This window comes from Lutjanus erythropterus, chromosome 18, assembly GCF_056507025.1.
Source record: "Lutjanus erythropterus isolate fLutEry1 chromosome 18, fLutEry1.hap2, whole genome shotgun sequence".
NCBI classification, from domain to species: domain Eukaryota; kingdom Metazoa; phylum Chordata; class Actinopteri; order Lutjaniformes; family Lutjanidae; genus Lutjanus; species Lutjanus erythropterus.
In genome coordinates this window covers 12961556-13017778 of record NC_139334.1, presented here as the reverse complement: position 1 = coordinate 13017778, position 56223 = coordinate 12961556, and the positions used below count along the sequence as shown (strand labels likewise).

The following is a 56223-nucleotide window of genomic DNA, read 5'->3' as shown; positions in this document are numbered from 1 at the left end:
AATACATTTAGATCACTCTATCATATTTTACTGCATATTTTATTATATGTTTATTATATTTTATTAGGCCTATTTAGTATTCATAAATCTCCTGAGGGACCCACAACTGCTTTTACTGCTGCTACTGTATTTCTTCACTTTGCTCTTTTTACACTCACTTATATTTATATTTTCTATTTTTATACTTTTGTGTAGTTTTATACTTTTGTGTACTAGATGTTTGCACCTTGTAACCTCTTGTACCATGGTTCTGTACCTGTTTTTGTGTCTTGTTGCTGTACCCTCTGTGTTGTCTGAATGTTTGCTTTCCTCCCACTGAATGTTGCATCATTCATTCTATTTTGTTTTGCACGGGGGACCAGGACAAACATTATTTTGTTTCTCTGTGTATTGTACTGCACTGTAAACAGATGGATGATAGCTCACATATTAATGTTTAAAATTTTCATCTGTAAAGTAGCTGTTATGATGGTTGGGTGTACAGGTATAAAGTAAGTAATCAAATACAGTAAATATCTCAAAACTGTACTCATGTATATTATTTGACCTCTGTTCCTCTCCACCGCTGAATGTATAACATAAAGTCGAGTTTTAAATGATATAAGTTGTTCTTTCCAAACAATCACATACTTTTAAGTCATTCTTTCTTTCTCAAACTTGAATGACTTGCACCTTTCTAATCCCTCCGACAGCAACCTGCTGCTGAAACTTCTGTGTCCATCACCTGTTACCTAAGATGACAGATCATCAGCTTATGGCCTCAAATCCATCTCCTGTCATTTCGCGTCTGTCAGCCGCTGTGACTCAGGCTGATGGATGTGCAGAAGATTGTTTGGTAGGACTTTGATACCGTCGCTCTGCTGCGTGTCGTTCTCGGCTTTCCGCGATAAAACCACTCAGCACCGGGCGGAAGGATTAACGGTTCTCTGAGTCGGTTGTTTTGTTTCTTAACCCTCCATTGGAGATGAAAGAGTGCCCTTCCAGATCTGAAGATGCTTCTCTATCTCACTGCAGAAATGAAAAAGACAGTCTGTCTGCCCTTAAGCAGAGATGACTGTGATTGTCCTGAAATACATTTGTGTTCAGATGTGATGAAAATAAAAGCACTGCAGTGAAAACATGTTTGTATACTCCCTCTGTACCCACTGAACACAGAGCTCCTTGTTTGACAAAAGCCAAAGGGAAGACTGCTGTTCAGACATTGATTGAGCTATCCAGTGCATTTGAATAATACATGAGAGTTCTGTTACACACTGAATTTTCCCTTTACGGGAAACAAGTCAGGTTTAAACATTATTTTATCGAACATACTGGATAACTGGACTGGAATGAAATATTGTTAGTAAGAATTCAGATTCAAACTTCGTCTTGTAAGGATATATCCTCTTAAGGAAGGAGGGAAGGAAGGACCAGTGACACATCAGACACAAAACAATAATATCAATATCACTGCCAGTAATACTTTTTCAACATCTCTCTGCAATATTACTTTTTCCAAAAAAAATATTTTTGAAACTGACCTCAAGGTTTAAAATCCAACTGGTGATCATTTGATGAAGAAAATACATCAAACTATTTCTACCAGTTTCCTGTCCTGCAGTGACAGCTGGTCCATTTCTCCTGTCAGAGACACAGTGACAAGATGAAGGATGATGGTTTACTTCAGACATGATTGTGCATCTGTGGCACCCTGCAGTCAGTTTATAGCAAACTGACCATTTTAACACAACATTATGGTTTTGCTGATATGTTCATATTCATCTTCTAAACATTAGATAGGTTTATTATCAGATTACAGTAAAGCTTGCTGCTGTCCTTCATCAATCATGTAATGCCGTGCGAATCAGTAATAAATGGTTATAATGTAAACTTACAATAACTTCTGGGCTTCAAGGTTGTGAGTCCGCATTTTTGTAAACGAAGTTGCTGTGTAACGTCTATCAGTGCAGTGTGCTTTGTGTTTTTAGCTGTATGGCTCTTTATTAAGCAGGAAGGACTCCTCCCTTCACGGCAGACATTCAAATTGAATGCCTTATTGTCAAGTGAAAAGTGAAGGCTTCCCTTTTTACAATGAGCAGCGAGTCTAAAGTTCATGTTGGATGCCACATAACCTTCTTTTGCAAAGGCAGGGAGTCCCAAAATGTCTTTGCAGGGGGAGCTGTCTGATTAATAAAGACAAAATTAAAATCAGAAGAATACACAATAAATGAGGGTATATGTGACGGAAATGTGACTTACTTCTGCATTAACATGGCTCATTGGAAATTTTGATCATTAATATTTTTTAGTGTGATTATGCTGTTTTTTTTCTATATGGTTGAATCCAAAGTAAATTTTTACAAGTAAAAAAATATCAAGGCAATTTTCAAAGTGGTCCCTTGACCTCTCACCTCAGGATATCTGGTTAAAAATGGCTTCAGTGTTTACCTGAGTCTTCCTTTTGCATGCAGTGTAAATGTGTTATTTTCACTCACGCTCTTTGAATATTTCTGCATACTGGAGTCCATAAACGGTATTGAAATTGCATAAATTGACTGTAAAGCTGAGACTCTTGTGGATTTAATGAGCCCAATTATATTCAGGTGCGATGATGATAATGGCCCCCATCGCAGCTGTTTAACTGTAGTGAGACCGTCTCATTGAAACTTGACCTCATAAAGCTTTCAGAGGATGTATGACTTTCATTTGTGTATTGACAAAAACTGCTCCCCATCCAGTCCTCAAAAAATGCAGTTCTTACAGAAATCTCAGAATGTCAGTGTCAGTTTTTGACACCTTTTCACAGCGTGATTGTTTCTGTGGTGTTCCTCAAGGTCTTGGTGTCTTAATGTGGTATTTTGGAGGGATACTTGACCATTTTTTAAATCAATTCTCCAGTTATAAATTGTGCATGACAGAGCATTTGAATGGCCATCGTCATGTTCTAAGTCCTTGAACACTCTAAACTTTCAAAATGTGAATAGGTGCTGCAATGTTTGTTACAGATTTATGACTAGAACAACTTGACACAAATTAACCTACAGGTTCCCTACTGTGGACCTGCTATCTTCCCCTGAAGACCCTTGTCCCTGCCCAAAAGTGACAAAGGTAAGTGCAAAGGGAGAGGTGGAGTGGAAAAGGTTAATAAATAATTTACTGAAGCTTTATGGGTCAGTTATAAACCATTACTAAACTAATGTTTGGGTTGGAGATGGACGACTAACTTGGTGAAATACTCATTAATTAACATCTAATTTACCATTGCATAGCTTGTAAATGCAGACTTAATGGCTTGTTATAAAGTGAGAAGTTTTATGCATTTATTAGTAGATAACTAACATTGTATTACAGTACATAAAGCACAGTACATGTAGAAACAATAAACACAGGACACAAGGATTTTCCACAAACTGGCAACCCAAAAGTTGCTCCCGTATTAATAATTCACAGCTGATCTATGAAGGATTAGTTAAATAAAATAGTTTAATCTTATGAATCCCTCTTTAAAAGGCCACTTATTAGAAAGTGGCACCATGATAATTTCTATCCATTTATAAATAGCTAGAGAGAGAAGAATATTTGCACTAGATTAAATGTTAATGTATGCGACATGAGTTATATCAACACCTGTGTGAGATTAGTGTGGGTTTCACTCATGTGATGAATGTGTCGGATGATTATATTGTCTCCAGTTCAAAGGAAAAAGTTATACTGTGGTTCCTCTTTATCTTGCATTAAATGTATATACCTTTATTTATAATAATATTTTATTTATATGGCATTTTCAAAACAGACATTACAAAGTGCTTCACGAGACAATAAAAGCAAGGTAAATTAAGTAATAACAATAAAAAGCTATTAAACATGAGCAGCACCAAAGATAGTAAAAGGTGATAAAAAGCAAATATGTATAATAAAGACCCATAGAGAAGCACACACTCACAAGTGTACATATACAAACATACTCTATCCACATGCTTCACCACAGTACACGGCATATGAGCAAGACAAATTATTAAAATGAAGAAATGAATAAATTAATTCATTGTTTTTTAAGAGTGGATACAGATGGTGATCTAATACAGTGTATTAAACTGAGGGCCCGTGGGCCAAATCCGGCCCGCTGCATTGCAAAAGTAAGGCATCCTTGAACTAATGTCCCAGAAATCATACGATTTTGTTTTCCATGTCCTGAAGGCCAAATGTCATTATATTCTTAATACACACACCCTTTCAGCAGTGGTACTCTAGCCAAGTGGTTGATGTATGTTAACAGCTGAGCAAAATGTCTAAGAAAAGAAAAGCTGACATAGAAAAGAGGCAATTTAATGAGACATAGCAAAGTGAACACGTTTGTGCTTAATGAAACAAGGCAGAATGTCTACAGTTCTGTAAAATTCTTTTTTTTTTTTTTAATAATTTGTATAATAGTTGCAAGCTACACTTGAATGAACAAAATTGAGTTTGAGAACCAACTTCTGTCGACTGTCTTCTTATTGTTACATTGTATTGTTATATAAAATGTCACTGCAGACAACTGAAACACTAAGTCACACAGAAGAGACAACACACTCCTGTACTTCAGTACTTGGAGGCACCACGCAGTCACATGTCAGAGCAGGTTTCTTTCATGAGCCAGAGAGCTGACAGACCACAGATCCTTCATTCAGGGCTGAGCAGCTTTTTCACTCACTGCTGCTGCTGCTGCTGCCAGGGTTAATACAAGTGTCAAAAGAGTAGGGCTTAAAGACATTAACTAGGTGAAAGCCATCTGTCAGCCTCAGCGGGGCTGCTGCTGCCGCTGCCGCTGCTGCTGCTGGGGAGGGACGGTGACATGTGGACGACGGCGCGTCCGTGGCCCTTTAAGAAACTCCATGTTTTCGCTACATGATGCGTCAACATAAAAAAAGCGGATGATGCTGTTATGTAAAAACACGCCGAAGTGAAGTGGAGCCGTAGTTTGCAGGAGCTTGTGAACGCTCAGGCGCCTCTCTTCGTCTTGCGAAGCAGGATTGTAGTTTGAAGTGTTCGGACCGACGGGGTTTTTTACGCGCAGCGCACGGCGGAGCAGCGGCAGCGGCGCAGTTCGGAGTTAAAAAACAGGCTTCAACATGAGTCGCCCTCCGCTCCGTTTTCCTCCTTCTTCACTTGCGGGAAGCGTACACCTGACGCATCACTCTCCGGCCCTGTGGAAGTGATCCCCCCCCTCTTCGGATCGTCTCTGCCTGGGGTATTTTCCAGTCTACGAAACGGTAAGACAGCACAGCCGTCAACTCTGATCGCCTCTCGGGCCAAACTGAAAGTGTCAGGCGGGACATGGAAGAGATCGAGCCATGAGACAGCTCCGCTCCGCTCAGGGGCTGCTGGGATAACAACAATAATAATGTGGCAGCTACGCTCGCAGAAACAGATCCTTGCTCGGTGGCGGTGAAACTTTTGCATATCACTTCTTTGTGCAGGTGGCACACTCGTGTTTTGCAGCGTAAATGTTGAGCGCGGAGCCTCGGCAGCTCGTATCGCAGAAAATGTCACACAGCGGCTTCTGTTCGAGTCAAGTTCGAGGCTCCACACTGCTGCGGAGTTTGTGTCTGCAGGTTTACTGTTAATAAGGCGGTTTGATGGAGGATCAGACGCGTTTGAGGCAAAATACGTGCAGTAAGTTTGAGTCTGTCAGTGCCACCAGGAAGACATGAAGGCTCAGAAAGGCCCTGCTGGTGTTACTGGTTCTTTCTTTCTTTTGGGATCTAGAGCAGAATGGGTAGCTGAGTATCCATGACTGACACAACAATAATTTAGGGGATTTTTAAAGCAAGATCATCATAAATTCACTGCAAATGTGGATAGTTGCTGCTTGTCTGTGAATATCGTAGGGTTTTGACTGATACAGATTCTTTAAAAATAACTCTTGCTGTTATTTAAAAGGTTAATTCGTTTCAATCTAGAGCTGAATTGACCAATTCATCTGTTAGTTCACTAATTCAGCACCCATATCGGATGATTTCTTAAGCAAAGGTATCAACATTTCACTGCAAATGTGGCTATTTTATGGTTTTCTATGACAGTAAACTAAACATTGTTGGCTTTTGGACTAATAAAGAGTCTTCGAGAGACTTTAAAGGGCTCCTACTCGTATTTCACTGGTTATTTCTGTTGGATCTGAAAAACTGACCAATTATTTTGTTTTGTTGTTGTTCACTAAATCAGCAACACTTTTGGATGTTTTTAAAAGCAACAAATATCAATAATTGACTGCAAATGTTGATATTTGCTGGTTTCTGTGATTATAAACTGCTTATCTTTGGCTTTTGCATTGAAAGAGACTCTCACATAGACTCTTAAAGGTTTTGTTGGTGTTTTGCTGGTTATATCTTTTGGTTCTAGAGCTGAATCAGATCAGTTAACTGATAATCTGTTGGTAATTGATTCTGCAAAAATTGTTGGATGATTGAAATCATGCTATACAGGATTTTTCTAAAAAACAAAACAAAACAAAAACAAGCTATAGACTTCTATAAACATAATCCCTGGTGGTATCTATATCTGCAAAGACCTGCCAGAGCCTGTTTAAAGAGTGTTTTTCAGGGAAAATTCAGCAGAGAAAATGATCTGTCAGGAAGTAGTGCTAACTTGTCTTAACCATCGACTGTATAAAGATGTTTAAATATATCTTTATATACAGTCTATTATCTTAACTATCAGGGATTAATTTTTTGGTCCTCTGATTGGCCAGAGACGTCTATGATGTGGAGAAATCCCTTTTCCTGAAATGCTAAACTTTCAGAAGGCTGTGTGATATACTGCTGTCTCAGTGGAGCTGTTTGTTGTTTTTCATGTGGCGTGTTAATTCTAGAAAGTGAACAAAGGTTTCATATTGCTTCACAGTGAAAGAAATATAATTAGAAGTAGAAATTTATACATTTCAGAAAATCAGGTCGCTCTCCTGTTACCTCTCCAGTTACCATACATGTGTAAAGGGTGTAAGTCACAAGTTTTATCACAATACAATATTATATCGATTCTTCGGACAATGATACCATATTTGCTGAGATCATAAAGGGTTGTGTGATTGATATAAGATCAGATTATATGCCCATTCAACACAGTCAGTTACTGAAAAGGCTGCAGCCCCTTTCTTCCCTACTTTTGGTTAGAAATAAATGTAAAGAGTTGTAACCAGTTAAGCACAGAAAATCTTACTTTACACTGACTTCACTAACACACATACAACATGACTTAACAAGAACAATGAAGATAAGTATATAACTCAGTGGTGATAGACTTGCCATGGGAATTTCAAAATAAAGGCGTATGTTAAAGACGGTGACATGGATCCATGTTTTCACTTTGCATCAATTATATTGGATTGTTGATCATTAGTTCTAGGCTGAATATTTGTTTTTGGCTCATATCTGTGTGTATTTCTATTCAAATAGCAGTCGTCTGTTTGAACAGTTAAATCAGTGAGTTTGTTCCAGTCCCTTTCTGGCAACAGATAATTAGAATAGTTATAATTAAAAGTGAAATGTGTTCTCTTTGTGGAAAGTGTTTTTGCAACTGCTTCTACAACCCCTTTTTTTTTTACTCAAACATAGCTTAACCATGTCATGTGATGTGACACTTAAGCACACGTTAAAACAAAATATTACTGGAACTACAGAAAATTTCAGATGAGCATTCAGTATCCATGAATTCACGCTGTAAACACTACCACCGACTAGCCCTGTAACATTTTTTTGTATATTAGTCATACATGGTCCAGCCAGGCTTGTATTGGTAGTTTGTATCCTCGAACAATAAAACTCCTGATTCAGCTGCATTGTGCTGGTAGAAGCCTGTTTCAACAACACTTCTGTATTTTTACTTGTGACAGAGTATTTTCACACCGTTGTATTGGTACTTCTTCTGACGTAAAGCATCTGAATACGTCTTTCATCTTTCCTTGTCGGCTCACTACACTCCGTGTCCATCTTGAGCAGGGCTGCACAATTAATTGAAATTTTATTGAAATCGCGACGTGGCTTTCTGCAATTTTCAAATCGCAGGAGGTGCAATATTTGTTAAAGGCAAAATGTGTGAAAAAGCATTTAAATTAATGAATTTTGTGAGGCAATGATGTCTTGTCCTACAGATTAGATTCTACAAAAATTCAAACTGTTTCAAACAGAGTAATTAAGACCGATGCCAACTTCTTCGATCAAACCACAATATCTGTCTACAGTATTACAGTTAGTCTGTGTATAGACAAACTATTCCTCTACTGCTATATTTTTGACCTTTAATCAGCAAATCTGGTTTGACATATTGTTTTGAATGGGGAAGTATCAGATTTATTATTTCACTTCAGTTTACACTACAGGTCTGTTGCAATGTGTCCCTTATTGCCCTGTAAAGAAAGTCTAACAAGGGCAAATAAGGAAAAATGTCCATCCTATGGAATCTGCCCCTTATGCTTTAATTTTGGATTTAAATTCTTCGAGTTTCAAGTCATTCTGCAACATATTCCTTGCCGAAGGCGCAGAATACACCTGGGTGTTTGATACAGAGAGCAAAAAGAAGTCCTCAGAACACAAAGACTGTTGTATATACTGTAGGTAACGTGGGAGCAGACCAACAATTGCCTTACACACACACACATAATTATATATGAAGGTGTACCAATGAAAGAGTGTATGGGTGGCCAGAGCAGACCATCCAACCCAAGAGTTTAACACACAGTGGTGAGTCAGAGCTTTTTTTTTTTTAGATGTTACACAATTCATTTAATTAATGTGACAATTGCAAGTCCAGAAATGAGTACTCGAATCCAAACGGTGAGTTCGAGCTACAGACGGTATAATAAATAGGTTGAAATTCTATTTGATACACAATCTCTTGGTTGAAGCACGTTGTCCCCCCCCCCCCCCCCCAGACTCAGGGAAGCTCAGGCAGGCTGCAGGAGCGCTGCATTAGCACAAGATGTGCGCAACATCGTAAACTGACAATAACAAGTGATGAGGGTCCTACACCGTGAGTTGATCAGCTGTTTATAACTGTCAGTTGTCTGTCAGTGTAAAGTTAAACCTGCCATCCTGAAAAACAAAAGCCCACTGCTCTGAAAATACACACTCCGGAGGTGGAGTTCAGTGACTGCCTGTCACACTCCCATTTTCTGCTCAGTTTAACTGTTATAAATATTTGCTCCTTCTAAAAGATCTCCGATACTATAACTCAGAAACAGACACTTATTCATTCAGCAAACATTTGGCATTTATTTGAATTCTAATTAACGTGAAAAACAAACAAAAACACAAATTATGGACTGGAATAGAAAGACTCCGCAGCTGTGGCATGGCTGTCAGAGAAGCAAGTATTTTACCTTTTTTTATAGCAAATATATTGCAGATTTATCCTTTAGTGTTTTATTTAATCAAGGAAATAATCATCAGGTTAATTACTAATAAAAAAAAATTGTGAGTTGCAGCACTATTTGGATTTTAAATGTTCTTATACAGGATGTGAAAAGCCGATCATCTGCTGTTGTAAAAGGCCTCTGTAAAGTACAGGCTTTGACATGACATCAGGGTTATAATGCATGACATACAAGTTACCTAGTGAGTTCCTCAGTATAATGGTGTTTGTAAAGCCTCTTGTGGACAGAAATGCCTGACAATAGAGCTTCAGTTCTGGAGGTCGTGGTAGATTTGTGTCTAGTCAGTTCTCCAGAGCCGACTTTGACAGGCCTGTCATAGCAGCATGCTGAATCGAGGTGCAGCGCCCACACGTGAGCCATAAAGCTGGTTATCAATCACAGACATAATCCCATTATTTCTGAAGAAGTGTCCTGTTGTGGCCATAGAGAGCAGGAGGAGGAGGAGTTAGGAGGAGGGGGAGGAGGAGAAGGGGAACGTGCCTCCTGTTGCCCAAACACACTGTCCGCCCTGCTGTCCCTAAGGAGACAAATACTTCCTGTTCAGATACAGGAACATGTGCTCAGCAGAGACTTTACTGTACATTTAGAAAAAGTATTAGTAGGGTAATTATTATTTATTACCATTACCATTATTGTTCATATTAGCATGTGGCTTATCTTGGAAATTAAATGCGTAAAAATGTTTTGTTTATGCTTGGAAAATATTTTCTGAAAGTGAAAACAATATCACACCCAGTATGAATGACTTTATTGGCCATTGGAAAAGTACACTGGCACATCCCTCTTTTCCAAAACACTTGTCATCATAGTCACACTGTTGCTCCCCACAGACTGATGTTAAATATTATCTAGCAGGAACTCACACAGCTCATTTGGCTTTTTTGGAGCCGAGCTACCTTGTTTTAACCTCTTCCACTCCCACCTCTCTGCCATAAACAGGGGATTTTTACCTCTTCCACTCCCACCTCTCTGCCATAAACAGGGGATTTTTAGGGGAAACAGCAGGTCTACAGTGTATGCCACATATAAGTGTTATAAGAATAATTTGAGATGCAGCTCTTCGGTTTCACAAATCTCTAATAAACACATTTTCTTTAGGTGCTTGCTCAAATTTTGAAAGTTAAGTGTGTATAAAGGCTTAGAACATTTTGATTCTCAGTCTTTTCTCATAAGTCTTTGCAGCAGCTTTTGAGCTGATAAAATTTATTACACAGATTTGAAGTTAAATCATTTTTGACCACTTAAGAATTTCTAAAAATGCTCAAAATCCCTGCTGTAGAGATTTCTGTAAGAACTGCATTTTTTGGTGACTGTATTATGAGCACTTTTGCTTAAGAAATTGCTCAGAAACCCCATTATTCATTTTATTTTTTATTCTGCCTTTATTTATCCAGGTTAGTCTCACTGAGATCAGGGATCGCAGCAGCACAGTTACAGCAAAAGTAATTAACAGACAAACACGCAGGTGAACAACATTAAAACTTGCTCATATACTGTAAAACACTTGCACACTCCAGACTTTTCACCAGAGCTTTAAGCTCATTTAACATCACTGGTTTTTGAAGATCACTCTGTAAATTATTCTGTGCATTAGGTGCCAAAAACCTAAAAGATTTCTTTCCCAGTTCAGTTCAGACTTTGGAACAACAAATTGCAAAATATCAATAAAATGAAGATTATGACTTCCATGTTTCCAGTTTAAAAGGGAAGATAAGTAAGAAGGAATTATGTCCAGAATGGTTTTGTAGGTAAAAACACCAATGACTGAGATTATGAGCACATGAGAAATGAAGACAGTGAGCAGAGGCATCCATATACAACACATCCTCATAGTCAGTACCACCTTAAAAAAATAGATCCAATTTCTATCTCTCACAAAAGGAAAAGCAAGACTTGTTTCTGTAGTAAAAGAGCTTCAGCTTTTCTTTTTTTTTTTTAACAACATACTGAATGTGCTCCTTAAAAGACATCAATTTAAAATTAGGTACCAACTCAATTTGTTGAACATTTCTCATTACAGTTTTCTCAGACAGTGCTGGTCTTGCTGTTTTTGAAGTGGCAAAGAAGATAAGTATGTTTTGTCTGTATTTAGAACAACTTGCAGTTGATAAACAGTGCAGATGCAGTAGATGACAGTGTCAGTTATCAAAATAACTTGGAAATTTATACATCTGGGGTATCAAACTTGTGTTAGATCACTGGCCACATACAGCCCAAATTGATATAAAGTGGGCCAGACCAGTAAAACCACTGTGTACTAACCTGTACATAGAAACACCTGCAAGTGTGTAAAGAAGTAGAAGAACACTCTGAAAACGTTAATAATTAATCTACCATAACTTTACACTAATGTGCACTACAACATACAGAGCAGTGGATCTACAAATGCACAAAACATATATGCATTTTGGAACTGAACAATATAGTATTTTCCTTCTTTATGATTTGAACATCTTGTTGAGATCCAGAAATGTATTTAATTTTACAGACGTCTCCGCTCCTGTGCAGTGACGCTGCATCGCCAAACAAAATTCAGATTTGAAGAGGCTTTATTGGCATGACCATAACAAAACACAGTCGTGCCAGAGCACATTCAAAATACAAAAAAAAAAAAAAAAAACACAAATAAAACACAGGCAGCAAGCAATAAAACATTTTTCAGTAACATGAAAGAGCAATGCAGGACAGGAAACTGCACATAACTGATGGGTATCAGCAACAATAAAATAATAACAGTAATAAAATTAACAGTAAGTGTGAGTGGTCAAATTCAGGGCGTTGGTGTAATTTGGGGAAATACTTGGTTTGCATGGACTGGAGTTTTGTGCATTCTGTCAGAAAAAGCAGCTCCGTCTCCACTTTTTCTTCTTTGCATAACTGGCAGAAGCGCTCCTCTTTGGGGAGCCAGGAGTTTTTGTATCTGCCCGTCTCGATGGCCAGACTGCGCTCACAGTCTGCACTTCGTCAACGGCGTTCTTTGTTTACTGTCGGTTGCTGTGGTCAGGTAATCTGCCACAATGTACTGTGTTTTTAGGGCCAGAGAGCACTGCATTTTTGTCCGTGTTCCAATTTTGTGATGTAGTTTTGTTTTGTTGGTTTTTGTTTGGTCGACTCTAATTGATTTGTTCTCAGACTGGTCCTGAGGCAGAACAGGGTTAGAATGTGAACTAAGCATCGGGATAAAACAACGCCAACTTAAATGGAAGTCAGTGAGGTTAAGTTATCATCTGCCTTCCAAATCATTTAAAAATCAAAATTTTTGCAGTGCCTCAGCAACAGGGCTCCACTCATATTGTTTTGAGACAGAAGTCTGATACGAATTATTTGCTGCTGACCGATAATATTTTGAACAATGTGCTGCGACCTCATGGAGAGATTTCTAATGAGAGACACATTCAGACACATGCTTGCATGAAGTCAGCATTAGACCTCAACCAAACATTTTCTCACCCAGACTCCCACCTAGTCTCCGGTTTGTTTACATCTGCTGCCACGAGATCATGTGAAACCACTTTCCGTTAGAGATCTCGCAAGATTGTGCCCCCCTGGTACATAATCTTAATATAATAATATAATAAGGCCTGGCAGTAACCTGGAGCACTTTTGGAGAAAAGTTATTTAATAGTCAGTGTTTTATTTTGCACATCCAGTATTATTTTACATCAAAGAAAAGCTACAAAAATGTTTACGTATTCCGTCAATTATAGTTCTTAGAAAGACTTAAAATCAGCCAAATTGGAATTTGCAGGTCAGAAACTTGAAAAAATTGGAAATCGTAATCAACCAAGAAAACTGCTGTTATTGCATCTCTAAGTTAAACCCCTAAACCTAAAACCCTGAAGAGGTCTGGAGCCTCTGGACAGATGTCTGATATTCCCTGCAGGTAATCCAGCTCAGATCTGTGAATATGGCAGCATTACTAAAAAAAGAGTCCAACAGGGTAACTGTCGGACGATACGAACCCACAGGTCTAATTCGGAGGAGAAAACTAAGCCAAACAGCAAAATGTTTACCAGAAATGTCCGTTGTAAACATGCATCACAGTTTACAGAATGACTGCAGGCTTCAACTTTGACCTACTGTTTTTACTTAGTTGTGCGTGCACACAGATTTCCTGCAATTTGGGGTTATTATCGTAATTCAGAGTGCAGTTGTTTTCAGTTTTACCTCCAAATAACACACTTAGGTAATCCACCTAAACTGTTTACCTCATTACCACCTGTCTGATTGTCTGACTTAACAATGCTGCAGATTTCAGCACCTACTTTGCTGAGAACAATGTTATCCTAACCAGGAGATATGATGGCCAAAATATGACAAAAAGACCCAACACTCCAGATTTTTTTTCCGGGGAAACTTCCCTATTTTTCCTTGCCCTCTTCTGGTTTCCTCCTGGGATCACAATTCTCCCGTACTTTTTACGGATTTATGACAAATTTCTGGCTCTGGATGGTGTGTCTACGCCTCACAGCTCCAAAAGTCGACTGTTTGCATCTGAGGAATAAATATTAATTTTCTCTGTCACTGAAATTTGAAATTGGACTGGGTGAAGCTAACTGCTGTGGTCCCACTGAGTTTTCCAGCTAACAAGTCTCTGTTGTAGTTTGTCTGCAGGCATTTGTCTGTCAGAAAAATTGTACTTTATTATTTTGTTATTGTCAGTCTTAGACAGTCACCAGAATGCAGGAAACTTGATTTTTCTGGTGGAGGACCCCTAGATTTCTGTTTCAAAATTGTCTTTATTTTTGGGATCTCAAGGTTGGCTACCATATAATGTACAGAACATTTTTCTTGTATATTTTATAATGCTAATGAGTTTTGCAGTTGGATGTTAATCTCTGTCAGCTGTTTGAATATTCCTCTGGTTTGAATCTTGAGTGTGTGAGGATTAGCAGCGCTGTGCTGTAGCCTGCACTCCTCTAAAAGCCATTAGCCGGCCCCTCTGCCTCCCTCTCCCTCCTCTCACTCTCTCTTTCCCTGACTCACCCTGGCACGGTGCCCGAGACACAGCTGTGAAAATTACAGGTCTGTTTCATGGAAACATAGAAGAAGAGGAGGCGGGGTTGGTGGGGAAGGAAGCAGAGACAGAGCAGAGACACACAGGCCGGCGTCAGCTGCTGGCCGCCTCACAGCTGCACTGGATGTGGAGCTTTCAGAACCGAGGTCTCGCTGTCTTCTCACACACACTGGGATTGTTTACATGGTGTGTGTGTGTGTGTGTGTGCACGCACTCTTAGAAATAAGGGTTCCAACAGGGTCCTGCCTGAAGGGCTGAGGTCCTACTAAGAACCATTTTCTTTTGGAGCAAAGAGTTCTTCAAAGATTGTTTAAGTCCTCGAAGAACTCTTTTGTTGAGGGTTCTTTGTACCATCATATAAAAAGGTTCTCAGTAGAACCCCCTGAGTGTGTTCCAGATAAAACCCAGAAAATATATTAAAAAAAAACTTTTCAGTAGAAACCTCTTGAGTGTGTTTTAGATAAAACACTTGGAACATAAAACGATTCTCGTTAGACCCCCCCGAGTGTGCTCTTGATAAACCCTTGGAATGTAGAACCCCTTGTGTGTTCTAGATGAAACCCTCAGAACATAAAAAAGTCTCAGTGATTCTTAACTAGAAAAACCTGTGGAATATAAAGGGTTCTCCAATGAACCCCTTAGGTGGGTTTTGGATAGAATCCTTGGAATATAAAAAAGTTTGCAGTAGAGCCCCCTGGTTGGGATCTGAATAAAACTCTTGAAGTGTAAAAAGGTTCTTGGTAGAACCAATCGAGTGTATTCTAGATAAAGCTCTCAGAATATAAAAAAGCTTTCAGTAGGAAAAAACCTGGTTGGGTTCTTGTTAGCACCCTTAGAATGTGGAACAATTCTGGATAGAACCCACGGAGAGAGTTTTGGGTGGAACCACTACACAAAAGAGGGGTTCTCTATAGAGCCTCTCATTGGATGTTCTGGGTGAAACCTTTCATGGATGGTTGTAGGTTTGGTTCTAGGTGGAAATCTCTGATGCGGTTCCAATTGGAACCTTTATAAACGTCTCTACCAGGCACCAAAGAGGTTCCTCCTATGGGGATGAGCTGAAAAACCCTTTATGGTTCTAGTTAGAACCTTTCTTTCCCAGAGTGTGTGTGTGAGGAGGACATTAAACCCTGTTTGGCTGCGGCCGGACAGAACAGAAGCTCACTGTGACTGACAAACATCAGGCTCCTTCAGTGAAAAGCACATGGCACCGAGCGTCCTTCAGTTTGGCAGATGCTAAAAGCACGACTGAGACCCTGGCGGTGGGCGGGCGGGCGGGCGGGCGGGCGAGCGGGTGGGTGGGTGAGCGGGCGGCTGCCCCCTCCTCGCTGCCTCCTCAGCTGGGTTGAAACTCCAGCGACAGGCCTCGTCTATCAGAGAGTCATTGTTCATGATGATGATGACAATCTCTCTCTGTCTCCATTCTGCTATCTCAATCCATCACTCTCTTGTCTTTTGACCCCCCCCCCCTCCTCCCCTCCCCTCCCTGTCGCTGTCTCTCACACATTCTCCTAATTTCTCTTCTGCCTTGTTCTCGCCTGCTCTCTCAGGAAGTCAAACGTCTGTATCTCTGGAGCTGTCAAGCAAAGAAAAGCAGGAGGGTGGATGTGAAAAATTGCTCCTCTGATTTCTACTAAGTTTGACTTTTCTGCTGCTCGATGAGATGTGAGGTGTGAGACTCCCTCTCCACTTTCTCACTCCTCTCTGCTTCGATCTTTTCTGAATTCAGTCTTCATCGCTATCTCTCTCTGTCTCTATCTGGCTCTCTTCTCTTTTTTTTCCCTCTTTCCCCTCTTTGCCAGTCAGGCTGTCTGGCATCTCGCCCCGTCTCTTTGAAGAGGAACAGTAGACGCAGATAATTACACTTCCTGTCCTGTATCTGCTCTGTAGTGCTGAACTGTCATCTCTACATCTGTAGGCTACACGCTGAAGCTGAGAAATAACAGCTTACTACCTGTGCTGCTGTGTAGTAAATGTATGCTACACAACATGATGTGTTTTTCTGACATATCCTGTACTGAAGTCGTGTTTTTATTCTACACGTGTGCATCACTGTCTCAGCTTAAACATTATCAATCCATCCCTCCTCATTATGTCCTGTTGTTTTTGACATGTAATTATATAATTACCACATATTTTATTTTCCTGTACACTGTAAAAAAAATGTAATGGAATCAATTAATATTTTCTCATTAACTTAAACATGAGTTCTTGAACTTGAACTTTCAGTCTTTACACTTGAAACGTCGAGTTGAATGAATGTACTATAGATGCTTCAATCAAGTCATTAAATTGACTTTCTAAAGAAATATGATCAGCATGATAGCAGACTTCCCAGCATGCATTGTTTGAGAGTTAAAAATCCTTAGGCCATTCTTTTTAATAGCTTGAAGAAAACGTGATGAAAACTTGATCATGGTGACTTGAATCGTGATCACTGTAAAAATGAAAAAGTTGAGAGAACTTACTTCAAAAGATTTTTTAGTTTGAGCCCAACACTTTTCTGAAAAGGTTTAACCAATTACTGATGTTCTGTTGAGATAATTTACTTCTCTTCTTTATTCTAAACCTGAATATTTAAGTTTCAGAAACCCAAATATGTATATTTCAAACTTTTTTTTGAATAATTGAATTTAAGTGAAAGTACATAATGGTTAATAATTTATTATTTTAATTTTTAACCATTTAATTTTAAAGCACCCAAGTAATGACACATCAGGTTCACAGCTCACTGTGAAAAAAACTGAAATACATTTTAAAGGGTGTTTCTAAAACTAAAGAACCAAGTTTATCTTAAGAGGAAAAGTAAATGATCTCAATCAAAGATTATAGTTTGGCAAAACTTAAGAGTTTGGGATTGATTCTAAATAAAAAGAAGTAATGAAGACAGTTGCCTCAAAATTATAAGTTTTCTAAACTTTTTTTCAGGACAGTATTGAATTGAATTGAAAACAAAGTAGCTCCAACAGGAACAGATGAAGCAGTAAGTTATTTGAAATGTAAAAGGAAATCAAATTTGTTTATGAATTGAATTGATATCAAGTTTGTTTGACTACGGAAGTTTATTTGTTTTGAATCACTGCAAAATAAGGAAGCCCAAACATTAACTTTTGTAAATTAACACTTAATTCTTGCAGTGTATTGTCTTATTTCTAACAAAAAGCATAACTCTCCTTTCAAAACACGCCTTAACCCACATAAACTTTCCTTGAACAAGTTTTTATCACACAAAAAGACAGTCATGTATCACATTGTTGCTACCAGCCATGCATGACACAAATACTTCTCTTTCACACACACACACACACACACACACACACACACACACACACACACACACACACACACACACGCACACACACACACGCTTTAGAAAACCTCTGTGAACATAACACAGTATTCAGCCTGTTGTATGACAATGGCTGGTTGCTGAGGTGGTTAGAGGGGATAAGGCCTCCTGGATGACTTCACTATGTTACGTGTGTACTGCATGAATCATCACACTGAAAATATGTTTCCCTTTAATGTTAATAGATGACTCTGCGTCTTGCTTCCTCTCCTAATTGACAGAAAATGCTTCCTCACATTCATAACCACTGGCAGTCCATTTTCAACAGGCGTGATGCAGCTCGGCTACTTGCTGCTTTGCTTTATATGACTACATAGACTACATTCATGGGTGGTTCAGTGACGGCGGGTTTATTACACCTTGGATGCATTAACACATCGTTCGTGTGTTTGACCTCAATCACGTCACCTTAGATGGGTATTAAGCTCTTGAAGTCCACTGACCTGCTCAAAACTGTGCAGCCAAAATACACAAGAGCAAAAGCAGAAAAATACCCGATGATGGACACACCGGGTCTGTGTCAAGAGATTTATGAGAGATGTGACGCATATCTTTCATTTAGTTACAGTTAAAAGGCAATCAAGTGTGTGACCATAACCTGTAACCTACTGAAAAGCCTCAGGTGTGCTTCCTTGTCCTTGTTTTAAGTATTTTGTGCGAGGCTGTTCGTCTTTTGATGTATTTTATGGCTCTTTTATAGCTGTCATCGCACATGCCCAGGGACTGCAGTTGAAAACCAGCCAAGATGGCTAAACACCTGGCATGTTTACAGAAATGTCTATGGATGTGCAGTGTAAATAAATAAATAAATAAAAGCTAGTTTTGAGTGGCAGAAAAGTAGTTTTGGCACTAGTTTGGGCTGAAGAAGCAGGTTGTGGACACAACATTAACACCGACAGTTTCTGTTTACAGCTTGATTGCCCCAGATACAACGTCAAGCAACACAAAGCAGATAGAGGAGACAGGAAGTCAGACACAGACAGAACACGGAGAATCTGGTCAGTTTTCAAAATAAAACAATGCAGCGTACTTATCCATGGTGGTGGCACAAAAATCAAGGAAAATCAACAAAATCTGTGCAAGTCATCATAATTAGGCAGTTCAGTATTCACTCTCTTTTAGCTCTGTTTTGGGTCTCCGCCAACTGCTGGCAGAAATGTGCAACTGGCAATCTAAACAATCAGCTGAAACTCATCCTCTGTGAGCCAAGCTGAGCGTTGATGTGTGTTTCTTTGCTGAGGGGAAACCTGTGTGTTAAAGATGCTAAATGTAACTGAACAGGGACAACTGTGGAAATTACACGAATATCATCAACTCTAAAACATAGTTTAACAGTCGAACATGAATAGAAGAGTCATTGAACGGACTCAGTAGTGTCAGACACACGGTAATTGTTATGTTTGGCCTAAGCCTGCTAACGTTAGTTAACATTAGCCACCACATGCAAGGGTGCAGCAGCAAACTGCATTTCCTGTGAATTCAGTGTTTCATTTGTGTAAGGACAGATTTGTTATTTTAAGTGTGACATATTCTTTTTTTAAAAGGCTCAAGAAACAGATAAAACTGGTTTCTTTTACAGAACAAAATACATTTGTTGATATTTTTGTAAACTTTTTGTTTACACTGATGCTCTGGCAGCTCGAGGGCAGCTGGTCTGAAGCAGAATCTGAGCTCAGACTTTCCAGGCAAGCGGAGAAAGAGATCAATAAAGAATTACAGTGTTATTTCACTCTGCCCAGTGCTATCTCTCCACCTTCAGAATGAAAAATTCATCATCTTCAGTAAGTATCTCCTGAGATGAGAGTTTCTGGGGCAAGATCTTGTTGAATGGAGGTACAAGGCCAAATGTAGCTCATTCTTGAGATTACATCTGATGTGAAAGTGATCTGGAGCTGGCTACAAAGGACCAGGTGACTCTTAAGAAATGCTGCTGAGTTTGAAATCATATTACATGTCTTGCTCAAGGACAAGGTGGATGCTTTCTCTTCCAGCTCACTACACGACCTCTGATCAGAGCAGTCAATCCAGCAAGTTAGTAAAATCAGTGGATTCAGACACTTTTCATTATCCGAAATACATGATCCCTGTCAAGATGCCGGTGGGTCTCTTGACTTTATTTTAAGAGCCTCTTTCTGCTTGCAAAGAAGACTTTTTTTTTTCATTTTATTGAATGCATTTCTCTGATACTTAAGCTCTGTGAGCTAAGTGTCACTTCGCATATATTTTTCCCCTGATAGTGTTGATTTTTAATGGTTATTGATACTTTTTTACACCTGTCTTTAGTATTAATTGCTGTAATAAAATTCTTTTTTGGAAATGAGCCTAGAGCACAGACACAGTTTGACTTGCTTCATATTCATTGCCATTGTTGAAATTCTGATGTTCACGTATTCACACTATTGCTAGTGGGAAATGATCAATTGTTCTGTCAAAGGGAAAAGTACCTTTGAAGAAGCCTTTAAAGCAGCTATAATCAATACTTTTATCGTAAAAATAGATCAAATGACTGTGTATAATGGGAAAGGAGTGATGAATCTTCAGATAATTATCATCTGACTCTGCAGTCCCCTTCAGCTTTATGGAGCTTCAGAGAAACTTTCAGCTCTTTGTTTTAGTTTCTGGCCCTCTGCTTTACTGTTTTCGTTCAGCCTTACTGCTTTGATACCATCATAGATAGATTTGTGAAACTCTGTGCACTTGACTCAGCACAGGCTTTAGGAAGTGAGATTACATCAGGTTAGTATAAAGGGCGAGAAAGAGTCCATGTATGCATTACTGTAGGTTGTGGTTGCGTGGATTAAACACATGACTTTCATCCAGGAGACTACAATTTGAATCCAGCAAGAAAGTTTATACTTAGAGTTCGTTTAGGCAACAGAACTACTTCGTCAGGTTTAGGACAAGATCATGGTTTGTGATACAATAGCATGTCAACTTTGACTAGGGCAAACTTCTCCAAGATGCAAACAAGAAACAACACACACTGTACAAATCTTGCAAGAATCTTTCAAATCTAGGGTTACCATGTAGACGCCACTGACATTTTCAGCCACTACAGTACACTTTCGAAAAATGAACTTCCTGAAAATGCTCATGAACTTGGAGCTTTCAGAAAATTTCCACTTCTGGGGGCATGAATACCACAAGAGGGGATGTTCATATGAACTCTGCCCAGTCCCACCATGTCCACTCTCATGGACTCACAAAACTCTGGGGCGCATTCCCAGTAAGTCCACGAGGGATTCAGACTGTCCCATTGTCAATTTGCCAAATCCATGAGGACTCTCTCACTGAATTTTTGATCCCTTTATGCACACTTTCTGTAAGTCTGCATTTTTGCAGGCTTTGCCTGTGGGAATTACCCAAAGTTCTTTGCACCATAATGTGTAACATGAGGGAAGACCTGAAGCATTCAAAAAAAGGGAAACAAAAGTGGGAGCAGCAACTATAACTATACAAGAAAAACAAAGTCTACATCTAAGTGTAGCATCTGACTTACAACTATATGGACAATGTGAACTCATTAATTAAGTCATTAAGTCACAAACTCACTCACATCTCCCGTGTCCACTTGAACCCGCCATGTCTTCATCATCCCCAATGTCAGAGTCTGATCAGAGCTACAGTAAATTCCCCTCAGCTGCTGAATTCGATGTCAACCAGCCTCCATTGATCTCAGAGGCTGGATCCCATAGAACTGCTAACTGAGCTGCTTCTTCTTCTTCTTCTTCTTCTTCTTCTTCTTCTTCTTCTTCTTCTTCTTCTTCTTCTTTTAATGGCAGCTGGCTGCCGGGTGGAGCATTATCACCATCTACTGTTATATTCTACAGCACAGTTAGCAGCAGTGCACCAGAAAAAAGGTCCGTGTTGCAGGACACCCTCAGGCCTAATGGCTCGGCACAGTTCCTGAAAGGAGTGCGAGGTGTTTTCTTTTCTGTAAGTTAACAGATAAATGAAAATGTGGTCGACTAAGACTTTTGGCACCAACTAACAGCTTAGTCAACTATTAGGGGGCAGCCCTAAAAATAATACAGGCATAAAATGAAGTATAACCTCAAAAATAAGTGGAAATATTCTAATAATAAAACAGATAAGACATGACGTTACATGCTGTTGTGTTTTGTTTTTTTTAAAGTTTTGAGTGGTGTTGATACAGAGTTGACACAGAGGGCTCTCACATTCCTATTTATACCATTTCAGGCTCTTGCAACCTCAAACACTTACCAGGTAGCATCAGCTGAAGTCTGTGAGGGTTTAAGGCTTCAGGCGGGATTGGCCCTGAGTGACTGAGTGCTTCCTTCCTGCATGTAGGAAGCATTTAGTGGTCGTGGTCGGTGTTCTGTCTCTCTCTGCAGTGTGTTGCAGTGTGTTTATTGCAGTGCAGGTCAGCTCTCAGCAGTCTATACTCCCTCAGCTTCCCCCGGTGCTCACGCCTCATTAACTCAACACACTCAGCTTGTTTACAGCTGTTAATTACACACTGCGAAGCTGATATTGATGAGGACAATCAGCATTTATCCCAATTAAGCTTGATTCTGACTACATGCTAACTTGATAACACCGAGGCTTTCCGATCGGTTAGTTGTTAACAGAGTGAACCTGCCGTTTGGCGCAGATATTAAAGTTCTCCTGTAGGTGGACATGGACTGAGTGCAGCAGCTGAGTGTTCATCATTGGCAGTGTGCGTTTTATTGTACTGTAATAGGCTGATGTTATCTGTGTTTCCTCAAGAAGCAGGGTTATAAATGATGATCAGGGACTGATCACTCATCATCATTATTAGATTCCACGTATCATTAAGAGCAGAGGATACAGTAATGAGACTAATTAAGAGGGATACATGCTGCTATTTTCTGCTGTCATTAATCTGACGGGAGGAAAAAAAAATCACTGGAATACTCCTTTAGGGATTTATATTATGGATATAATACTAATTAGAGGGTTGATAGTTTTCTATACACAATGAGTTTATGTTACATAATGATCACCTTTGATAGTTTTCATTTCAGGGCTCCAACAAAGGATTACTTTCATTATTGATGAATCTACTAGTTATTTTCTGGATGAGGCAATTCATAATGTAGTTAAATGCCCACCATTACTTATCAAAGCCCAACAAGGTGTCTTAAAATGTCATAATTTGACAAACATACAGACCAAAACTTAAAGATATTCAGTTAAATGTGACAAAGGACAAGAAAAAAACTGAAATTCCTCACATTTAACGTGCTGGAGCCGGTGATGAGCCATTTAAAAAAAAAAAACAACTCATAGACATCACAATGCCCTGGTAAAGTAGGTAGTGGCATTATGCAGCCTCAAAAACAGCGGTTGCAGTCTGCCATACAACAGAGAGAGGCAACCTCAGTTCACATCCATGATGTAGCAGCAAAAAGGGAAATTTGTTCTTTTTACACCTTTTTTCCCCTCAAAAAGTCTTTTCATTGCCGTAATATTAGACATAGAAAAGATATTTTCAAAATATTGATGCAGAAAATGTATAAGTTGGTGCATAAACTTTCACCAGAATTCAGGAAAAGAAGTGAATGAATAACAAAACATGCGCCCTTGTTGCTTAATAATGTTTATGTCACTGTTAACTCCACGTATATAGGTGTGTGCTTTCATTTAGGGTTAGTGTTAGGGTTAGGGGCGTGACGTTATAGTGTTTTATATTATGTCTACAATTTAAATGATCTTATATTTGTATCAACCTTACTATAATATTTTCATAGGACTACAGTATATACTGCATGTGACAGTTGTGGTGAGGTATTTGTGTATTATTAGTGTACAGTATGTTAGTATTATTATGGTTGACTTTTTTTCTTCCTTTTTCTGTCATGCCCCACTTCAGAGGCTGGAAAAAGTTCACACCCCACATTTTAATCAGTCATTAATAATAATTGGTGAAGCAACTGATGAAAAAGGATCCAAGATGAATTTTTGTGAGGTAAAGGTCAGCATGGCAGTATCAGCAAACTCTTGTTTGTTTATTTCCCCCCAAATAAATTCAATCATTAATTCAGTTCAATTAATTAATTAGACTTTGTTTGACTCCATATGTTTCACATGCCCACCCTGCAGTGGATCTCTACCCAACAGGGGGGGGGGCGCCCCACAGTTTGAACACCACTGATTTAGGCTGTTCTTAATTGCCTTATTAAGAGAAGAGGATACAGTAATTGAGCCTAATTAAGAGGGATACATGCTTCTATTTTCTGCTGCCATTAATCCAACAGAAAGAATTACTAGAATACTCCTTCAGGGATTTATATTATGGCTGTAATACTCATTAGAGAGTTGAGCTTAATGATGTTTATGTTGCTGGTAGGAAGGTTAGCATGGCTTTATAGTTTTTCTTTTATATAACCATATTTTATGGTCTTTACTTCTTGAATATTGGCTTTTAAAATATTCAGTGGTGAGTTTACAGTCATGTATGCACTAAAATAGTCAGGGGTGTTTCCAGACTTTTATGACAGGGGTGAGCGCTGTCTTATGCAGGGGTGCATGCAGCATGTGTACACAGGCATGCACACATTAATGTGCCATTTCTTTTATCTACTTTATAACATTACAGTATCTTACAGCTTTATATTCTTGTGTTTAAAAATTGTATTTATCACAGGACAACATAGAAACACCATAAAAATATAATTTAAAGCTACCATACTTTATTCTTAAAGTTCTCAAAAGGAAATTGTGCCTCCATTGTACATCTGTCCTCGTCCTCCACACCTCATCATGAAAAACAGTTCAGTAGCTTTATTTTTATCATTTATTTTTTTAAAATCATATATTAATTTATTATGTAGGCTACATTAACCTCACAGAAAATTAAAAGCATGTTATATACCAAAGAAAACAATGCACATTTAATAATACTCATCACACAGTTGGTTAAAGCCAAGGTCCTGCCTCTCACGGGACAGATAACCAATCATACTCGAGGATAATGGTGTGGCACTTGGGGTGGCCAATTAGATTTCAGGGGTGGCAAGCGTCCCTGCCCCTCCCCTAGAAACGCCTCTGATAATAGTCCCATATGACCTATTTTTCCTATAGTTGAGTCATCTGTCTATATATTATTGCTATAACTTATTTGCCTTTACTTTCTATTTATCTTAGTCATGTTTGAAGCTCATTTTAATAGCCAATTGGGATTTTTTAAAAATGTCCTTTGTTGTATCTGATATGATCAATCCTTGCTGAAGTTCATGTTGGTGGTACACTGTATGGGCACTTCGCATGAGTTTAGTAATGGCTATATTTTTTTCTCTTATTTAGTCAAATTTTATAGTCTTTTAAACCTTATTCCAACAGGAAGAATCACTGTAATACTCCTTCAGGGATTTATATTATGGATGTAGGCCTAATACTCATTAGAGAGTTGGCAGCGACCTTAATGATGTTTATGTTTGTTGGTACACTATATAGGAACTTGGCGTGACTTTATAGTAGGCTAATAGTTTATAGCAAAGGGTTTTCAAGAATCCCCAGGGAGGCTCCAAACAGTTTCAGGGAAGGCTCAGTCAGTGGAAACGAAAAAATGTTTTTACGTTAGTTATTAAAATGAGAATAGTCACAGAACAGTCTACATGTGTTTGATTTGGCCAAGGAGATAGTTCAGAGATACAGTTTTGGGGATTTTTTCTGTTTTTCCAAGAGTTAGAAACTAATAAATGCCTTCAGACAGACCTGAAGTTACGTCAAACAGCAACAGGCTGTTGTGGAGGGGTGAGGGTTTTTTCAAACTCTGCCTGAGGGGAAGCCAGTAGTCTCAGACTTTGAAAATCCCTGGTTTTGACCAGAGTTTTTAAACAATGGTGAGTTTACAGTCGTGTTTGGTACTATATTATTACTGTAACTTATTTTTCTTTACTTTCAGTTCATTTTCTTTGTTTTCTTTATGTTTTTAAGAAGTTTTTTCTCTTTTTCTCTTTTGTTTTTGCTCAGAGTAATTGCGTATATTTTAACTTAAGTCTTAACTGCTTCAATATTTATTTCTTTTTTTTTTTTTCTTTTTTTAATTTTAATATTCAGTGATGAGTTTACAGTCATGTTTGGCACTGGACCTGTTTTTCCTGTGTGGTCTGCATATTCTTTCTATTACTTTTTCTCCACTTTTTGCCACTATGGAATCATTTTTTCCTGGAAATTGTCAAACCTTAACCAAAGTGAGACCACAACTAAAAAATAATAACATTAGCAAGAAGTGATCATCTCAGAAATAACAGAGGGAATGTTTTTCGACTCGCTTAAAATAGAGCTGTGTGCATTTTTATAATAAAATGTTGTCTTCACTTTTTTAATATTGACTTTTTGAACATTTAGTGGTGACTATATTCCTATATGACCTATTTTTTTTCCCTGTAGTTTGTTTTCAGCCGTCTGTATAAGATTATTTTCTACACACACATTTTAATTACATTTTAAGGTTGTTTTGCTGCTGTCATTATGATGACAAGATTCAGCTGTGAGTTTACAGTCATTTTCGGCAATAAAGGACCTATTTTTGCCATAGTTTATTGCCTGTTGTCTGCAAATATTACTATAACTTCTTTTGCATTACTTTCTACTCATTTTCTTTATATGTTAAGCTCATTACAGTGGCAAAAAATATATTTCATAAACTTTTTCTCAGATGATGAATTCCAGACCTTATTTTGAAGTTTGGTCATTCCAGTGGGGTGTTTTTGCTTTGAGTTTATGGTAATAGTTTTTAGTTTTCCTTTTATATAAGCATATGTACATAACTTCAATAATGACTTTTGAAACATTCAGTGATGAGTTTACAGTTATTTTTTCACCGTAGGAACTATTTTTCCTCTAACTTATAGTCAGCTGTCTGCATATTATATAAAAAAAACTTATTTCTTTAAAGTTTTTGTACTGATTGTCGTGATATTTTAAACTCCTCCGCTATGTCTCAGCTCACCACTTACTGCGGACTCAAATTGGTTGAAGTTTGGTCATTTCCAGTGGGGTGTTTTTGCTAGTTTAAGGTTATAATCATGTTTTATAGTCTTTATTTCTTCAATATGGACTTTTGAAACATTTCAGTGGTGAGTTTATAATAGTGTTTGGCGCTATGGGACCTATTTTTCCTGTAATTTATAGTCAGCCTCATGCGTATTATAACTATAACTTAGTTTTTCATACTTTTTGTACTGATTTTCGTGATATTTTAAGCTCATTCTAGTGGAAAATCGGGAGGGAAAGTATTTCTTCCGCTATGTCTCATCTGATCAATTATTGCGGGCTCAAACTGGTGGAAGTTTGGTTGTTTCCAGTGGCGTGTTTTTGCTCTGGACTGGCTTAAAATAGAGCTATGTGCATTAAGTGATGTTGCAGAATAAATACACGTGCATAATTCTCACACAAGAGATAAAAAATACTGTGAAGTGGGTAAAAAAAAAAACCCCAAAAACCTCCCCAGTGCTGATTGCGGCCACAGTTTTAGTTCCCTGCAGGAATATTTGGCGTTATTATTACAGAGGGATGTCCCGGACGGTGCAGCGGCGATGTGAATGCAGGCAGCGAGCTGAGCGCATGAATATTATCTCCAGCATGCCACTTCGGAAGTAGGTCACCGCTCACCGATTTGTTCACCATGTCTCCAGCAGCTACTGTGGGCTGCTCGGTCCGCGGATCGCTCCCCTGCAGGTCGACAGCCCGGCGGAGGAGAGACTGACCGTCAGGAGCAGGACGGACTTGGATCTATTTCGTCCTTTTTTTTTTTTTTTTTTTTAAAAGGCTGAGGGGATCTTTATATTTCCGACGGGACGCACAAGGTAACGATGAATCGCGGCTGTAATTTCCCGTCACAGTTGGGGTTGGAGATGATCGGCGTGTAGCCTGTTTGCTGGCTGTTCGACGAGCTCCTCATCGTTATTATTGATATTAACCAGCAGCTCTGATTGATCGATCATGTTTTAGACTCGTTTTACTTCTCATATCGGAGCCTGCGCTCCTGCTACGGCATGCTGCTGTCAGATTAACACCGTCCACCACCACCATGGCCAACTACAGCTCCTGTAGGCGAGTCTACGTCCACACAGCCTGATTATTACAACACATGCATAACGCTTATTACCTTTTTTTTCTCTGCTTTAATACAGCACAGATCAGTGTGAGGATGGTGGTGTGGGTGTGTTTGTAAGTGCTGCTGGTGTCTGAAGCTGCATGGAGGTGAAGGGTGGTGGTGGTGGTGGAGGATGGTTAGTGTTGGTGGTGCTGATTTGCTCCAGGAAAAGTGGACTTGTATCTGAAGCTGCAGATTCCTGAGAGCTCAGACCGCCTCGGGGTTTTTTTTCTCTCGTGATGACAGCTCTACACCATGTCCTTCTTCTGCTCAACCAGGGTGTGTGACACGTCCTCCTCCTCTGTATCAAACTACACTCAGTTAATATGCCATCAGGACAGGAGGCAGGGAGAGAGAGATGATGCAGAATTGCTATTAAGTGGGTTTTTATGTGTCAATTATGCTCCATTTACTTTAAATTGCACAGCGTTTAAAGAAGGGCGCTTTAATTCTCTGCAATTTGCAGCGGTAGAAACACGTCTTTCCATTTGATCTCCTGAATCAACCTGAGCTTCACAAGATAATTAGCGATATTACGAGGAAAACATGTACCTGTTACCAATGGTGGGATGTAACTAAGTACATTTACTCAAGTACTGCACTTAAGTATGAATTTGAAGTGTCCGTACTTAAATATTTCCTTTTCCTGACACTTTATACTTCTATTCCACTGCAATTCAGTGAGAAATGTTGTATTTTTACTCCCTTACATTTATCTGAAAGCTTCACTTGTTATTGTACCAAATTAATATTTTAAATGTTGATGAATTATCAGTGACAATGGTGAGAGTGAAACCAGATATCAGATATAAGTGATAATGAATTAATTGTTGTTAATTGAATCATTTAATACATGTCAAATATGTCATGTTTTCAGCTCGACAAATTGGATGATTTGCTGCTGTTCTTTGTCTTAAATTAGAGTAAATTGTATGTATATATAATCTATTATTTTGTATACTGTATACGCTCACATGGGGCATTTTTTTTTTTTTACTGAGTAGTTTACTTTTGATACTTAAGTTAACATTTTTAATGAAGGGATTTCCACTTATAATGGAGTATTTTTACAGCATATTTTAGTACTTTTACTTTAGTAAAAGAATGAATACTTCCTCCCATCACTGTCTGTTACACAAAGTTTATTTCTTGTACAATACTACAAAAAATCTGAGTGGTCATGAGATGATTAACAAGATAGGAGACAAACAAACAACTTCAGTAGAAGTACTGGTCTGTTTTACTGTTTTATCTGATGTTTTTGGATTAATATAACTGCTGCTTAAATGTTTATGTTGCATTTTACCGCTGTAAATGTTTAAAGCTGAGCTAATGTTAACTACATTATATACCGTTGGGTAATGTGATCTTCAGCAATATAGAACGACAAGTCCATTTATCTTGAGCTCGGGAAAACAACCCTGTTTTCAGCCGTGTGGCATTTTCCAGCTAACCCAGTGGCTGTTTAAATATATATTTAAAATATTTTTATAGGATGGCTCCATTATCACATTTTTCATGTTCCATACCAATATCAATACCGCAACCTTGAGCGTCTGCCGATACTAATCTGATACCATCTTTTCCCTGCTCTTAAACAACTTAAGGTTTTAATAATAGATTGGTATAAATGCACTTTGTTTAACCTTGCCATTTAAAAACACCAAAGTGTGAAACAAATATTCTGCTCTGTGAAAGAAGAAGTAGAACACAGAATTACTCCATTATATAATACTGTTGCTTCCTCTTATTTAGACTTGCTCACATAGAAAACGTTCTAGTATAGAATAGTTTAGGAATAGTAAGTATAAAGTTACTTAAAATGGAAATACTCCAGTAAAGTACAAGTACCTCAGATTTGTTCTTGAGTAAATGGTCTTAGTTACCTTCAAAAACTGCTTTTCAGGCCTTTAAAAATCCTTCAAATTGAGCCGGTCCTTAGTTAACCTGCTCACAACTGCACATCCATAAGGTCATAACCTGTGATGAGTGGATCACAAATTGACCCTGACAAGCCGGAGAGGTTGTGAAACACTGATCTAAATGGCTGTTCTCTAACCGTGTTTCCCCATAAAACAAAACAGAGCAATGCTCTCTAACTGTTCATCGCAGATTGAATTTGTCCATGAGTCGTGACCAATTAAAAATTAAGTATTGCCCCCCACCTTGGCTACTTTAAAAGGTCTGAAAATTCAAACTCAACTTTATTCTAGATTTAGTCATATGTACAGGATCAAACCATTTCTCTCAGACCTACTATTAAAGCAACAGGAGAGGTTAGAAATAGAAGGACACAAACAAAATACAAACAAGGCACAGACAAAGAACAATAACTTTAATGATAGTATGAAGTACTGAAGTAGTACTCTAAACTGTTGCAAATAATATACCATCCACAGGATGAACAGTTAAAAAAAATGTCCAGTGTTTTAGTTGTTAGTGAAAAGTCTGAAAAATCGACATAAATGTATGCAACAGAAATATGTTTCCAATTCTGTCTTATCATGATGATCATCTTGTGACTGCTCAGATTCATCTCATAAATCCTAGAAATAACTAAGTTAAAATTCAGAGATGTCTCTCTGTGACAACACTTTTTGAATTTTACCATGTTTCTAAAAGTAAAGAGAGGAACGGACGTATTGGTTCATCTACACCAGAAGTTTTCAAAGTGGGAGGTGGGCCTCCCCAGGGGTGAGTCCAAACAATTTAGGGGAGACTAAAGTGAATGGAAATGAAAAAATATGACATTAGTTATCAAAATGAGACAGACAACAGTCTAAATGTGTGCGATTAGGTTAAAGGCATAGGTCAGTAGTACAATATTGCAGAATTTTGCAGTTTTTCCCAGTGTCAGAAACTAATAAATGCCTTTGCGCAGCCCTTTTTATGTATTTGGTGTAGTGTGAAGTTGTGTGAAACAGCAATATTAGGTCATCTTGGCTCAATTGTTGAGTGTCTCTGGAATCAAATAAGATAATCATGATCCCATAGACATCAAGGGGTTTAGCAAAACTAATCAAGTAAACTAAGGGGGAACGAGGATGTTTGAAGTTTTTATTTAATCCAAAACCAAATGTCCTGAAATAAATGTAGTGTGTGCGTGTGTGTATGTGTGTGTGTGTGGGTGCGTGCAGCTGCTGGTGTTGCTGCTGTGCATGAGGCTGAGTGTGCAAAGTGCCTCTAAAATGGCAACCTGTTTAAAGTTTCTTCACAGCATGAAAAATCAACTAAACACAAGCCCACAGTGTTAATTTTAAGCTAAAAATCTATTGTTTCCTTTGTTGCGGTCAGCGTAAGTGTGGCGAAGGTCTGTCTGGGAGAAATAACGGCGCTCTTCATTGAGCTGCTGTCCTTCGTCTGTGTGCATGCTTGTCCTATTCAAATGAAGCAACTTGATTTGATATCCTCAGACAGAAACTCAATGTGAGGCTCCTTCTGTCCTCTTGTTATCTAGAAATTAAATTTCTCTCTCATGGATTGCATTTCACGGTTCACCGAGTCGTTTGGCAGTAAGGGCAGACTGAGCTATGAGATGGTTTTGAAAATGTCCAGCCGGAGAGTCGTGTGTCCAGTCCGTCAAGTCAAAGTGGGTTTGAATTTGTGGTATGTCCGACCCTGGGTATGCTCTCCGTCATTAACAATGACAGAAAATTCTGCAACAGATTTCAGGGCTCCAAGTAATTAATTACAGCCAATCAGATTACTGTAATAAAGTCTTTTTCATGTCTGTAATTTTACTCATACTTAAGTATGTATTACACTATGTTATGTACTTTTAAACCATAATTTGCTACTGAGTAAGCCTACAATTTTAATTAATATCCTTTCATCTGCATTAAAAACCGTTTCAACTACTTCTACTACTCAGTAAGACTATTCAGTCTTAATCGTCCCGATGAAAACCATGACATACAGACAAAAAAATTAAAACACTGCAGTAGCCACAGGCCTGGAGAGATGACCATGACCACTGACTAGAACATTGCAGGAGCTGGGAGTAATTTTGACTGAAAATGTGGAGGAACAGGAATCCCTTTCAATTGATTGCCTGCTATAAAAACAGCAATAAAAGGTAAATAAAGCTGTTTCCACTCAAAGTAACTGAAACTTCTAGTCCCTGGAACTACTTTTCAAGGAACTAAATTGTTCCTTCAGCCAGTTGTTTTCTGATTTTCCACTGTGGTCTGAAGACCCACAAAGATTAGGCAAATTAATCCGCTGACATGAAAAAAATGACGTCCATGACCTCATAGAAAGTGCAGGACAGCTAACATGTGCGTTTCCAATTCCCACTAGCTTTTATGCTCAGTTTAAAAACTCAATAAGGCCTGGACTTGATGTGTTGAAGCACGTTGAACAAAAAAAAACTGTTTTGTGGCAAATAATGTCCCCAGAACTTCAACTAATTTATACCCTGGTCCCTGTGGTGGGGTTCTTACCTGATCGCTGTGGAAGTCCTTGCAGTGGAAACACAGAATAATACTCTGTGTATTTTTTGAGCAGACTACCAGTAGTCTGAGTAATAATTCAGTAATGTTGAAGTACTTCTATTTGAGCACTGGCTTTCTGTATTCTTTCCATCACTGCAAGAGTCAGGGTATGTTCAGGTTTTTAGTGTAGATCTCTAGCAGATTTGAACATTATTAGTGACAGAAAAAAAGCCCTCCTCATGCTGTCTGCACACTGTCACGAGCCACACTTTTGGTTTTCCAGTCCTGCATTAGGTGTTACACGATAGCAAGCCGTCAGAATGAAAGAATCACAGATTTGTTGCACACTTGGTGATGAGATGAAGCCGTGTAAATACTCGAGTGTGTAATATGTCGTGCAGTGCTGAAACAGTTTTAGCAGAATTTGCGTCACTGTTCTTTTTCTGACGCAGGTTACTTGACTACAAGAGGAACTGACGTTTTATGATGTATAATATCATACTGTGAGGAAAGAAACAAAAATTGTCTTTTGGCAAACAAAAATAAGCTGTATTGTATGTATTCTAAGCAAATACTGCATTCACACACACACACACACACACATAAACTAGTCTTGACTGCTCCTCCAGCTGCAGCTATAAGTGGCTCACTTTAAAAAACAGGACAGCGTGCACTATAATGACATTTAAACATGATGTGATGCACTTTGATTCGTAGAAAGAAAACATTAGTGAGGTCATAAACATCATTTACAATCAGCATAAAAGAGCATCTCTAGTCTGTTATTGTCAATACTGGAAATATTGTATGGAGTCATTTTTGTCCTGATGTGATATTTAAAAAGAAAAAGGTCCTGGAATTTGACTCGATATAAACTCACGTCGATCAGAGTGAGGTTGCAGATGAAGTGTGTTTTTACGTGAAGTTGGGATGTCATTTGTTGATGTCAAAAAAAAAAAGATATAAGATATATTGTCACATCTCTGCACCTAGCTAATTACAAAGTCATGGGTTTTAGAAATATTTAGTTAAAGGCAATTTGGTGCAATAAGTCTGGATTTAAAAGCTGCAGCGGTCAGGACATTCATAAGACCATCAGGCAGCTGGTTCCAGTATTGTGCTGCATAATGACTAAAAGCCGCTTCTCCTTGTTTAGATTTCGCCCTGGGCACAACTAGCAGTCCACTCCCCAGTGATCTGAGACATCTTGCAGGGTTATACTGCTCAAGCACATCAGCTATATATTTAGGGCCGACTCCATGTAGAGATTTATAAATAAGTAATAAGATTTTAAACATCAGTTCTGTGGCTCACTGGCAACCAGTGAAGAGACTAAAGGGCTGCGGTTGATGTGGGCTGTCCTTCTGGCTGGACTTTGAATAATTTGCAGGTGCCTGATGTTCCTGTCAGAAGTCCACTGCAGTAATCAATTACAATCAAATTTCCATATCTTTTGTTATTGCTTTTATGTCACTCTTAAAAACTTACAGCTATGATAAGCAAAGTTGTTGTTCTTAAGGAACAAACAAAATTAACAGACTGAAGGCAGTGTAAGGACCTTTTTCTGTATTGACCTTAAACGCAGCACCAAATTTGCCTCAGTAGAAAGGTAAGATGTATTTATAGTGCTGTGCATAAGACTGTCATAACTCTGTCATAACCATGTCATGACACCTCTCATGAACAGATTCGTCTACTCATCTCAAGTTGTCATGACAAAAACATTGCCGGTCATATTGTTATTGTTATATTGCTTGTTAAAGAATCAGGTGTTGTTCAAATATGTGTTAATGATCAATGGAGACTGAGATTCAGACTAAATTATTCCTGATGGTGAGAGTGATGGTGAAAGCTCAATGGTTTTCTGGCTCAAGAGTTGCTAATATAATAAAAAAAGACTCATGTTGACTTAGTTCTTGGAGGTCAAGTGGCCTAATTGTGTTTCAGGGCTGCAGCAAGAAGGATGATCCATCTCTTTATGCTGCACACAGACAGAGTGTCAATGCATAAAGGTCAGTGGCGGTTGAATCACCAGGAATTTTAAAGGTTTTTCCTAAGTGAGGTGTTTTTTTGTGTGTGTTGATAGAGCAGGAAGACTCGTGTGAAAGGCAGATTATGCATGTTGTACTATAAAGGTGCTGGAGATGCTTTGATGTACTCTGTCTGTAGCAGCCTGTTGACATGGAAACTGAAGAGGCTATTGTGTGACGAGTGATTCTGCCACCAGTTTTGGTAAAATAAGGATCAATTCATGATGAGTCATTTGATCAATCTCTCTTTGTGTCTCCAAATGTTGAAGAATTCTTACTTTTCATACCTCACTGTGATTTAAAGAGTTTTCTGCCCCTTTGACCTTGTAGAAATTGAAACATGGAGTCCATCAAGGTAAAACAGTCTTTGCTGTCTATTCGTGTTTAATCTAATTATGTACTCTTTGGTAAGCCTTAGTACTACGTACAAAGATCTGCTACAGGCTGCAGCTACTAAAATTAAATCAGTGCAGAATTATGAATTACAGATCACTTCTAAAAGCATCCATCATATCAAACATTGAATACATCACCTTAAATGCCTCATCTGTTTCTGTGCTGTGCTTCTCTGTCGTACCAGTGAGTGGGTGAATGCTGTAATGTTGGGCTCCTGGTGGATCGTGGGAGTTATTAATGTGCTTCAACATGGGTTCAAGGAGCTGAAAATGGGCATTATTGATACAAAGGGCAAAAAGGCAATCTTTTGTTTTGTTTCTAATCATTTGGCTGCCATCCTAAATGAAAACAGCTACAGAACACTTAATTAATATATCATGATAAAAGTGTAAAAAGAGCAAGAAGATCCATGTACAGAAGATCTCTTAACAACAACACAGACACAGGTCAGTTCTTTAAAACAGGTGTTAATTGTTTAAGCACGACTTGTTTCTCTGATGCATCCTCGTCTTATTCACACAGTGAGAACTATGTCGATGAATGAATGTAATAAAATGCTCAGCATCAATATGAAACCAAAGACATTTTAAAAGTTGTCATGAGGTTTTTAAGTCCTCGAAATTCTTTGAAAGTCTCTTTTCATGCCTTTTGCTTTGGGTTGAGACGTCAACACGACTTTGAATGCAGTATAGCAGAGCCTTCTGAGACGGCCACTCGTGTTTGATTGTACAAAGTCCCTTAATGAAATCTGTTGTAGTGGTGCTATCAGCGACGGGAACAGATACATCCAAAAAAAAAACCTTGTTACATATTACAAATATATGCTCATTAAATTTATTTAAATAAAATACAAAATACTGGTATGGAATAGTGGAGGCTGCATATTCAGGGGAGCATGCTGGGTAGTTTCAGCCTGTCCTCACCAGGAAAACAGACACATTTGTCATCTGTGTGATCAGCCGTGTCACATAATTCACCTACATTTAGCCAAATACTGTGATTAGACTACAGTATTTACAGTACAGTATTTTTCTACAGTTTAAGCCTGGAGATAAAAATGTGTCTCATTTGAGAATAAAATGACAATTTAGTGGTGTATTTTAAATATTTCAATTACAGAAATAACAGCTATTAAGGTGTTTTGTTACAAATTATTACAAAATACTCAAAAGTAATTAAATACGTATTTTAAATGCACCTAATCTGCTTATCTCTGAACTGCAGGTGTAGAGTTCAGGCGGGGGACAGAGGAGACGTCCTTCTCAGTATTTAGCACACGTGCATTTGTCCCCACCAGTAAAAGCATGAAAGTAGCAGAGACTTTTATTTTGATGAACTGTCAGAATGGGACTCACAGATGCAACAATGCCTCCGGTGAAGTGATTGGTGGCAGTTTATAACCTCAAAAGACACAGTTGCTAGAAGAAGAAACAACTATGCATGGTAATAACCATGGCGGAGGCAAATGGGGAAAAGGAGGAGGAGGTCCAATATGAGGACTTTTTAAAAAAATTTGAATTCAGAATTTATATGTCGCTCATAATTCATACGACATTATTAAATAATACATGTTAGATGTTGATTTCCAGGAGAATAAATATTTACTTTACTCCTTACGTCCTTTACTTTAAAGAATTAAAAAAAAAAAAAAATCACCAGAATCCGGGAAATTCAGTGTTTCTGGCGGAGGACCCCCTGACCCCCGACTTCAGTGTAAATGACCCAACTCCAGTCTGGCCCCTCCACACTTGTTAGAGAAAACAGTATTAATTAAATAGATAAAAATTTACTTTTTAATTTGACATTCTTAATATGAGGAGGTCCAGAGTCCACGGCAGTCAAGCCAAATTTAATCTGTTCTTTCATTTTTATTTCTTCAGAATAATTAAACAGTCACAATGGCACGTTCAGTTCAAACTGTACTGTAACCTCTCGATCCTCCTCGTGAATGTGCAAATGGAGTGACAGTGGGAAGGGGGCTGGAGTGGAATTAGGCATATGTATCCGCCCACTTTTGAAACAAAACCTATGCCCTTGCACTGAACTAATGCATATGCAGCGTCAACATTTCAGTTGCCTGTGTTAATTCTTACCAGTTATATCTCAGATCAAATGAATAATTTCTTTATTTACTGATTTACTGCATTAAATTATGAAGTCAATTATGAATCGATTACCAATGTATCAGGAACATATCTGATTTATGCAATAGCAGTTTATCTTATATGCACGAGGCCCCCAGCTTATACATAAAACGACATAATGTGTTCTTTATCTCAGTTTCTCCTCCATCCTGTGTGCAGTGTGGTTTGCATGTTGGATAGAAATGTTGTCTAAGTGGTCATATTCTCTGGAGACCTGGACATTGACAACAAACTAAGTAAAACCTGTTCTTAAATAATGCATCAAAAGATGATGCCTGTTACATGAAGTCGCTCTCAGTCTCTACAGGATTGACGTCTGTGTGTGGTGTAAAGCTTTAAAGTTAAATGTCTGATCTGTGTCTCCCTCACAGAGTGTATGGACCCAGCTGATGATCCATGATGATGCTCACTGAAGGGTCTCTCTGAGCTGAAACCCACCATCGAAGGACCCTGTGGATGAAGAGGACACTGAGACCATGGCGAAAGCTCAGCAGAGCCAGCCTGCAAAATGCAGGAAGCCCCAGAAGGAGAAGGGAAGCAAAGAGAAAGGAGGTGGAGTAAAGAAAGGGAAAGAGAGAAAGCGTGAGTTGAAAGGAAAGAAAAAGAAGGACAAGAAAGAATCACATCGACACAGAAAGAAGACGCTGGCGGTGGGTGATGGAGAGGCACTGGACTGCTGCGTCCTGCTCACCCGTCTGGAAGAGAAGGGAGTTGTCAGGAAAGAAAAGGACAAACCAAAAACTGGGAAACAAAACCGTGTTAAAGTCAAAAAGAAGCTGCACTCCAGCTCCACTCGAAGACGGACCAAATCTGGACTTGAGAAAACTTCCAATCAGCAAGCACTGGAACCAAAAATCAACCAATCCGACGCCTTACTCATGTTGCCCCGCAGGCGGAGAATGGCCTCTCTTAATGCTGAGGCTGTCAACAGCTTGCTACTCTTCAGAGACGAGTCTCTCACATCAAATCTTGCAAAGAAACGGCTTTCGAATGAAGAAGCCAATTATAGTCTAGCTAAAACTGAACATAGAGGTCATAAAACCAAAAAGGTTCCATCAGGAGGGAAAGCAGACCCAAAAGAAAGACCTAAAAAGCAGAGGCGGTCGTCAGCGGAGGCTCAGAACATCGACTGGTTGGCATTGTTTGCGCCAACGCCTCGGCGTCAGGCCGGCCTCACCGCTGCGACACTGCTCAAACTCACCAGTGCTGCATATGGAAGCAAGCGGCAAAAGAAGTCGGAGTCCAAGCCGGGGAGCGGAGGAGAAGCAGCAGCTACGACTCAGGATGAGATCAGTGGTAAGATAGGGGGTGGGGAACCAACACTGACCAAAAGAACAACACATCCCAAACATGAGGACCAACTAAAGCACAGGAAACAGGGTACAGAGGATCATTCCCCGCTGGGATCGACCATCCAGGAGTGCTGTAGTTTGTGTAAAAGCGAGGCTCTGGATCCAGAGTGGAAGGGCTCCACCGCAGGAGGCGAAGAGTGTCTCAAACACACACTCCACTGTAGCTCCTCGCTGGGATTCTCCTTGAAAACAATCAAAGAGGAGCAGGTGGAGACGGAGCTGTCTTCTTGCTACTGCTGCTCCCAGGAGAGGTGTGTCGAGTACTGTCACAGACTGGCCCTCTTCCTGGACGACAAGACCTTCAAGGAACCGGAGGATGGCTCGCTGTCCGAGGTGTTCCACCACCACCATCACCACCATCATCATCATCACCACCATCTTCAGTCCCCGCACTCCCACCCAGCAGCCATAACCATCAGCCCGCACACGTACACCTGCTTCCCCAGCTACTACGTCCACTTCAGCCACCCGGACAACTCCCCATCTCCCATTTCGCCCCTCACTTTATGCCCAAGAAGCGGCAAGAGACCCAAGCTGCTCCCCAGTGGCAGCCCGCAGCCCTCAGGGATTACCCACCCAGTGTACTGCTGCACCTCGGTGGAGGCGTGCTACGGAGAGCCCTGCAGGATCAACGGCTACTCCTCCTACACCAGTGTGATTCCAGCCATCACAAGAGGAGGGTGCTCCTTCAGCTCCACAGACTGCACCAAATGTAACCACGGCATGAAAAGAGGTGAGCAGACACGAGATTGACAGTACTGGGTTTACTTTTTGTCAACCTGCAGCGGTGTGTCAGAGCTGTTTTTTGAAGAATTCAACAAGACGAGTTAATGCACAGGTATCTGTCCGAGTGGCGCTTATGTAACAACACTTGCCTCAGATGTGAAGCAAAAAGACAGGAGAGTGTTTTTTAAATGGTCAAAGGATGTGTTCGCTGCCACTGCAGACTGTGGTGGTGATGTAACGAAGTTAAACTTCATTACATCACCACCACATGCTAAACGAGACCAGAGACATGCGCTGGTCAGTTGTGAAATTTTAAGATAAAAAAACATCCAAAATACACATTTAGGTGTTTATTTTACTCCACTCTGACTATTTGTGTCTGGTATGTACGTACTCCTAAAAACATTTTAAAAAATATTTTTTTAATGACTGTTAAAACTATTTTATCAATTTTATGGCGTGATAAAAAGGAGATATCCAAAACTCCCTGTCTAAGAACGTTTGACTCTAATATGTCCACAAAATGAAACAAGGATTTTGGACCTGGCTTTATCCAGTGTTCAGATTTGTGCAAAGGAATTCTATGCACAGTGATCAGCATTTATTGTAGGCAATACACTGACTATTGACAAGCACCTCATACAAACCCACTGCAAATAATCCAAACTATCCCTTTAAATCTTGATGTCTGATAATGCAAAGAGAACTTTGACAATATCACAGTGTCCACTTACTTGCTTTTTCTTGAGCTTTCAGCCACATCAACTTAAATAATTTTATCCACCTCATTGTTTGTGGTGTAGAGTTCATTTATCTGGTTAGGCTTAAAGTGTTGGAAGTTCATAATAACACAAAGCGTAAAGTACTCCATAGAAAATAAAGTCTTCCAAGGAAAAACTTAAGTATTGGGGCTTATAGCCTTTTGACTTAGTGGTCTAACAAACTGATCACATAAACCTTTCTGGTCCAATTCAATTTGTTGCATGTCATCCTTTTTGCTCTCTGTTGTTAATTGCCAGATAAAGGAAAATGCAACATTTAGAAAAGCAGCATTAGTGCTAGGTATGTTTGTCATCTAAAAAAATACAGCTTTGACAAGATACTCTAGCTGACAAAGATGTTTTTAGTAGTAAATTAAAACAGTGTAGATGCAGTTGTATTAGATGGTGAAGACCAGAAATCACAGAGGGCTGATTAAAAGGTTACTCGAGCGATTTAGTGTTGTTTCGTGACATTATCAGTTATTTTCTCAGACTTTAGACAGCTCCCCACAGAGCTATAAAAGATATTAAACTACTTTCACAGGCTGAGGAAACTTCATGAGCTTCATGGGTAAAATCACTGACCCTTTTAAGTAAGACAGTGGGATTTCCTAATAAGTTTAAGTATTAAACATTCATGAGCACACCGTAGTTCTAAGGTTATTTTGTATGCAGTCTCTCCCCCATACCCCTCCCCCCGACTCCTAATCCGGCTGCCAGAGCAGTACAATGTGCTGAGAATAGCTATTATGTCAGGCATTTTTAATCTCCCGTTTTGGAATGTCACTTGAGTGGGAAGTAACAAAAAAATATCAGATAAAGGGCAAGACCTCTTTTGTCTAAGTTTGAATGCAAGCCGCCGGACAGTGAATACGAGGCCTGTGCAGCTGAAACCTAATGAGCTGACTGTATGAGCTCCAGTGTCAGCAGTTAGTAACTGTGTTCAAGTCAGAGACGTGAGCCAGAACAGGAAAACTCTTTGTGATGTCTGTGGTGTGTGTGTGTGTGTGTGTGTGTCTGGCTGAATGTGTGGGTGCATGGTTCAAAACACCTGAGCGTGACCTCAAAACAACACAAATAACACATGAACACACACACCAGCCTCAGCTGCACTCTCGGTCTCTTTCTGTGGTCTCCAGCAGTAAAAAACCAGGTCAGGCTGCGAGGGGTGAAACTCCTGTCTACAAGTGCGCCGTCAGTTTTCATCTCAGCGGAGGTTTTCAGGTTTCCACAAATAAACCTTTTTCACAGAGCACATTTTGACATGTCACAGTAGGAAAAGCACAGGTGTATTAATAAAATCAATGATGGGCGGCTGAATTCTATTTAGCTGCTTATCCTGTTATTGAGCATGTTGGCTCACTGTCAAGGCTTGCTAGGAAAGGGGTTCCCAAAGTTTTTCATGTCAAGGATCGACACAGTCGATGCATATTAGTATTTTTTTCTTTAAGGAGAAATCAGTCCCTCCAGGAAGTTTTGCATTTGCAACAGTTAAGGCACATTCAGCGAATCCTTGTGAATTCTGCACGATCTTGCAATTTTGTCCAATCACTGCCAACATTTCTGCAAATCTGACCAATCCTTGTAGCTTCCAGGGAGATCAACCAATCATACCAGTTCCAGTGTCAAACGTCATACATGTACGTTTCAATGAACCGACTCAGTGTTTTGTTAATTACTATTTTATTAATTGACCATTCATTTATAAATAAAGCATATTTTGTAATTTTTTTTAAATCCCAAGCCCTCTTTGGAAGGTTATTTTCACCAAGGCAAGTTACCTTTGATTTTTATTGAAATATACAAAAAAAAAAGCAGCTTTTCATTTTTTGTTTTTTGCAGTTTTCACTTCTGCAATTTAATTGCAAAAATCGCCTACAAACATGCGTTGCATTTTTTTTTTTTCAAAGAAAAGCTGCCTTGAAATCAGGCCTTTTATGCCACATTAATCCCCAAAAAAGCTTCAAAATCCTGCAGGGACCGATATATTCACTATATTGAAACATAAAATACCCATGATAGGTCATCAGAGACTAAGGAAACATGCTAAACTTAAGTACTGGCTTCTCCAACTACACTGCTGCAGCCAGTATGAGCTTTTTAAAATGTCTCTTCCACTCCATTGTTTTTTTGTTTGTCCGTTGTTGTTTGAGTTAAATTGATGCCAAATGAGTTAGTGTCTGTTTATGAGTCATAAGAAATTATTCATCTTTTAGAAGGAGTAGATGTTTATAATGGTTAAATTGAGTGATATGTTAATCTACAGACTGCTCTTATTTTACAAACAATATTTACAAGATACCAGTTCAATCAGAATCTCGTCAGATCTATCAAAGTTACAGCATATAACAAAAACCTCCACAAAGCTCTCCTAGGAGGCTTGTTACTCTACTTCAGGTGTGTCCAAACTATTCCACAAAGGGCAGAGTGGCTGCAAGTTTTCGCTCCAACCAATCAACAGCACACCTGACTGGACTAATCAGGTGTTTGAAGACTGATCAGTTTATTAAATGAGTCCAGCCTGGTGTGCTCCGGCTCGGTAGGAACAAAATCCCGAAATCTTCGTGGAATAGTTTAGACATGCCTGCTCTACTTACACGTGTAAAACAATCTAGAAAACAATGAGCTGACACTTTCTTGGAGTGAAGGCTGGAGGAGACAGAGTGCTGCCAGCTGGAGAGAGAGAGAGAGAGACAGATCGCTCACACACTGAGGGACGGAGAGAGATAACTGCAGCAAAATGACAAACATGAATTCACAAATGACCCAAGGTCATAACAACAGACAACTGACAGCTGATCAGCTTATTGTGTACTTGTGCAGGTCTAGTGTCCCTGCAGCAGGAGGAGGAAACAACCCGCTTCAACCGTAGATCGGGATTCAACCTGATTAATGTACCGTCTGTGGCTCCAACTTGCTGTTTGAACTGCAGATGTCATTTTTAAATGCGAGGGTTTTACATATTTCACCTCCGAGTGTTTTTTATTTTTATACACTTAGTCAGAAACTTAGTTATCTCTTCCTTTGTTGGTCCAACTTTCAAAAAATGTGATCAAAGTTAAAATATTCTGTTCCTTCTTTTCCTGGGGACCTTCTAACATCCTTCTCGAGGATCTCAGTCGGTCCCCAGATCCCAGTTTGAAAACCACTGTGTGAGAATGTTTTTAGTAACCCCTGTGCTTTTCCTGCTATGACAAGTCCAAATGTGAACAGGTCCACCCACACAGGTGTTGGCAGCATTCTGCCTGATTAGACCTCTGCTCAGTCCTGACTGGGCGTTTACAGATCAGGTTTGATTGACACCTCCCTCTCTCTCTCCTGTTCATTTTGTTGCACCTGTTGGGAGCGAAACAGCTTGCGCCTTATCATTACCTGGACGATACATGACCTCATGTCATTCACAGCAGGCTCCACCCAACATATGCCTGAGCAGAGGTCTAATTAACCTGTGAAAACACCTGTGTGGGTGTGCGGCTAAAACAAAATAATGATGTCATCATGTCGTAATGTTTCTATGCGGGCTTGGCAGAAGAATTCAGACCTTTTACAACACCATGTAACAGAAGAAGTGGCACATTTGTCCTTTTACAAATCAAAAGTTGAATTTAAATGCAATCAAATGCACAATACATGCAAGGGCTTTGCTGTTACAGCCTTGCTTATGGTGGCAAATGTCATGTAATGTTTGGAATACTTTAAATAATATTGCCATGTTATACAGTATTTCAACTCTGCTGTGTTTCTGCTATTGTTACACTACATTTTAGTATTCATCAGCATCATGTAATTACCACTATTAGACACAGATGGCCTCTGTTAAATAAATATTGCAATATCAGAGTCTACAAAGCCTCCATTTGAACTTGCCTATAAATAAAAGTACAGAAGTATTAGCAGCAAAATGTATTTGACAGAATAGCTTTTGAAGTGGGGTTATATGAAGTGGCATGAAGCCGTTGTTATACAAGCCAAATATCACTCTTTCCAAACCAACTTTCAAAAAATCCAATCTAAAAAAATTACCCCAAAATAAAAATTCAGTCATTATCTATTCACCGACTGAAGGAAAATAGTTTGGAAGTGAATGGTGATCAGTTTATAAATGTAAAAAAATAACAGCGAAAAAAAAAAAATTAAATAAAATGCCTCCATACTGCTCATCTGGTGTAATCCAAGTCTCCTAAAACGTCATTTACACCATGGTTTTAATCTAAATCTTCACTGTTGATCCTTAACTAGGAGCCACGTTAGTGACATGTTCACACCGTCTCAACTGGAGGGGTGTGGTGTGATGGCGTGCACACAAGTGAACAGGACGTCGGGGCTTTTGGAGACCTAGATTTCACCAGACGAGCAATATGGAGGCTTTTTAGGTGGTTGGTTTTTTTTTTCCATTTGAAAACTGGTCACCATTCATTTAAATTGTTTGGGAGATTCTGCAACACTGTTTTCCTATGAAACTCCAACAACTTAAAACCTAAACCCGACCTTCAATTTGCATGAGGGTGAGTAGATAATGACTGAATTCATTTTTGAGTGAACTATCCCTTAAAAGCATAAGGTGTATAACTACCTTTTGGCTTCACAAGTAGGTTTAGCAGCATTTTTATGTTGTGGCTGATTGAGGCTGAGGCTCACGTTCAGGTTTTGCATATAAAAACTAATGCATCTATGTATGTATCTAATAGTATATGACATCAGAATCAGAAATACTTTATCTATCCCCAGAGGGAAGTTGGGTGCATATAACATAATACATGTTTGCTAATGGCTCAGTTGGCAAACATAAATCCAAGTAGTCTTAACGTTAAAATGTTTTCCATGGAGAAAGTGATGATGAAGTTTAGAAGCAGGGAGCTGAGAGATCACACTGAAATAAACTGCTCATTACTTCACGTCACGTGAGTGTGCTCAACCTGTTCTTGTTATTTCACACAGTTAGCACTAGTGTTTTTCACTGTCAGCTGTATGGGGATGTCTACTGTGTGTGTGTGTGTGTGTGTGTGTGTGTGTGTGTGTGTGTGTGTGTGTGTGTCAGGGCCTGCTCTGTTAAAGGCTATAATTGACCTTAATTGAGGCTCTGTTTGTTTTGTGCTGCTTCAGCAGAACTAATAACCACTGAGTGTCGTTCATGTCTCTATTATGTAACCTTGTTAAAGGTTGTTGATCACTGTAGCTGCTCCTTAAGGGACTGTCTCCATGTTCCCTGTGACTCTTGTTCATTATCTCTTCTGTTCCTTCCTCAGACGACTACCCATCATCCCTCAATGACCATCACAGTCCCTCCTCCATCCCCATCTGTCCCAGTCCCAGAATCCTCACTGGCTGCCCCATTCCCACTGTGCCTCCAGCCGGCCAATCAGTGCCGCACGTTCAGACTCCGCTGTCCGACCCCAGCCAACCACAGCCTCCGCTGCAGGTGGCGAAGGAGTGTCCGCAGAGTGCCAAGTCGCCCAGCGGGTCGAGGTCTGGCGCACGCGGCACCGGCAGCATCAGCTCGGCTGTCTGCCCTCTCAACAGGGACAAGAAACAGAAGCTCGGCTCTGCCAGCGCCGGAGAGCGGACGGTTGCCAAGCAGCCGAAGAACGGTCGCCAAAAGACCACCAACGGCTGGCAGCCAGTTGGCCTGCCCTTTCAGAAGGAGGTGTTCTCAGTGGTACGTGGAGAAAGTCATGTTGCTGCTTTGTGATGCCGCCACAACATGATGCTTGTAATTAAATATGGTGTCATTTAACTTTAGTGGTTCCTTTTAAAAAGGTTTCACTCGGAGCCCTTACAGAAAGTTTTAACTAAAACCCAGCATGAAGTTTCTGTAGTTCAGTGGTTCCATCCAGAAACCCTCTGTGCAGGTTCTGTCCAGAACCTTTCCACTTTACTTTGTACAAGGTTTTTATCTACAACACACTCAGGGTTCTACTGAGAACGTTTTCATATTCTAAGGGTTTTCTCTAGATCCCACAAGGGGGTTCAACCAAGAACTTTTTTATATTCCAGGTTTTTATCTAAAACACTGAAGACATTATTCAGAGAACCTTTTTCTATTCCAAGGTTTTATCTACAACACTGAAGACATTCTTAAGAGAACCTTTTTCTATTCCAGGAGTTTTATCCAGAACCAATCCAGGGGTTTATACCAAGAACCCTTTTATATCATGATACAAAAAACCTTGACTACCCCTTGAATAGAGAGCTGTTAAAGAACCTCAACAGTCCTTGAAGAACTCTTTCTCTAAAATCATTTCTTTGGATGAAAAGGGTTCTTAATGGAGTCTTACAAAGAACCCTCGACAAACCCTTCCTTCAAAAAGAGTTTTTCAGAAGCAAACGGTCCCGGGTAGAACCTCAGCCCTTCAGGAAGAACCCTGTTGGAACTGTGGAGTCAGTGTTTTCTGCTGCCTGTGTTCGCAGGGAGAGGAGTCTCTGGTGCTGAGGAGGTGTTACGAAGGAGTCCAGAGGGACGGGGAGCTGATCCGGGTCAGAGACACTGTTCTGCTGAAATCTGGACCCAGGAAGAAGTCTCTGCCTTACGTGGCCAAGATCTCAGCTCTGTGGGAAGAGCCAGAGTCAGGTAGGACACAGACTGCACACCGAGTTGACTTCCAGCACAAGAGGAGCTGCATTAATGTGATAATTAAAAGCTTGAGAGCTGAAGTGAACTGTGTGGTTTCTTCTTCTTCTTCAGGAGAGCTGATGATGAGTTTGTTTTGGTACTACCGTCCAGAACACACACAGGGGGGACGCAACCCCAGTATACATTGTGAGGTGAGAAACAAATCTTTCAGTGCTGGTTTCTGAGTTTCAGTCCAAGTCTGAGTTTCAGAAAAAAAAGATTTTTTTTTTTTAATTCTTTTGGCATATATTTTTAAATAGGCGCACAATATGAAAGATGTGATCTAAAAGGGTTAAAAAGGCATTTTAATGTCATCTTGACTTTAAAAATCGTATATCAGAGGCCGGATTAAAGAAACGTCCTGCCTTCAGTCTTGAGTTAAGATGAATTTGGTGTTACAGAAACAAATCCTAAACTTTAGGAATCCTGTCTTATCTTACTTTATCCAATCTCAGGAAAATAATCCTCAATGCTCAATCCAACATTGCAATTTTTATGTCTGTTATTAAGCAACCGACACTACTTTTCTCATCTTCCAAACTTTGTAACCACTTCCTTTTTTAAAAAATAGAAGCATACGGACCGAAGACAGATGCTTTAGAGGTTTCCATAACATCTGTGCAGAAGTCCCAAGATGTGGGGGTTTTGGGGAAATTTACAACAATGCCAACTTGAGAAATAAAAGTAAAAGAGTGGACTAAGATAACAGACAGTCTCTTGTATCCAGCATCCAAACTTACATCTAAACACATTAACTAACATACATTAGCTACTGTTAGTTAGTTGGGTGGAAACATGAACATTGGAACACACATATTTCTCATCTTAACACTGGTTTAGGAACTGTTCATCTGCATTGATTTTCCTAAATCAGGTCCAAAACCCTAATTGCCATGGTTACCAAACAGTTAAGATAGGATCTGCAAGTTAGGAAGTTTCTGTGATATGGCCAGGACATCTGAAACGTAGCTTAGTAAACTGCAGAACATGTATGTCACATTAGTTTTTTAAATCTCTAAGGCAAAAATAACATAAATTGACTTAGACATAGCATACAATTTTAAGTGATAAAGGATGCTAATTTTCTATATTTCTCTTTTTGTCACCAAATCCTATAAAAAAGACCAAAATCATACAATGAACTGATCCCACTCACAGTTATTTTCCGTGTGTATAAAGCCTGATAATGGCTTATTTGTCTGTGTCATTAACCTCCTTTGTTGTCAGCAACTCAACTGTTCTGGGTAACACGTCCCCTCGTTATCATAAATATGGTCCCCGTAGTTTATTTTGAGTCAATCCCACACACACAGTCCTGCTGCGCTAAGTACTCTCTGCTGGAGCACCAAATACGTATTAATCCTCAGCTGAAAATAGTCCCCAACAAATCCCCTATTTACACTATTTATAGGTAAAAACTAAAGTTCCCCGCTTCCTTCCGTTTTTAAACATTTACATCTTAAATAGGAACAAAAGGCTTTGTGGATAAATACCACAGACATCGTAAGGAAACGAGAAACTACTGAGAAACCAATTTAGGCACTGTTGGTTTTGGACTTTTTATGAGATTTGTTGACAACAAACAAATCTGTTGTTAGTGTCTGTGGTATAAGCCCTGTAATACATGCTGCCTTCAACTGGAACTGTTGAGCTTGTGGTTTAGTTACGACATGGGAAGTTGTGTATGTTGTACGTGATATGTTTTGTGTTCAAGTGGTTAAGCTGTGAGACCACCACTGCCAGGCAACAGCCACATGGACTACAAAAAAAAGCCACAGAGGCTAACAATTCAGCAAGCTCACGAACGGGTAACATGATGCAGGAAATAAAAAGCATAATGAAAACATGAGGCTGTTGGGAATAGGGCTGGACGGATGGCTGATTTAAAAGTGCTTTAGAACCGCTGAATAATTATTTTAGGGAGTTTCAACCAGAGAGCACAAAAATGAAGGATGGGTTTGTTCTGATTATTTTAATAGCCTGATTTACTAAAGTAAAAAAGCATTAAGTATCGTCGAAATGGTTGTTAATATCCAACATCAATACATATAAAACAAGGATAATATCGTTGTTCATCGTGATGATACACCGTGGACATCATTTCATGCCAATTTATACAACAGTTAGTTCCAACCAAGTAATTTGATTGAACAAGAGGCATTTCATAAGTGCTGATAATAACAGATTTAAGAACAGCGCTGGGACTATAAACTTTTTGCTTGAGGTTTGCTCGGCCCTTTTATACTCACATGGGTCATATAGTGTCTATTAAACTACAGTTTGGTTTTGAGATTTTATATTATTATTTAGCCTGTAAGGAGAGACTGAAATAGCAGACTGACTGACAAGGAAACAAATGTTTTATTGACCTTATATTAACCCCCTGGTGATCAACCTGACTGCATTTATTTTGTCATAAGCAGCTGGCAGTTGCTTAGTAACTGTATCCCTTACATAGACTGTAACTTACACATATCACACAAACTTATGCTCAAAACACTGAAGACGTAACCAGTTGATTCCACCGAGCACGTGTGCAACATGGTTTTGATCCGTCCTCCACATGGCTGCAGGTCCCACCAGCCATGTTTCAGAAGTGTTTTAGCAGCAGAGCGTTTTGCTCATCTGATTATGTTTACTTGATCAGATGTTGTTGATTTGTTCTTTGTTCTTTGCTTTTTGCGCTTCCACCATGGATAAATAGGTTACATAGTTAAATAGTTTGTTTTCTGTTTGTCTTTATGATCACGAGTCTGCACAGAGTCTTTTATTTTGAAAATTTGCCAGATTCTCTCTACTTTTTCTGTGTCTGATTTCCTGCCAAGTCGATCTGCTCTGTGTAAATTGGCGCAGCGTCAGTCAAAAATAGACTCAAGCGCGTATTTGAAGCAGAACGGAGAGGCACTTCTGGGACAGCCGAGGCGCGGCTGGTGGAATCACAAGCATTTTGTAGAATAGCAGCGATTGGCTTTGGCTAATGCAATGCAGCCATGCCTGGTGGAATCTAGTCACAATCTACACAATCCCAAAATGAAAGCTCACCATATTGTTTTGCCTGACACTCACCCCGGCGCTGATATTCAGTACAACAGCACTCCCTCTTGTTTGATATTGCTTTATAATTACATGGCTATTTTGAATGTTTGATACGGTCATTTACAATATTACAAGGTTTTTCTTTCTCAGACATATTATAAAATTACAAAGAAAAACTCTATACGACTAAACTTACAAAATATTAATTTAACATCCACCGAAAAATGAACATCCAAGGTCTCCATGCCTTTTCTGAAAATGAGCAAACATGTTACAACTTGTTAACTTGCAGCTTTTAGAAAATTTCTGTCAATACCCCAAGACGGTCCATACGGACTCTTCTTGTGAACACAGTAAACACGATGCCATTTGAAGGCAGCATGAGTGGTGCCCCATGTAAGACAATAATAGTCATGTAGGGGTGCTCTTCACCTGGATCTTAACTTTTTTTCCTCATACCGAGACTCACTGTTGTGCATTTTCTCTTGCTTATTTCATTTTGTCTAATAAAATACTTTTCTGTAGGATATGTGGATTAGTTGAGGATGTAAAAATGTTTTTAGCATTTACTCCTGAGCCTCTTCCCATTCAGTTTTGCCATCCATTTGTTCCTATTTGTACATTCCGAGTTTGCATAAAAATGAAATTCAATTCAGGAGACTTCTGAGATTTTGGCTTAACTCAGTTACTGAAAATGTGTGTGAAAGAGATGAGAGTGAAAGAACAAACACACACTAACACACAGGCAGACACACATGTTGAGGAGCGGCTTCTGTTGTGCTTGCTTCCTGTTGTCAGTAATCTCCCAAAGGAACAAGTTGCACTGTATTAAATCTCCAGAAACAATAAACCACATGAAGTCTGTCGCTTTTCAGCTGCACTGACAAACAACAAACACATCATGGCAGCGGTGTGAGAACAGTAGCAGGGCTTCAGCTCAGAGGAAGAAATGAAACAGCTTCCTCTTGTAAATCTGTCTTTACACCTGGAAGCGAAGGCGAGGCAGAGACGCTCGTGTACGGTGAAGCCGACAGATGCTGGCTAAAAGGAGAGTTCTGATTATTTGAAGTGGGGTTGGAGTGTGGAGGAGCAGAGAGGAGCACCAGTGTGGAAGCTAAGCGCTCCATTTACACAAGCATGTTAGGCTGTGGACAGGGTCGTCAACAAAACATATTTTATCCACTTAAAAAACAAGTCTGCCTAAAAAAATAGAATACCAGTTTAAAGTTTATGCTTTGTTTGGAATATTTTAACTGCTTTACCTTGCCATCAGACAGCCTTTACTGATGGGAAACCAGTGTTATATAAGACAAATATTCCCCTCTCCAAACCAACCAAACAAAATAGGGGAAATTGCAGAACACAGGAGTTGCAGTTCTACCACTGATCTATTTGTTTGTTCATGTCGTTGTGTGGCTTCAGTGTTTTAAAAGGTTAGTTCGGATTCGCTTAAGTCAGACAATAACACAAACAAACTAGCAGGTGGAGACAGCGGCAGGTCAGCAACTCGTGTGTTCTGTGAGGTAGAATTACTGATTTCGCCAGTGGAATTTGGTTGGCTGGGAGAGAGTGATGTTTGGTTTTGTATTCACCTGCCAGGATTCTTTGGTTTTGGTGGATCTTTTTTAAGTAATTAAAATAGCTTAGATGCACTGTTAAGTATCTCATACAACCCTATTTCAAATAACCTGAACTGTACCTTTAAATGGATGAAATGCTGATTGACATTCTTGGTGAATGATGGGTTTAACACAGGAATAAAACACGACTTTCTTTTCTGCAGAATGAGATCTTTGCGTCTCGCCACCAGGATGTGAACAGTGTGGCCTGTATTGAAGACAAATGCTATGTCCTAACACTGGCACAGTATTGCCGGTAAGAAAGAAAGCATTTATACATTTTGTGGTGGCTCTAGCACGTTTCCTTTAAGTGTGTTTCCTCTGTGAAACATATTGCTTTTGAAAGATTACACAGTCCTGCTGAGAAAAGTCTACAGCATTGGGTGTGGAAGCTTTTTTAAATACCCTCTGGATTAAGATTTTAAAAAAAACAAAAAAACATGATGTTTAACTTAAAAAGCAGGCAGGTTTTCTCAGATCTCACACAGTTTGAAGGTGATTGAGTTTGATGTCCTGTATTCGTGTTTTTTTCCCAGATTTTGTGCCTTGGTAAAGCGCCGTAGGGACGGTGTACGTGACAGTGCCGCCTCCCTCATGGTGCCACCCGTTGTTGGCAACGCCATGCCCACCCACCACTGTGTGCCCGATGACGTCGACCCAGAGCTGGTGTTTTTCTGTCGACACGTCTATGACTTCCGCTACGGACGCCTCCTGAAGAATCTGCAGTAGCATCTGACGGGATATGACACATAATAATGCTATGGGACGTGAGATAACGTTACTCTGGTCTCGTCCTCCACAACTTTAATTAGCTACGTACCCACCTGCTGCCTGTGTGAGAGGAACTGGAAGTTTAGGATGAAGGATCGAGAGATGAGCTTATTTTGTTTTGAATTCTCGTGTTTATACTTACATGCCACACATTTATTTAGTACGAGTACTGGTCTGACATATTGTGTAAGAGTTTATATGGCAGTGTAAATGGTCTTTATCATACATGGCTCTCTGGTGTCGTAGCAGCTGTGTGAAGAACCTGAACGTACTCTGCTGTAGAAAATGCTACTGTAGCTCTTAGAAATGTGACATATGAAGAGAAGTTGATGTTACATGTGAATTACTGTCTGCCTGACAGATATCAGACACACAGTGTGTCTCAACAATACGCCATAGCTAAAGAAAATCTGAGGCATATCGGTCCATGAGAAAAGCTTTCAGAGTGGCTGAAAATTTAATCATGTTTGATTAGATTTCTCTGTAATTTGCAGTTGCTAGATGTCCATCTGAATGTAGAAAGATGCAGTTTTCTACAGGGCACTGCATACAGGAGATTCACAGAAAAGCTCTGATGAACATCTGAATTCAAGATGTTTTGGGAAATGTGCTTTTTCGTTTTCTTGCTGAAAGTTAGATGAGAAGATCAGTACCGCTCTTATGTCTGTAAAGTAAATAGCCAGCTGCTTGTTAGCTTAGCACAGTATAAAAACTGTAAACAAGGAGAAGGGGTTTTCCCACACTAGCTGTTTTCCCAGGCTATGGACAGAGCTGGCCTAGGTATCATCTGTCTTTGTGCTAAGCTGAGCCAATTTACGGGATGTCCCAAGTCCCAACACATACGTTTAAAATATTAAAATATCTTGATTTTCAAAATTCACTACCAAATTGTTCTGGTTTTCAACACAGTGAAAATGATAATTCTAATACTGTAAGTGTTTTCAGTGCTTACATCCGTGTTTATGATGTTCGGTCTCGAGTGTGTGCCAATCAATCAATATGTCAGGACTGTTGCTGGCCTGTGAGTCGGTCTGACAGAACCTGTCAGTATGCAGATAGTTAGCTGCCATGTCAAAGAGAAAGTCTGTGTTTTTTTAAGAGCTCCAGGAGGCTTACGCTCATGGCATCGGTGGTGTTGAAAGGTGTGCTCTCCAGGTGTGCACATGTCTCCCGTTCTGATGAAAACGCCTGTGGTGTGTACATAAGCACATACAGCATATGTGCACATGCATGAATTTAAAAAGTGGCGACCCAAAGCAAACTGGCTGCTGGCATCAGCTGCATATTTACCAGACAGACATGAGAGTGGTTTTGATATAGTCATCTAAATCTTGGTAAAAAAAAAAAAAAAAAAGCAAACTGACCCTTTGTAAGCCCCACCCCTTTTTGCTTTGCGCTCCATTAACAGTGGTACCCAGCAGAACCTCAGTCAGCTTTCTGCTTTCCTGTTCCCAGTGCTTAGATACAGTTTTGAAATGCTAACATTAGAAAAACGCTACCTAACCGGCCAGTTGATGTAGATTGGTGAGCTAGTTAGCTACTGTTTGGCTAACATAAACTATAAAATACATCTACGATTTATGTAGATTAGCTAGTTAGCTAGCGTTTTGCTCATATTAGCTAACTTAAGATGAGACTACATGATGCTTTTACAGGTCCTCCAGCAGCATCTTTTTAGCAATCTTCAAAATATGGTTGTCTTTTCAGCATTGACAAACACACAGTAAATCTAAGTGCAAGAAACTGGAAAGGAGAAAGTTGACAAAGTTTTCAAAAGGGGCGGGACTTAGGATGGGCCAATCAGTTCTCGTATTTAACATTTCCATTATCATGTAATTGTGATTGACCTGTAGGTTTATGTGGTAAACTCCAAACACAGCTGTGAGGAAAGTTCGTGATCAGAAACTTTGATTACATCCAGTTCAACTTTTATTACCACTGATTAAGTAGCCTACATGCACAGCAAACAGCGAAATGCGGACATTTTTTGGCTACATATCTCATGAGTTCCTGAGAATAATACAGGTTTTATGTCATATCTGTTACTCTGAAATTCACCTCGGTGGTGATTTTCACGTTTTAGTAGTGACTGCACTCTACAAAGAAAGCACAGTTCAGTTTATTTGATTTCGCAGTGTGAAGATGTCCAACGAGCCACCGAGCATTGAGGGGATTTCTGTTATGCCAATGCTTAGGAATATTTTACTTTCTCAAAGCTGTTTGCCAGAGGTGTGATTTGACATCCGGTGTCAGCTAACTGTATATTTGCATTTATATATCTGGATGAGTGTCTGTTCATGGCAGATGGCATCAGTTAGTCACCTATATTCTTGTTTGTTCACCGATGAGATGGTGAGTAATGTATTCAGTGTAGCATTTAGATCTGTGATGATGATTCATTCCTATGTTTGAGAGAAGATATGTATTTATTTCTGTACTGAGAAAATATAATTTATTTTCAAAAGATAATTTTAAAGAATAGAGTTTTAGATGAGTGGCTTTCATTCCTGATTAGAGAGGTCGACGTCGTCCCTCCTTTTTAGCTGCACTGTCTAAAGATGAAAAGTGTGTGAGTCATTTGCAATAGTCTTTCTGTGGCCGATTGAGCTTGCTTGCCCGATACAAACCTATTCAATGTTGTGTTGAGATGTTGAAGTCCTCCAGGCAGATTTGAGGACACATTTGGAAGGATCACAGATACAGTTTGAAGGACACCTGCTAACATGTGACCAGAGATGCTCAACCTGCAGGACCAAAACATACTTTGGCCTCTCCCAGCTTCGTTCTCCTTTCACTTCTCCTCAGACAATAAAGCTTTGCCTCTTCACCTTTAAATGCCGAGTTTTACAATGATTTAAACTTACCTTGCCATTAGCCTGTGCCCTTGATCTTGCTGCCTTAGAAAACATTCCCAGCCTTTCATTTAGAGATGTGTACCGATATCAGCCTGCCTGGGGTAATGAAGCTTTTTAGTGTGCTGATCTTGATTCCTAGATGCTTGAGATGCATCGCAGGTCCAAACATTTGTGTAATCCGAAAGGCAAAACTGATCCTGCCCAAGTTTGATCCAAATTCAAAGTGATCTTTAGTATCAAACACCTAACGCTTACTTACTTTCTTTTCCAGTGTTAAATGAGAAGATTAATACTGCTCACATACCTGTATGCTAAATATGAAGCTACAGCTAGCACCCAAGTGTCTTAACACAGAAAAAAGACTGTAGGGGGAAAACTGGCTCCGTCAGAAAAGGCAACAAATACCATCTAAAGCTCACTAAAGCCCAATTCACACAGGACTAGATTTAGAAATTAACCCCCACATCTGTGTTTCGAGAAGCACATTTAACGGGATAAGTCTGAATTTACTAGCATTATTCCCCCAAACATGATTTCAAGGCTCTGTGTAACATTAACATTTCAAAATCAGAGTGACAGTTTATCAGCTGCAATATTAATAATATGCAGTAGTTGTTGTTGTTTTGCTTCCTTTCTGCTGTGTTACAAAATACACATTTGCAGCTAATTTTATTTAGCAGTATTTAGCATATTATGAGTTATTGTTATATTACTGTTTCATAATAGAAAACAGATGTTAAAAAAAAAAATATGTATATATATATATATATATATATATATATATAATCCCAAATCACCAAGTTGCCAATCAGATTTTATCATATGACATGAATATGGAAGGTAATTTGTGGTGCGTGTGTTTTTTTTGTTGTTTTTCTTTTTGCCTGTTTGTTTGTTTTAACAAGTTACAGACGTGGCAGATTTGCAAAAAAAATATTCCAAATTATTCGAGGTCCCCTGGTTAAACTAGTCCTGTGTGGGTAGGAGTGTTGTCTGTAAAAATGCTTTTAAAAAAAAGTTAAAATGACAGTTTGCTGTTAGCTCTTTCTTCCTGTTTCCAGTCTTTATGCTAAACGAAGCTAACTATCTGCTGGCTGTAGGGTCATATTTAGTGTACAGACATGAGTGTGATTGATTTTCTGAAGTAACTCTTGACAAGGAAGTGATAACGCCTATTTCCCAAATTACTGAACAGTTGTTTAAAGTTTGTAGGTTTGTGCCTCTTGAAGGACAGCGGCTGCTGGAAGACAGCCAGTTGTTCCCACCGCCCATTGTTCAGAAACCCCAATGATCTGAAAAATATCCCATTCGTCCGACAGCCTGATATCTGGAAAACAAAAGCCCACTGCTCTAAAGGCCCGTTGTTCCAAAAATACACTCTCTCCGTCACAGGTGAGATCTTCTGAAGCATAAAAACAGAACCCAGAGGAGGAGCAGAAGGTTAGCTTTCTCTTAGACCACTTGAATAACAGTATGCTTAAAGGTTTTTTTTTTTTTTCTGGAACTAAAACTCAAAAAGAAACTGCCTACTCCAGCTTTAATATTGTTGTGTATTTGGCCAGGTGACCTTAGTCAGGTGACCTTCATCTTTATGGTAACAATAATAACAATAATAACTTTGGGTAACATGAAATGGTTTCCGTTAGGTT

General features: G+C 39.4%; 1 protein-coding gene across 2 annotated transcripts; it reads left to right on the top strand.

Moving 5' to 3' along the window:
- Positions 1–3342: 3342 nt before the first annotated feature.
- Positions 3343–54920, top strand: bahd1 (bromo adjacent homology domain containing 1). Of its 2 annotated transcripts, none has more exons than XM_084742689.1 (7): positions 3343–5231; positions 37216–38929; positions 44930–45339; positions 46092–46251; positions 46366–46445; positions 51113–51204; positions 51485–54920. In XM_084742689.1, the coding sequence occupies exons 2-7, from the start codon at positions 37321–37323 to the stop codon at positions 51675–51677; spliced, it is 2544 nt and encodes an 847-aa protein (XP_084598815.1). In that variant the 5' UTR covers positions 3343–5231; positions 37216–37320; the 3' UTR covers positions 51678–54920. The 2 variants fall into 2 exon arrangements, with proteins under 2 accessions (XP_084598815.1, XP_084598816.1); XM_084742690.1 differs by lacking the exon at positions 3343–5231 and adding an exon at positions 27364–27551.
- The last annotated feature ends 1303 nt before the right edge of the window (positions 54921–56223 follow it).

What these genes read in the sequence shown, in the direction of transcription:
- bahd1 (XM_084742689.1), top strand. Translation starts at nt 37,321, where the DNA reads ATGGCGAAAGCTCAGCAGAGCCAGCCTGCAAAATGCAGGAAGCCCCAG. An exon ending in GTGGGAAGAGCCAGAGTCAG is followed by an intron (nt 46,252 to 46,365) that starts GTAGGACACAGA and finishes CTTCTTCTTCAG; the next exon opens with GAGAGCTGATGATGAGTTTG. An exon ending in ACCCCAGTATACATTGTGAG is followed by an intron (nt 46,446 to 51,112) that starts GTGAGAAACAAA and finishes TCTTTTCTGCAG; the next exon opens with AATGAGATCTTTGCGTCTCG.